Consider the following 69,290-nt stretch of genomic DNA (forward strand, 5'->3'; position numbering starts at 1 on the left):
GGATGTCACCTGGGTTTAGCAAGGAGCAGCAAGTGTGAACCCCAGCCCTGCCACTGGCTTTGTGGGCATCCCTTCAGTGCCATTGCACAGCAAAACACTTTTGCTGCCATTGCACATCAAGATGCCTTCAATGCCATTGCACAGCAAAACACCTTTGCTGCCAATGCACAGCAAAATGCCCTCGGTGCCATTGCACGCCTACAGCCAGGCTGGGCACAGCAGGGAGCCAAACCAGCCCCAGCCACACTGGGGCTAGCTGAGCCCAACACCCCACCGATGGGGCAGCTCAGATGGGAATAAAGGGACTTGCAGAGAGGTTTGCCTCACTGTGAGAGAAATCCCAGTCACTTGGGGCATTTCTGGCTGGAGGACAGATGATGCACTATCTCTGCAGGGTAGGGGGGAGAGCAACTTTTTAGCTGGCTGCACCCATTTATCACACACCAGGCAGTGCAGAAACGGACCCCCAGGGCACATAGAGCAACATGCTGCCTGCCTGCCACCCTGGCCAGGAAAGAACATCTCCAGGCACAGGGTGCTCTGCTGCATGGCTCCACTTTCATTAAAAGTCTGGCAAACTTGACAAACTTTGAAGAAAAATCCTTGTGCCCACAGGCTGCCAGAGCCAGCGGTAATGTTTGCAAAGCAGAGAGGGGGGCATCTCTGAGAATCCCACAGTTACACATAAAGAACAGCCCAATACAGGAAGCCTCCACTTTTTTCCACCAGAGATTATTCAGATAATTTCAGAAAGGTGACAGGAATGTCAGCCTCCTCCCTGTCCCCTTGCTGTCCCCAGGGTAACAGCAAAAGCTTTGCTCACCACCTGAGGACACAGCTCTGAGGCATCCCGCTAATCCCCCTGCATCCCCACCTACAACCACGTGGCCAAAAGCTCCTCCACTCCCCTTTCTCTTAATATATAGGAGGGAAACATCTGAGATCACTGCAGTTTTATTGTCAGATTTGGCAGCCTTTTCATATTTGCTTGGATTGAGATATAAATTGAATTTGGTTTTCTCCCGCTGACTCAGTTATTTGTTATAGGAATAAGCATGTGGTAATGGATTAGACAGGGGAAAGAGATTTCTCTTTCAGGCGTGTGCGCAAGGTGGGATTTGCTGTGCCCTGTCCTGTGTTTTCCTGGTGTGGCTTTGCATCACTGATGACTTTGCAAGATCCTTCCCCTTGCTGTCCAGCCACAGCTGGACGTGGGATTTTTTTTTTTTTTTTTTTTGTGGCAGACTTGCGCTTCTTTCCCCAAATTCTGCAATGCTTTAGAGCGAAGGAAATTTAACCAACGGTGAAATCATTTTCTAAATCGGCTCCCCACCCATATCCTTCCCCCTCCCTCAGTCCCCATCAGTCACTTTGCTGGAAACAGTGCAAAGCATTTATGGGGCTCTTCAGCTGAGCCTGCAGCGATCTCCCCGCCCAAGGAGCTGTCAAGCTCCCTTCGCCCTTCCATCTTCCATTTGTGCAGACCAGGAGCAGTACACGATGGTCTCTGCATCCCAGCCGCATCCTTCCCACCTTCCTGCTCGCAGGGGGGCCACGCTGCACCACCACTGGCCCTGCAGGGACCGTGGCTGGGGAGAAGAGCAGCACGTGCGGCATTAACCCCTGGGCCTGCCCACCAGCTCTGGCATTTCTACGCTCCCCATCCCAGTATTGCTGCTTCATCCAGGGTCTGGCACCCCTGGGCTTCCTCCAGTGCCTCCAGCCCACCTGGGGACAAACCAAGCCCCGCAAATCCCCGGGCATGCCGCAGGCAGAAGAGCCCAGCTCTGGCTCCCCAGCATCCCTCCTCCATGGCACCTGTGGAGAGTTTTCATGGAAAACCCATAAAATTTTCCTGTCCCTGGCACTTGACAGGGGCTGCGGGTTCTTGCGGCATCCCTGAAGCCACAGCACACTCTGCAGGCGCTCGCACCGCAGCACCGACCCCAAACCCTCCACCGGGTCCATCCCAAATGACACAGCCCCGAGCCATGGCCACCCCACATGCCCCTGGGGATGGTGGCACTGGGCCACAGAGGGGTCTGTGCCCACAGCCCTGCCCAGCAGGCGCTGGGAGTCAGGGCCACGCAGAGGCCATGTCCACAGACACCAGCAGGCAAGAAAAGGCATCAAATAGAGCCCATCACATCATCCTCCCACCGGCCACAGCAGCTCTACCTCCCCGCTGCAGCCCAAGTTTGCAAACTGCTAGGCACTCGCTGCCCGCAGTTCCCTCGCAGCAGGGTTTGGCAGCTGCAGGGCTTTGCCCCTTCCGATGCTCATCCCAGCTGCAGGGCTCCAGCACTGCACAGCGATGGCTCTGCTAATTGTATCAGCATAAACATGGTTTATAGCACTACTGTTGCTGCATGTCAGCTTTTCTAAATCACCCTGTGCAGTGGTCTCCATTCCTTACCACAGCACCAGCCCCTCTCCTGAGGTTAGAGGTGCTGGGAGAGCCCCCTCAGCAGCAAACAGCATTAAAGAAAAGCTTGCAAAGGGCTGTCTGGTATGGATGCGGTAGGCTGGAGAGCAGCCTCCAGCAAGGAAACATCCACACCAACCACAGAGCAGGTCAGCCCCTCCACACCCCTGGAGCACCTCCTGTAAGGGGTCATTTAGGAAAAAAAAACCCAAAAGCCCCAAGAGAAAAGAAAGCGAGAGCTACGCAGCTCTATAAAGAGGAGAAAAGCAAAACAAGCACAAACTCAAACCCCCTATCAACCCAGCTGCCTCCCCCCCATGGCTTATTTATAACCTGCCCAGCACTCCCAGGACATGCCCAGTGCCTACTCCCAGCCCCTTAGGGCAAACATCCCAGTGAAAAAACCCACATCAAGCTGGATATGGAGCAGCTGTGGCTCCTGACCCCCTCGCCAGACCCAAAAAGCCCTCACATCAGTGGCTTCACCTGGAGAAACCATCTGACTCCAGCTCCTGGGTATCTCCCTGTCCCACTACTACACACCCCGGTGCAGGGAAGGAGGCCAGAGCTTGCCAGAAAGTGGCAGCATTTCTGAGCAGAGCTCTTGCAAAATCCCCATCCTTTCCCGCACGATGCGCAGCAGAAGCAGCCGCAGCGTTCCCACCTCGGAGGAAAGGAGCCGTGAGGCAGACGGAGTCTCTCGGCAATGAAGCACTGTGGCACAGGCTGCCAGGAGCTGGCCAGGATGCTCCTAAAGAGCATCCGGCAAGCCTCAATAACGCGAATCCGCTGTCAAAGCTCCATGCAGCGGCAAAGCCCTTGGCTGCGGTTCCTATCGGGGAGGCTGATGGACAGGAGAACCACTGTGGGGTGTCCCAGGGCTGGACCAGTCCCACTGATGGCTGCTGTGGGGTGACTCTTGATGTCTGAGGAGACCGCCCCAAAAAAGTGTGGGGGTGGTCCCTGGAGACAATGAGGATGATCTGGGCCCTGAGGAGCTGGGCATTGGGGAAATCCGGCTCCACCGAGTCCAAGAAGTACGTGTGGGACTCCAGCTCACTGCCTGCAGGGCCTGAGCCTTCAGAGATGCGTGCGTAGGGGTTAAAACCTGCTGCTCAGTTTGCACTCGCTGTAGGAGGCGGTGGGGTCCCCTGGGCTCCTGCGTTCTCCCTGCTGGAGTTGCACACTGTGCCGGGAGGGGAGCTCAGCATCTCTCCCCAGGGATACCCCCGCGCTGTCCCCCATCACAGCCTGTATTGCCCAGAGGCTGGCATCTTCCGGGCACCGTGCCCAAAATCCATCCCAGATGCGGAAAATTAACCAGCACGTTTCAGCCCCTTAGGGATTTTGTTGCTACAGCTGCTGGGCTGCAGCGGGGCCTCTGGGCTGGCCCTGTCCACCACTCGTGTCTCAGCTGGGCTGAGCCTCCATTCAAGCACGTGTGCCTCTCACAGGTATTTAAAAATAGAAATAATAACAACCTCTTCTCTCTTTCCTGCCTGGTTGGAGAAATAGCTTAATTAGTTAATAAAGGGTTTAATTTGTTGTGTAGCTGTGTGAAGAACTTGCAGAGGGCAAGCTAAGTAAATAAGACAAAGCAATGAGCCTTAGAGGTAGGCTGGGGAGGGTGTCCCCACCGTGACTGGCCATGTCCCACACGGGGAGACCCAGCTCTGCCTCCAGCCTCAGCAAGGATTTCCAGGCCAGGCCTGAGAAGCTTCTCTTGGCGGTGAAGTGATTGTGTCCCAGTGGAAAACGTGGGGCCAACCAACATATTCTGTTTTGCCGAACAATTTTGGCAAATTATTTAGCAAGGCAACTGGATCTCAAGCAAGATGCTGCTGGTCCCAGATGCAGGGGTCTTCCCTTCTCTGTACTGATGTGTGGGGCTCCCAGTATCCCCCAGCACTTGGGAAAGGCAGGGAGGTGACCAGGGGACAGCTCTTTATTCCCATACACTCAAACCCAGTGGCAATGAAGATGCTGACTCCTGGATATGGATTTCAAAGTCTTTATCTCCAAGTGCACTGGGCTTGTACACCTGGGGAAACTGCCCATATCTCCCACTGTCCATATCTCCTGCACCCCTGTCCCTGCTGTAGCAGCAGGACCTGGTCCCTCAACACCCTTTGGCCAGCCTGGCCAGTAAGCAACTGGCCAGGGCATGCACTGTCTCAGCAAGCTCCTGCCTGATCCAAAACAACCTGGTAACGAGTGTTGATCCATAGCAACATTTAAAATGGCATAAAATGGCTCTTTAGGTGGGGTCACTGCCACGCTGCAGAAGAGGCTTTAGCACTCCTCATCCCCAAGACCAGGGCAGGGGATGAGGACCCTGTGATGGCAGCCAAGATGCTCAGTGGCAGTCATAGCTCTCAGAAGTGTCCTTACAAACCTGGTTTCTGCAGGACGTTGTTAAGGGTGAGTTGTTAGGAGGAGATGAGCAAGGCAGAGGAGAAAGACAGAGACCTGATCTAGCCTTTGGCACAGGCTGTTTCAGCCTGTTAAAGTGCAAAGGGCTGATGGAAGAAGCTGCACACACGCATACAGGCACACAGACTGCACCAGCAGTTCATCACCCCTTTCTCCACTCCTCTTCCCCATCAGGTACTGTCATGCAGCCCTGTTGATGGCTCTGGACCATATCATACAGCACCACTCAATTTAACGTGTGGATCCATCAAGCCCACAGTGCCCAGGCTGGGCTTCCCCTATATGCCTCCTTGACCCCACTGAGCACCAGCTGACTTCCCGGCAAGGGGAAGGGTCAGTGCTGGGCTGCTGATGGAGCCGGAGCCAGGGAAAGCTGCTGGGTTCCACCAAGAGCCACACCAGGAGATGCCAGAGGAGCCAAAGACTTCTCCGCAACAAGCCAAGGCAAAGCCACAGCAAACTTGTCTTTCTTCCCACATGGCAGCTCTCCACATCCCATTTGGGTGTCATTATAGGTAATTCCCTGCTTGACATCTCATCAGAGATGGGGGAGGGAGGCATCATTTCAGGAAAAGACAAAAGGGCTCTTTCTTCATCAGCGTTAACCTCAGGCAGCTCTCAAGAAAAATTCTGGGCAATTAGTGGAGCATAAGAAGATTTATAATTGAAATCTAGTTTGTAGCACTACAGGCGGCTCCCTCGAAGGACATTTCTCAGAGACAAAAAAAAAGGGAGGGGGGGAGAAAAGAATAGAGAGGGAGGGGGAGAGCTAACTAGTTAAAGAGTTTTAAAATCTCACCAAAAACTCCATTTAGTTTAACATTGCATGATAGCTTTCATAATTCAGAACAAAGTGCAAAGCTCTTTAATGAGGCCATTAATGACCCTTTAATTTACTCCACCAGGGCTGAATTCATAAAACATTTATGTTCCATTTACACAGGATTTTCCTGAGACTCTTCGGGGCAAGTCACCATCACAGAGCAGGTGGGTTGAAACAGACGGCTCTTCTCTTCTGTTCCCTCTCTTCTTCACCCTGGTGCTGAAGCTCTGCGTGTGTCTTTTCATTCTGCTAGAGAAGCTGCAAGGACCCAGGAGGGAGAAGAGCCATTTTTGACCCTTCTGCATCGTAAATAGATGCAGAGTGCTCTCTTGTATTTCTGCTCTAGGAACAATGAAACCCTTTTTTAAGATCTAGCTGGGGCATTGACAGCCAGCCTTAAAAAACATTTTTTTTTTTTAAATCATTACAGCCCAGCTCCAGTTCATTACTCGCTTGCCTGCTGGGAGAGGTCTCGCTTGCGATATCAGATTTGCTCTTGGGCTAGCGCTGTTGAACTCGGAGCATCTGGGGGAGATATGTCCCACCAGCTTTCCAGGCTGCTTCCACCACTTTGGGTGGTGATGGAGGGAGGGGGGGAGGCTGGAAGGATGCAGGTACGTAGGTGGGTGCTGAGGCTGTCGATGCTGACTGCTCCGCTTGCCAGCGAGGGAGCTGCTGCCAGGCTGAGCAGAGGTGCACACTGGGCTGCTGGCAGAGGTGGTAGCTGAGATTGTCTCTTGGCATCTCAATGTCTCCTGTCCCTGCAGAGGTGAGAGGCTCAGAGAGCTGTCAAGGTACACATGGGGCAGCACCCTGTGGTGGGAACAGGGCTGGTTCATCACCCCCATTCAGCACTCCATGAAGGCTACACCTGAGCTGCAGGTGATGGTCCAGCCTGGTTGTCCCTTGACCCAAATTAAGCTACTTGTCTCTCAGGGGTTTTTCTTCTGTTACAGATTGCAAGCAGGGAGAGACACCTAGGAATGTGTAATTGCTTGTATTGGCTGAAACATCTTTTTTTAAAAAAAAACCAAAACCTCTTCCTAGTTTATTACAAAGACCTCACTCTCATTTCTTCAGAAAATGTCAGTTTCTAAGCATCTTCAGATAAAAAGAGCCATTAATTATCGCAACTGGGTTCACAGCATCTTAAGTTTGCTTTTACCAGCTTCTCACCTGCTTTCTTGGCTTCAGGACTGTTAAGCACTTCTGGCCTGCTTGTAACTTTGACCTAAGGAGGGTTTCTTGCACCAGCAGACACAATATTCGTAGCAAACTCAGGAGGACAGAGGTGCCTGCTCACAAGAATCAGTCCTCCAAAAGCCTCTGCAGAGGGAGGCAGGGAAGAAGCTCTCAGGCTATCAGCAGACGAAAAAGTTAGAGTCCGTCAGAAAGCATGTCAAAAGTCCATGTTTCTACTATCTATAAATGACAGGAAACAGTCCATGCCTGAAGGTCAGCAGAGCTGGGTCTCCCTGCAGCATGTGTCTGGTAAGGAGCAGGGGGACAGTCTCAGAGGGAGTTTTATTTTCCATATCACTTACCCTCTCCCCCTCAAATCCAGGTTGGGTTGTCATTCTCATTTCCTTCTTCACCCCTGATTTTGCTGACGCAGGTTAGAAACCCGATGGACCATCAAGGTACCGACACCACTTGCGTCTGTGTGGTTCATGAGTCATCCTCCTCGTTTCACAGCTAAAAGGACTGCTGATGCTGATGCCCTCAGAAAGGACACATCAGCAGGAGCATCAATACATTTAAAACCATGTCAGCACTCATCAGTAGCGGGCTGTGCACACACTGGTTTGTTTTTGTAGGGTCTCTTGAGTGCACTGGGTTCTACGCACTAGGTTTGTGGTTGCAGGGTCATTTTTAACTTCAGGGGAAGGAACCAGAGAGGAAGATTGCTTGACCTACCTGGTTCATCCATGCAGAACTGCTTTGCAGCATAGGGTCAAGTTTGTCAGAACATTTAGATCACACACAAAGAAATTATGGCCAAAAGAAATTTTAAACATGGACAAGAAAAAAAATAAAAACCCCACAGATACACACTCCAATGGAGAGAAAAAAATAGACACCATTTTTCAAATATTCCAAGTGATTTTGGAATCTCACACTCAAAAGTGATCTAAGCACTAAAAGCACCAGGACCTTGACAGGATAAATAGGGAACTGGTCCCAGTTCAATTCCAAAGTGCCCAGTGTCAGCAAGGCAAGTGGTGTTGCAGGAGATCAGTGAATAGGAGGGGAGGGAACCTGCAGCAAGAAGAGGCAAAATGGAAGTGGCTGCCCAAGGGACCAGTACACCCGGCAGCAGCATGTTGCCCACTCTGCCTGCCATAGAGGGATGCTCTCCATCCCAACGCAGAGGTGGGATGTGCCTAGGTGGATGCATCTAGAATTGTGGACTACAGAGGCAGGAAAAGCCAAATTTCCCTGCTGAAACCACCCCCAGAGGAAAATGGAGAGGCAGGAGGTGTGAGAACAACAGCGCTAAGGGGAGCCCATGGATGGAGCTGGCTGCCCCCAGGGCTGGGATCATTCCTGGGACGCTGTCCTGTACAGTGATGGTTGACTGACAGAGAGCAAGGAAATGAGGCAGGTCTGAGCAGCACAGGGATCTCCTGCTGTCATGCAGAGCTGCCTGCAGACCCGGATGCTCCAGGGGCTCTCAATCCCTTTGGCTCTGGCAGCAAACAGCTCTGAGCAGCTCCAGGAACAAGTTGCCTTAGCTTGATTGTTATTTGATTTCCAGAAACATCAACGCAGGGATTCCATCCAAACTTGACCCCGGATTTTTACTAAGCACAGGCTGCCATTTAGTTAGAAACACATGGGCTCTTTTTATTACATTTCCCTGGAAAAAAACAATGGTTTAAATTAAAGGGGAAAATATTTAGTGAAAAATCAAAATTTGCAGTCACACACATAGAGGCTCTGATGTTTCATAACCACTCAGTTCCCTGCTTCTCCATCCCAGTTTCCTGCTCAGCACATCTCTACTTAAAAAGACTGTCTCTAGTGAAGCCTACAGCTAAGGGCTTCGATTTGCTTAGGTTACCCATGTTGGCCATGTGGCCAGCCACATGGGGTCAAGACTTGCAGGCTATGAAACACAGGCAGGCTCTTGAAGCCGCCTATGTTTGCATGGATTTCTTAACACATCCAGGTAGCTTGCACACCTCCAGGGCTCCAAGAGCTGAGACCTCACAGCTACTGCCCTTGAGGGCATGCAGTACTTGAAGCCAACAGACATACCACTTTTATGAGAATCTTGTTGTACTTTAGCTAAGACCAGAAATGCAGAGTTTCAGCCACACTGAAAGACCCCTGCACATACATCCACAAGTGACCTGAGCTCTTCTGAGAAGTCCAGGGTCTCTCTGCACCACTAAAACTGAGTGCACAGACACCTGAGGATCCTCATGCATCCATCTCCTTCTGCTTTAAAACCCCCAGGAGAGGGCAGCTGAAACATTTAAAGCCTCAATTTGGTCACTTCAACAGGTGATCACAATCCTCCAGGAAGTGGGCCTATGCTCACAGGTTGTCTGTCCTACTGGTGATGTTGATGCTGCCTGAAAATCAAAGTGGTTTCACAGCCAAACCACAAGCTACAAACAGGAGAGGATCAGCAGGCCAGTGGGAAAGCACTGTTTTTCTTAGTGCAGCTGCTGGATCTTACAATCAAGACTATCTGATACACTGATGTCATGCTAGTAATGGTATAACTCTGTATCAGCCTAATGGCACAATGGGTTTATAAAAGGAGCAGTATATGCAGAAATACGCATTCATGCTTGCTAATCCCTCATAAGCCTGTAATCCTGATTCTTTCTTTTCCAAATAATAAGTGCAGATCTATTAAGACCCTATCACTAGCTGCATACTAAATTCCCCTCTTCCTGCCTTGAATCTGCTGTGTACCCTACACATTGTGGGGCAGGGGGGAGACAGGCCATCCCTGCCAGCCCTCAGCCTCCTGTAATGATGACTGTGATGGTGCATGCTTGAAAACCCCACCCTGGGGTTTCTCCCTCACCTGTACCAGGGGGAGCACATGGAAGCAGGCACAGCTTCGCTACAGCTTCCTTTCTGGAGGATCTGAGGATGCCTTCCAGAGGGCATTTCTGCATCAAAATGAAACACATTTACTCACAGGCATGTAAGTAAGCAAGAGGATACCCGCCAGTGTTTGACAGCCTCCTCCAGCCAGCCCTGGCAGAGTTTTTCACCCCCTTCTTGCCAGCTGTGTCCCAGTGCTGCCAAATCCCCACCTCCACCAGCATCCCCAGCCACAGACAGCTGCTTCCAGGGACTCTTGGTATCAAACAGCATTTCATAACCATTCCCCAGCCACTGCATACATACAACCTGGAAATAACCCTTCCAGGAGTGGCAAAGTAACAGTCACTAATTATACAATTAATTTATTCTTTGGCACTAATAAAAAAAATGAATTTGTGTTACAAAGGAGGAGAAAAAAATCCAAGGATTTGTTTAATTAAAACTATAATGTACTGAAAACCCAAGTAATTTTAATGATACAGACAATGCTGCGATTGTATAATTAGTAATTAATTACCTACAGAAATGACACTTTCTTTTCTTTAAAGCTATTCATTTTTCCTGTTTGTTTTTCTTTTTTTCTTGCATGCCACTGTCTTCAGGGCACACAAATCATGGCAGCGAATTGCTGTGTGGTGCATCAGCTACCAACCTGGCTCTGTGTGCGATTCCTTACCTGCGGGCAGAGGTGCTGCATCCTCACCTCTCGCATCCCGATCCCCACCGAGGAGCAATCGCAGGCCTCCCTCCCCAGCCTCCCTCTGCCTGTAACAGTCGCTCTCCACACCGAGAGCCCAGCAAAAGTGGGCAGCAGTGCAAACTGTGACTCCAGCCACAAAAAGCCGCTGGGACGGAGCTGACAGGCAGAACAGCTACGGCCTTCTGTAGAGGGAGTCAAGGAACAGACTGTTAGCCCAGTGCTATATATATATTATGCTCATAAGTCCTGATGTTAACCAATGTTATATATATATTTTAAGTATTCATGTATTCATAGCTATAAAGGCCTTTTCTCTACTTCAGCTAAATTGTATAAGCGTGACCTACTGTCCCAGAAGGCTTTTTATTCATGTTAAATGGGTACTGAGATTACAGCGCTCCTTGGTAGTAGGTGCAGAAGCATTCTGGAGGAGACAGAAGAAGACGGATGGTCCTATTGAGGCTCAGCAAAGAAACCAAAAACATGAGACCCGAGCAGCTCTGCAGCACAGCTGGCTTTGCATCTGAAAAATCAGCTGGGAGGTTGGCTCACTCTTGGGAGAAGGATGGAATATCACTCGACCTTGTCCCCTCCCCAGGGAAGTGCTAACTGCACCCATGGACTGGGGACAACAGTACCCAGCATGCACCCTTGCACACTCATGTCCCCAGTTCTGGTGGCTCCACCTTCCCATGGTGGTCCCTGACTGCTCACTGGTCCCATCTGTTCCCTGACCTGTAAGCCAGGGAGAACGAGCCAGGTTGGCCTCTGTGGTGCTGCTGACAGCGATGCTTCACAAGTGCTCCATGCTGCATCTCCGACGTGCTCTTCCACCCTGCCCTGCTCCTTGGGGACAGTGTGCCCGCTCGCGTTGCCCCCCGCAAACAGTGCAATTTGTCGCTGGCTCCCTGGTACCTACAGGAACCTCCAGCCCCATCACAGAGCCCAGATGCACCCTGGCAGCTCCCAGTTAATATTCAAGGGGAAACATATCTTCCTTGGAAAAAGCTCTGCATCAGCATCCTGCAAGGAGCTCCTGTGCCCTCCCTGCCCAGCCAGGAGATCACTGCAAATCACATCAGTGAGACTGGCAGGTCCCCTGCTCAGATCTTAACCTTTATCCGAGGCCTGGGGACCTCTCTGGCTGCTGGTTTTGAGTCTCATGGTCACACAGGCACAAATACTGAGATGTTCCCAGCCCGTCTGTTCATTCCCAGTGCACACCAAGGACAGCCCCCAATTCATCAGAGATGTGTTACCTTCACACTGTCTTGGGAAGAAATCAGGACAAGACTGACCTGGGTGGTGGTGCCAGGATGCACAGTGGTGGTCAGGGATGCTGATGTCCCCTCGTCGGCTTTGATACTCCAGTCACTCCGACACAGTCAGGGTGGAAGCGGCAGCGAGCTGGCTGCTGGCTGTTATGCTGGTGCCAGATGGTGGATGAGATTAAAAGAATTTGATTTTCAAATAATCCATAAACCTGGCTGAGCTAATGTCGTTTCATATGCATTATCTTGTAATCCCAGGGAAGAGAACATTTCAGAGCAAAGAGCCTTATTCTCCCTCCCTGCAAGGACTCTAACAAGCTATAGATAATCCCCTTTTTGTTGGAAGGTGCTTACAGGGGACCTACAACACGCAGAGCATAGCACAGGGGCTGCAGCTCTGCACTGGTGCCTGGGAAGAGGACAACCAGGCACCCAGCGCCACAGGGGCTGTCTTGCCCTGAGCTTCATAGGGGTGGCAGCAGCACATAGCAGGGCCCAGGGATACCTCGAACTCAGAACCCTGGCCAATAAGGGAAGATAAAGGAGGGATTTTGCCACTCCTGCCCCCTAACAGTGCATGGGAGCCCATGCTGCATCACTGGGGTGGCGGAAGGAGATACATCCCCTCTTCTAAGTAAACCCACTTTTATGCCCACTTTTGGGGATAAACCCCCAAAGCCCAACCCAAGTAAATCAAAGGTATGCCAAGCCACCCTGGGGAGAGGATCAGGCCCTCCCTGGTCGCTGAGCCCCACAGCCAGCATCTGGCAACCACACTCCATCTCGCAAGGTGAGGGACAGCATGCAGCTGAAACCTGGACACTGCTAGAAAAACATTCACTGCCCTCTCCAAAACAACTGCTGCACAACCAGGCCATAGGAAATTCATCCTCAGGGATTTCTTGCCTTCTCCTTGCCTGCATCAAACACCTACAATCATTTTTTGCCCCTATCCCTACCCCATATGGATGCCCCCCCCTCTGCAACCCCATCCCTCCCTAACTCCTGCACAGTGCCCTGGGCAGTCCTCAGCACCCACCCTCTATCCTCAGATGCTGCCTGCCTGCTCCTTGCCTCTTTTCTCTGCCCTGGAGACTCCTTTGAGCCTCCGGTTACTTGTCAAGCCTCCCTGGAGCAAAGATGACCCTCTGCCAATCGCTGGGATCCTTCAAGGTGCAAGGCACCAAGCTCGGGTACAGTGGTTAAAAATTGGTGACCCTTACTGCAGGCTCCCACGCTGGAGCCTGCGAGAGCTAGAGCAGGAGGTGATTTTAAGGGGAAAGGGAAGGAAAGCTCCACGGATGGGATTTCCCAGTCGCTGCCTGCCATCTAGTGCCTAGCACCGAGCTGTTTCACGGGCAGCAAGTGACATCCACCTTCACCCTCAGGGGAATTTAGCTCTTAAATTAGAGCCAGCGACATTTGTGCATCAGGTTCCCAGCGCTGGGGAGATCCCCACCATGCTCCTTGCTCTGGACCAGGGCAGGGAGAAGGTTTTGGAGTCAAATAGCCCAAATCCTGGTGGGAACTGTCAGGGAAGACAGCCTGGGAGTGAGGGGAGGTGATGTTGTGTGCCCGCCTGGGTTACAAACACGATGCCCAGCTACAGCAAGCTAACTAAATACAACACCTCTTGTTTTGCTGCACGCTGCTACCTTCAAGGTCGTGTCGTCGTCATCGGCAGCTCTGATCAAAGCGGTGCACGCAGGCATCATGTGAAGAATGCTACAGACGGGCTAAAAATAGGGAGACAAATGGAAGCGTGAGGGAAAAAGGCAAAGGGTGAGGCTTGTCAACTGTGCAGGAGACTGAAAATGTACAGAAAATCAGGAAACAAACAAAAATAATCAAGAAACACTGACTTTGTGACTCGGGTATCCTGGCACTTAGAGACACTACTGGAATTTCCCACCCAGTTCCATCCATGGGCAGCCACTGCAGCAGGAACATGGTCCCTACAAGCCATTCATAGCCTTTGGGTTAGCACCAACAGCAGGTGATTTGGAGCGTTTTAAGGGTCTTCAGGCAATCTGGGGGGCTGATGCTCTCCATCCCTTCAGTAGGGGTATACCTGTGCTCACTTAGGGGCTGGTCATCTGGCAGCTTCTTGTCCCTCTGAAAAGGCTCTGATACCTTCCTGCCCACAAAGGCAGGACATAGCAGGCAAGACAGCTACAGCTCACCACAGTCCTGTTGCCAGGCAGAGAAAACTAAGGGATATGAAATACAGAGGGGTCTGGGATAGACAACGTCCATCCTGCTCACTGCCTTCAGTCCCTGCTAGATCAGGAGCCTCTAGCATGCTGCTGGTAGGGCACCTTCTGCTGTGCCACATCCCCTACTTCTGCACAGGGGACAAGACTGGATGCTGAGCTGTGAGCGCTGGTGAAGCAGGAGTGGAAAAGTGGGTCCCCATGGGTGCCACCTTCAGCAGTCACCCACCCCACACCCTGAAACAGGGAACTACCTGCCCCTCAACACAGGGCACTGGTGGAATCAGACACCCTGAATGCCCACCCTCCCTCCTCACCAAGCCCCTTATCACTTGGCTGCCTGCTCCACATTACACCCCACTGCTTTCCTCAAGCTCATCCAACATTCGTAGCCTGTGCCATTTGCTAGTACCATGGCTCAGGAAACAATTTCTATTTTGCAAAGGGGCACGTTGGGTCTGACACAAATGGGCTGTGCTGGTCATCTGGAAAAGGCAGGCAGGGCAGGGCAGCAGCTTACAAACACGCAGAAACAGATTTACTGATTAGCACATGGCTCTGATTTCCTCCAATGCTTCCAGAAAAGCAATAGGCGACATTAACAAAAGGATTACTCAGAATTCAAAAGCAAATGGGATTTGTGACCCATTATATTAACTGGGGACTGGGGAAAGCTCCACAGAGAGAGAACACTGCCGGCAGGTCACCAAACCAATTATTAAGAGCTCACAGATCATGAAGCTAGATATATACACACATCAAGATAAATTTCTATTTGCCGGCAGAAGCAGGACGCTGGCTGAGCCACCCTCCCAACCCAGTGTGCTTTTTCTATGTGCCCATTAAACCTGGATTATATCTAGTTACTTTCCCCAATAATTCACTTCCCCCATGGGTTTAATGCTGTGGAATAACATTTGGGAGGGTAAAACCTGAAAGGAGAAATGTAATGGGCATAATTACTTTGATAGATGAGAGCGAGCAGAAAGCAGGCAGGCAGCACGTGGTGGGAGCAGGCCAGCAGCACACACACTCACCCCTGACATTGCTCGCCATCCTCCCAGCAGCAGCACTGGCCTGTGCCTCATGTCCTGACATCCCCAGCTTCCCTCTGCCCAGATACTTGAGAGGGAGAGAAACCCTTAGACACAAGATAATCTGCCTCTGACATCAGCTCTCACCTTAATCTCCAGCAAAGATCATCTTAAACTGCAATTGTTAGCTGTAACATCTTTTCCTAAATTTTGCCTTGGTTAATTACGAGATTGGATGCTCATGGTAGCCAGGTAAAGGGCCAGCTCCTAACAGCACACTGTCTTGCTTCTGGAATACACTGTGATGGTGAGCCCTAAAGCCTTGTATACGCTGCATAAAGGCTTTATTGCCTTGCCTAGGTTTTGAAGAAGCTTCATTTTAATGTTGCTGAATAACCCTTCATAATTCAATTGAGAAATGCCCCTGGGTCTCCGAGCATTGCCTATGAAGTCCTGCCAAAGGATTTTACACCCCCCCCAAGATCTGTTAGGGAAAAGTAGCCTTGACAGCAAAGCTGTAGCTAGAACTACCTGAAGGGGCTTCCTGCTGTCAGGATTTTGTACTTGCCTCACAAATTCCTGGCTTTGGTTTTTGAGGGGTTGGTGTTAAGGATTGGGTATTATCAGCAAAGCTTCTAGAGCAATTTTACCCTGAGTCCCAAGTTTCCCAGTAGCCCCCCTTCTTTTATATCCATTCTTACCTTTGCAGAGATTCACTCAAGCGTTGCCTTCTGTCTGCCCCATTCTGTGTCCTTCCAACGCGCTGGTTATGTCAAAACACAGGGGTGATTTCACAAGAAAAGGGAGGAAAAAGGTGTCCTCAAAACAAAAGGATGAGACCTAATCCACTCATATCACTGGTGACCTCAACCAGATTTTCCACACCATTTTCTGCTGGGTCTCTAGGCTGCTGCGAGCAGACCACCCTATACTGCATCCACTGCAGACAGCTGAGCACAGCAGGAATGGGCAGCACTTGCAGAAACCCCAGGCGCTACCAGAAAAACTCCCTCCAAAGAGGCGGATCCCTTCCAACACAAGCATGAAGCTTGAACAGAAGAAAAGCAAAGTGACTGGTGCTGCTAGAGATGCCTTATCCTCCAGGAACAGGGAGTGAGCCCACTGGCTGCCCCAGCTGGGATACCCTAACTCCTACCCTCCCTGAGCCAGCCCACCCCTTGCCCACGCATGGAGGGACGCAGCAGGGTGCTCCCTGCACCCGAGCAGCTCTCCCTGCTCTGACAAGCTCACGGCTGTATTTGGGAGCAATAGCATCTCTCCTCCTACAGGTTTTCAGAGAGTAGGAACCGGTATAGCCTGTGGCTCCAACGGCATCTCCTGGCTCTGCATGTATTTATCTTCCAAACGTTGAAGCCTTTGGTTGCTTGGAGCCAGCCAGGAGGAACAACAAACAACAGCTTCCTATTATGTGAGAAAGCGTGTGGTTCTGAACAGTTCACAGTGTATCACAAAACATGCAAGCAGGGCTCTGCTTAGAGCACCAATCCCCAGAACTCCTGCAGACAGGGAGTGGTATCAGCTAGGCAAGATTATTTTGTAGGGGCAGTAGAGGAAACCTGTATCTGTGAAGCTGAAAAGTGGTTTTATTAGGACTTGTTATCTCTCCTTTGCTGGAGGGGAGTGCTAGCATCAATTTGTCACAAAGAAAACCTTCATCTCTCTCTTCTAATGTGGTGGCTTAAGCAATGGCTTAAATGCCAGTGTTTTAGACTGCAACTGATCCTTCCATTTGTTTCTGCTCCTGGAGGCTTTTAACAACAGCTGCTGGACTGCATCACACCAGAGAAAGGTCATCTTGATGTCTCCTTCCCCCTTGGAGGGGGGAGGATCTGGCTTTTGTGTATCACCCTCATGAATGGAAGCATCCTGTGCTGAAAATGGCTTTGAGGAGCAGAAAGTCTCTGCAGTCTGACTGCTCTCCAGCTTCTTCCCCGATGCACACAGTCGGGGAAGATAATGCTCAGACGCTGGCCCCAGCAGTCACAGCACTGATCTTACACTGGACTTCTTAGATGAGCCCCACATTGCTGCTCTCAAAGCACAGAGTCACAGGTCCTTTCCAAAACACCTCTCTGGTGCACACTTCACAGGAGAGCTCTTCAATTGATCTGACTGTGACTTGCACTAAAGAGCCACAGCAAAATCAGTGCCTTCCCAGGGACTTGCTGCAGCTTCAAGTTCTGATAGAGAAATCTCATGTGAGGAGGCCTTTGCCAAGGTGAGAAGAACTCTCCAGGCTTTGGGTGCAAACAAGTTCCAGACTCCCTCAGCACCCAGGCAAGCACACATGCAGTTCTCCATCACGTTTGCAAAGGAAGTTTTGTGTTTCATGCTCAACACAAGTGAAACGCTCCCCCTGCTCTTTGTGCTGGACCACAGGTGGCACACTGTGGCTGCGCCAACTCTCTCCCAGCCACAACTCGACAGGTTTCTTCTGTTCCAGGAGAGAGAAAAGCACTCTCACAAAGGGTTTTAAGGCTTTATGCTATCCTTTCAGTAGTTACCAGCAAAATATACCCCACCAGCCTGCCTGATCAGACTTCTGCAACTCTGCAAGGAGTACAGGTATAAGTTTGCACTGCATGGAAAGACAGCCTGCATCCACTGAGTTCTCAAAGGAAAATAACAGCCTCAGTGATCTACCACAGGACCTCTGGGAGTAGAGGAAATAAGATACAAACCATCCTTTCTGCTAGGAAACCTGCATGATATCCTTCTGCCTTCCCTCTCACCAAGGCCGGAGCAGGGAGGAACAGGCTACACAGAAGAACTGAGCAAAAGCACTCGAGTTGCAGGATCTGGGATTGTTTGCAGCAGCTGGCTGAGGGCTTTTCAATAAAATCAACTGCAGGGGGAAAAGAAAAGAAAAAAGGCACTGTTCCTATGCAGGCTGCAAGCAGGAATTTGTGGTTTAGGTGATGAGAAAGCAATGATTTCAGCTTCCAGAAAAGACCAAGCTTCTCACACACCTGCTACCTCTAAGAACAAAGGCCTGAGCCCAAGGAAAAAAAAAAATTTAAAAAAAAAAAGGAGGAGGCTGTTGATTCCGACCTTTACAGTGCTGGAGGGAGCTACATCTCCCTCAGCACAGACAACACCCAAAGACTTGTAGCTTGAGTAAGCCAGAGAATGAGAACTGCCTGGGTTTGAAGATCAGCAAGCTTTTAGTACAGCCTTTTCTCTTTTGTGCTCTTGGTTTTGAGAACAAATAAGCACTGATTGAACAGCATTTTACATGCTTTGAAAGTTTTGTTACAGCAACACATAGCCTGCCTTTGGGATGGGAAATGGGGCAGAGGCCTTGGCAAAGGGCATGCCCTAAGCCTGTGCCCACAAAGCTCTGCTCAGGGGCTGGGTGCTGTGCAGCCAGCGACAGCCTGAAATGGAGTGGCAGAGAAAAGCCTAATCCTGAGCTGACTGCACCCATGGGCCCCCAGGCTGGTGGGGTACAGCCTGAGGGGAAGGACTCACCTCTCCCCTCCACAGGAGCTTTCAGTCCTGGAGAAGGCAATAGTCTCCCCTTCAGCAACGTGACCCCAGACAGCAGCCAAAAAATCTGCAGTTTTCAGGCACGTATTCTGCTCCGCATTTACTTCCTCTTGGCAAGTGCTCTCTCTGTTGCAGACACAGCCTCCTTGCCAGGCCAGGCCTGCTTCAAGAAACCAAGTTTTGTTTTGTTGGTAATTTATGGCAAGCCTGCAGCTCCCAAACTGCCCAGTGTTAGAAAATAGAAGGCTGCTGTGCTACCCCCCCCACCCCAATGGCTTGTGGAGTGATTAAGGATAGCTTTAATTTGAGGCTTGCAGCTCAACAGCTCCCAAAGGATTGATAAAATACATATAGCAATCTCCAGTTCCACCTCTGGAGGCTGAACTCTCTCCCGATGATTAACGACAGCCATTTCCTCCCTCTCTCCCTGCCGCTGAAGAAGGCTGATTCTCTGCAAGGTCCAGCCAGCACTGGGCCCACACTCTGACTACCAAACAGCAACATTTACAACCAGAAAAAAAAACTCCAAGAAATAGAACTGGTGCCAGAGAGGTGAGACAGCACCATATAAACCCAGGATACATCTAAAAAATTGGAGTAACAGGGTCAGGCTACCTGAGGCAGACACGGCTGGGCTGGCTTAGCAGTGCTGTCCTAATGCACAGGGAATGGGAGCCGAGAACTCCCCAGAGCCACCTTTGAGGCTGCTCTCAGGAGGCAGCAACGCTAGAGCAGCCTTCCCCCTCAGGAAAAATTAGCCTTGCTGCCCAGACAGAGAGCTGCTGCTCATGTGTTACCCTCCCTCAGTGTCTGTTGCTATAGCTTGAGGCTCAAGAGGACAGCAGTGTGGGTGGGAAAGCAGCACTCATCTAAAGAAAGAGCTGCTGCCTATTTCTCATGCATCTGTGTCTTCCACAGCTACCGCATATCATGGACTCTACGCCAGAGGCAGCTCCAACACAGATTAGACGTTAATATGCTGTGAATATCCCAGGTTCCATCTCCCCAGAAACCCACCTTGCCCAGCCTTGTGTCCAGGAGGGTCTGTTCCCACCCAGACACAGAGATAACGCTCCAGTGCTGCTCTTACTAAAGAGCAGGTACCAGAGACAACCATTAGCCATTGCATAGAAGAAACCATTTGAGCTTGAGACTATGACAGGAGTCTGGTGAGGAAAGCGAACCTCACGGGTACCACAGCCCCAGGGAATTGCATGTTGGGGAGAGGAAAAGATCACACATCCATTTCCAGAAGAGGTGGAGGAGAAGGATTCAACAAGAGCAAAGAACTCCCTCATTCACTTCCAAGTATAAGTTTTAATATTTATTCAGTACAGGGCTGGTGAAGAGAACTGGGAAATAAGGCAAAGGCAAATTATCCTCCAGAGCCCAAGCTAACATCTCATACACACAGACCATGCAAAGCAGCAGCTGTGCTCCTCCCTGGAGTCACATCCCACATCTTCCCCATCTGCTGGAGCACAACCTATCACTTACAAGTCCAGAAGGAATCGATTGACTTTTTTCAGGTATTCTGACTTCAAGTAATCTCCCAGCTCGTCCTTTGTGACCCACAGATAATCTTCCTTCAGCTCTGCCTGGGAGAAATCACTGCTTTGGAGGAAGGCTTTGAAGAAGAATACTTTGGCTCCCACGTTATCCTCAGTCCTGATGGCCCTGGGGAATTTATACTTGTAAATCCCATATGGCGCATTCCCCAGGATTTTGGCTTGAATGTGATCTCCTGCAAGACGCCAGCAATGCAAGAGAAAGAAAACAAAGCATAAGAACACAGAGCAACAGTAACTGCTCTCCTGTAGTAACAAAAAGGCAGCATAACCCACTCCTTGTATCTGGTTCAGACTGACTATTCCCTCTTCGGAGCAGAAGTATTGCCAATTGTAAGCCTTTTCTCATGAAAAAAACCACCTGTCTGGAGTCCAGCAAGTCCTCTGAGTGAGAGAGGGAGGGAGAGGGTATCAAGGTTTGCCAAACCACAGTGAAAAGCAAAGACACGTGGGTTTGCCATCACCCATCTGCCACAAAAGCTGCTACAAGGCGACAAAAGGGAAAGAGAAGCCGTACACCTGGAGCAAGCCTAGACCATTCAGGAGGCATCTGGTGATGCTCCAGCATCAGACCATGAGGGCCAGATCCAGCACTGCAGCTGCCGGCAGCCAGAGATCCCAGCTCACAGTCTGCCAGCCCCATCAGCCCTCCGCACACTGCAGTTGCTCTGTGACAGTATGCAGTTACAGAGCTGATTACCCAGGATCACAGCTCTTGCCAGAAAGCACACCCCATTGAGCTCCGTCCCTCTGCCATGAAATGCCTTTTCCCAGCAGATGGGAGATGATTTCACTACAGCAGATGGCAAATATCCCTCAGATAGGGCACAGAAAGAAAACCACTAGGACAAACAGGAGGGAGGGCCAGGCACACAGCAAACTACACACCCAAAAACGTAGCCATAGCTCGCTCAGCTGTGCTTCGCAGTGTCTCTCCAGGCTGCCATTCCACTTGAGGCAGGAGCCACAGCTCCTGGTTACCGAGTTTTTGTTTCACCAAAAGCATCAGGTTACTGTCCAGCTTCCTGTTCAACGACGCTCGATTGTTGTTTTTATCAGCATCTGCCAAAAAGCAACACATGTTGGAAACAAAGTCTCCTGGCAGCACTGCTCTGATCCCCTTGATTCATCCACCCTCTGTATCTCACACCCTTCCAGCAATAATACACAAACATGGATACACAGAACAAAACAAAAATCTAGGCAGAAATGCTCTCAGTCACTCTGGAAGCCAATGCACAATTCAGCTAGAACCCACTGCTAAACTGTACTCTGTATCATTTCCAGAAGGAATTTATGGCAAACAGCCTAGATCTCTACCTTGACAAAGATCAACAAGAGCACTAGACAGAGCTTGGGAACCAAGAGACCAAACATTCTTCTTGTCTGGAAACAACATCCCTTTTCACCATTTTGCTCTGCTAAGGTTGTGTTGAACACACACATCTTTGCAGCATGGGAACACCAATTCCGTTGTCAGCCAGTTAATTCCTCGTGTGCTAACAGCACTGCCACAGAGCCAAGACTCTCTTTAAAACAAAAAAAGACTCAGCAAATGCCTTCCCTCCACTAAACTGCACTCAGCTGTACAAGAAAGACCCAGCAAATACCCTCCCTCTACTGAATTGTTCTCAGTTGTGTTTGGCAAACAATCAGGGTGTTCTCACCCACCACAAACCTCAGCCTGTACCTGTTATCCGTGGAGCAGCTTTGAACTGCAGTAACTTCTGTTCCCACTTGTCCTCCAGGTCTTGAGCCATGATGACTGTTTTGCCAGGTGCTTCATCATCATCATCATACATGCTTTCCTTCCTCCTCCTGAGCTGCTCCTCCTCCTCCAACCTGCGAATTTCATGATCTGAATAGTGGCTTTTCTCCAGCTCTATCTAGAAGGGCAATGCAGAGAATTCTTAAGCCACCAGCACTATGGGCTGGAATGGGCAAGCACAATTGTACCCCAGCGAATGCAAGAGGATGGGGATTTCTCTGAGATCAAACAGGACTTTCCTGCTCGCGGCAGGAGCCTCTAACAGGGACACCAGCAGCATTGAGGAAGATCACGGAAGCCCTACCAAGACCCACGACACCTGGTGCAGGCAGCAAATCGCACACAGAGCACTCGGTATTGCTTCGTGGCGTGGAGCAACATCACCCAAGGTGCCCCCGGACTGGCTGTGCAGGGCCATCAGCTCCTCCTTGGCCTGTCACCCCCCACCCCGGGGACCGGCCGCGGCTGCCAGCCCCCGTACGGGGCTCTCCCCTCCAGGCCTGAGGCGGCCATTTTCCTACGAGCAGGCCCCCAGCGCCCGCCCCCCCCCACCTGCCCCATGAGGGCCGCCATCTCTTCCTCCTCCTTCTCGAGGGTCTGCGTGATACGGGGCAACCGCAGCAGACACATCGCCCCGAAGAGCCGCCACGGCCGAGGCGGAGCAGCGGTACAAAACCACCGACCCCAACCCGCCGTTCGGGACCCGGACGCCGCCATTAACGCTGTCGCGCGGCCCACAATGCACCGCGCCGCGCACCGCCATCTTTCCTCCTCGCTTCCGTCGTGCCTTGCGGCAACCTCTCCGCGCGCCTTACGGGAGCCGCCATGAGCGCGGCGCTGGCGGTCGCCTGGCAACGGCTGCTCGGAGCGGCTTGGGGGTGAGCGGCGGCGGCGGCGGCGGCGGCGGCGAGGGCGAGGGGCGGGGGGAGATCGGTCCGGGCCCCCCCTCGCTCTGGGCTGACTGCTGGGACGCTCCCGCACCACGATGGAGGCCGGGACGGGAGGCCTCGCTGGGCCCGGCCCGCCTCCTCCAGCCAGCGCCCGGGGGAGGCCCCGGTGTTCTCACCACCGGCTGGCGTTTTTTTTCCCGCAGGGGCCGTACTGCCAGCCTGTGCCGTGGCCTACGCACCGGTCCCTGGAGGCTGCAGGACGTTGCGGAGGCGGCGGCCGCGAAGGAGGCGGAGAACCAGAGCGCGACCGACCTGAGGTGAGAGGGCCAGGCCGCGTCGGGAGGGCTCTGCCATTTGCCTCTTGCTGGGAGGTTTTATTGCCTTCGGTGGTTTTGCAGCCAAGGAAGGAGAGGAAGTGGCTTGACTCAATCACAGACGCAGCTTGTGTCTTTTGGAGACTTGATCCCTTCTTTCTTTCCCAATATGAAATAAAACTTTGCAAAATTTCAAAAGCGAGTGCCTGATAACTCTCGTTTTGCTCCTCAGCCCTTTAATCCTGCAGAGGAACTCCATGAGATGGGATGGAAAGATCTATGAAGAGATCCCAATAGCTCACATTAAAGCTACGTACAACAAGTAAGCAAATGACCTGCTCCATTCCTGCTCTCATGCAAAATAAAAGCTTGTAACATACTCAGGCTTTGGCCAGTCATCGTTTTAACTAAAAGGCTCAAAGGCAAAAAGCCAGGGGAGTGGTGGTCATGACTGGGAAGATAATAATACTGAATTCAAACCCTAGTGCTGTTCAGGAAGCATAACTGTCCTTATAGCATCTTTAACAGCAATAGGATTGTTATTATGTGTTTTTACTACATTCTGATTTGAATAATTAGATGCCGACAGCTTTAATGGCAGGTTACTTCCAGCCCTCCACTCTAGCACTATTGCTATACAGCTGTTGAAAAAATTGTCATATTCTCCATGAGAGATGGTTGTGTTTCATTTAGTCATCCCTAGTGTGATATTTTACTGTTTCTTAAAGCTCTTTCAAGTTCTAGAAATGTTCTGTGCATTTTTTTAATAAACGGAAGAAGTAAAATGCTCACAGTGAGAGGTGGGTCTGAAAGGGCTAAGCAGTATCTGAGGTGTACCTGGATAAAGTATACCTTATCCAGAAAGGTTTTGCCACCTCGCTGAGATTTTCTAGGGTGACCAGAAGGTGACTCCTGGGAGGTCTCTGCAGTGGGTTCGTGTAAGTAAGTGGGATACCTTGAAAAGGAGGGCTGAGTTAGGTTGGAGAAGGGTGACAGGAGTCCTGTGGTGAGCTGTGCCAGTAAGGCGAGTGAGAAGAAACTGGATAATAAAGCTTTGTTCTAGCTTGCTTCTTTCTTTTGTCCCTCTCTTTCTGTAGCACCCACATCCAAGTGGTCAGTTTTGACAACAGGCCGTTTGCCCGTACGTCCTGTGGTACAGAAGGCTTCCAGAATGCCAAGAAGGGAACCGCCATTGCGGCACAGACTGCAGCCATGGCAGCAGCAGTGGTGAGTCTGCACTGGTGATTCTCACCCTCCCAGAGGGAAGCACTGACTGCCTCCCCCCACTGCCTGGGTACATGCCTCGCTCCCAGGCAGCAGTCCAGAGGTCTGTTCCTTAGTGCTCGAGTAGCACACTGCTGTTTGCTGACAGTTTTCCTAGCTTCATCTGACATACTGCACATCTTCACACAGACAAAGCATGTTTGAAACAGCAATTAGAAACGCCCAGAGGGTAGCTTAGCTGTGCAGGTTGTGATTGGGAAATATAACTTGGAGCCTATCCTTTTCTAGCTCCAGTTTGCATAGCTCCTTTTTTCTAAGTGAACATCTCAGCCATTTTGGAAATACAGCCCCTGAATCAGCAGCAGTTCAATTTTTGCACTGTAGGGGACTGAAAAGCAGCTGTAATTACTGGCTGAATGTTTTATATTTGCTCTCTGCCACAGGAGAACTGAGCTGCTGCCAGCAGTTCCAGTCAGAGAAGGTGATGTCCTTGCGTGTGTAGTTTTCAGATGCATACAGTTTACTGTAATTGTTTCTAAAAAACCGTGTGGGTGTCCAGGTGGCAGGAGAAGATGAGGCTGGCTGTGTCATGGTCCTCATTACAGCAGAATGAGGCATGGTTAAACTGAAGATCCTCATCCTAAATGAGGTGGAACTCACTCCAGACTTTCATGTCAGAGGTGTTTGGTGCCGCTGCTGGCCAACAGCTTACTGTGGTTGACTCAGAGGAATATGAGAACATCTTCACTATTAATCTGTGCTCATTGGAGCCTCATAATAGCTGCATAGCTGTGCTTGGCCAGATTTATTCTGTCACTGTTGAAGTTGTTAGTACATTAATTGCACCAGAACACAGAAAGCAAGAGACCCAGAGACTCCATCCACGTGGTGGCAGCACAGCTATGCTTTACAGCAGGTGTTTTTCATTTTCAATTTGCAAGCCCCTAGAATTTTTGCACTGAAGGTGTGGACTCCTGCACAGCAAATATAAAGCTTGCCTGCTTTTCTCATTTACCCTCTAGAAGGAATCCATGGATCGCAAGAGAGAAGTCGCTGCATTAGAGAAGGGAACAGCTTTGAGTTAGTCCTTGTTAGTCCCTTGCCAGTTCAGTCACGTATCCATGGATATGTCATTTTCTGCCCTGGCTTTAGATCACAGATAGTTTGATCTTAAAGCTTTCTCTGTATGCAAAGATGACAGCCCAGCACAGAAGTTCTCTTGAAACTGCCATGGCTATATCCAGGCCTCCTTTTCTCCTAGTGTCTTTGTGCGATAATCCCCATATTTGTCTTTTGTATCCATTACTGCCTACTCTTTATTTTTACAAAAAGAATACTATGATAGTGGGTCAAAAGGGAATGAAAGACTTCAGGGGAGCCAGAGCAGCAGTAGTCATATCAAAGAGAACACTAACCAGTTATTCTTTTTGCAGAAAGCACGTGGGAAGGGTGTATTGCACGTACGAGTCATGGTGAAAGGACTGGGACCAGGACGCAAAGTATGTGTCAGAGTTTCTTTTCATATTTTTCTTTCTTGGGCATCATCCTGTTTTTTTAAATTCAGGCTGGTCTGACTATAGCTATTAACTTGGTTTTTCTGAAGGTGATGTAAAGAATTCATCACTCAAGTGCCTAGTAATAAAATTTTAGAATCATTAGAATTTTAGAGTAATATCACTTTGGAGGCAGAATAAAAGCTGTATTTGGGACTTCTTCCAACAAAAGTAGGAAAGTTGATGGGAATGCTGATGAAAGGACTGGAGCAGATAGGTTTAAACTGGGTTTTCTGGTACGAATTACTTATTTTTAAGATAATTACAAAGTAGGACCACTAGCACACGTTGATACTTGGATGGGGGATCAAACTATTTTCCCCTGAGCTTCTTCCCTTCTCTGCTGTTCCATGTGTTGATAACAGCGTGTCATCTGCTGTCTTGTTCTTCCAGGCTGCCATCAAGGGGTTGACTATGGGAGGTTTGGAGGTCATCTCCATCACCGACAACACCCCGGTTCCACACAATGGCTGCCGCCCACGGAAAGCCAGGAGAATGTGAGAGGGGTGTGGAAGAGACACACAGCTTTCAACATCAGTTCACGCAACAGGGACTGGGTTGAATGTTGCTCCTGTGACAGATTCTGTAAAGCCACCCTCTGTGGAAATAGTTGTTGAGGGAAGCTTGAAGAAGAGAGACCATCCTGGGCCTTAAAAGCCCAGGTGGTAAAAGCTGGTGGGAAAAGCAGGAATATGTGTACTCCCTTAGTGGGAAGCCTCTTGTGTACAAAGTTAATTAATTAAAATGTTGGTCTTTTGACAGCTGTTCCTGCTGTGATCCCAGAAGTATTTTGGATTATTATTGCCTCTTGACTGCTTTCTTCCTCTTACCACTGTATGTCGTTCTTGTCTAGCCCTCCGTGCTATTCTCGCGCTTGTTAGGTGGAAGGGGAGCTTGAGGTCTAGATCTCCTTCCAGTCAGCTGTAGTAAACAACTGCATGGGGTCACGTCATCTTCCTTTCCTCTTTCTCTCACTGCACACATTTGGAAACTAGGCATGGGGTAACTCTTCCCCTTCCCCCTGGCTTGCAGAGCTCAGTGTGCCGTGCGAGAGGCAGCTCTCCCTGTTCGCGCAGCATGGAGCACTGTAGTCTGGATCCATTATTGGCAAAGATCCGTTGCGGTGCTTTGTTTTGCCCAAACTGTAGCTGGCCTGCCAGTGCTATTGGCAAATGGAAAATGCCAGTCCTTCTAAAGGGGCTGGGCTCTTGCCAGTTTCAATGCTTGTGGTCTCTTTGGTCCTGCCTTGTGCACCACGATCTGGATTTTCTGGGGTCCTGGGGAAAGCAAGCAGGGGTGTAGTAGGCCTGAGGAACAATGAAAAGCTGCCAAGGAGATTTAAAACACTTAAGGCTTGAACTGTACCTCTGTATATCCACAGGCAGCACGAGCTTGTCATGGTTCTGTGATGTATTATTGCTGTCCCAGCTCCATCCAGAGAGAATTTCTGCCAAGGAAATATGTCTGAGGCTCTCTGGAGCATTAACCAGGGAAGGTAACAGCAGTAACTGACTACAGGATTGATTTCCTGGATGGCAGAGGCCCACTGCCTGGCAAAGGGCACCTCCCTGAAATGCACACTGCCAGAGAAGCCCTGGCCATATACAGCATACACTGGGCAAATATTTCACCTGTAAACAGAGTGTATTTTGGTGCAGCCAGCAGTTCTATCACAAACCCAGAATCTTCCTTTCTATTATTTCTTTCTGTCATTCCTCCTTAGTTTCTTAAATTGCATAATTAACTATTCTTTTCCTCCTTAGAGAAAGGGTACCATGGCAACAAGGCAGTGAACCTCCTTCATGGGGCTGAATGGCATACAGCAGGTTTTGAAAGAAATCAGTCCGCTTAAAAGAGCCTGTTGAGTTGCATTTGACAGAAGAGAAGAAAACAAGATTCAGATGAATCCCCTACCTTACTCCAACTGTCTGAATTTGAATAGAGGGTAGGTTATCTTAAAGGGAAGTTCCTTGAGCTGTCACAGATTTGACAGCGAGGAAGAGTGGTTCTTCCATAGATGTTTGACACACTAGAAGAGCTTCCCCCTCGCTCCAGAAATATGACTGAGCTTCTAGTGACTTCATATTCCTCTTTTTAAGGAGAAGATACCAGGCCAGCTAGAAACTGCAAAGATTAACTCTCCAAGTATCCAGGCAGCTAGCTGGGGAAGGCATGTGTGAACACTGATGTGCCTTACAGCAAAGCTGGACTGGTTTCTGTGCTGGGCAGAGTGACCAGGCCTCAGAAGGAGGAGCACCAGTCCACGCTGGCAGGGTTGTCAGCGATGTACTGTCATCTCACACACTGAGAAAACCAAACAGTACCATTCTCTACCACAAGCTGCTTGTTGCATCAATGCAGAAGTGCCCACATCGGACAAAGATGATAGAACAAACTGAAAAATAAGATTGGGAAGAGATCTGCAGGTCCTTCTGAAATTCAGGGAAGAAGTGGGTGACTTGAGAGTCAGAAAGCAACGAGAATATATCTTTGTCTTATCCAGACTTAGAGTCAAGGCTGTGCCCTCTGTAAAAGCCACTTCTTAACACCCTTGGTTTCTCAGCATTTGTGAACATTTTATGAAGTCTACCAGTGCACCACCACTGCTTATACAGTGGGAAGTTTTATCTCCCTGTCCGCCCTGCAGGTAGTTCTGGTAGCTACCCCTGCTTCTTCCTCCAACTGACATTTACATAGCACACTCTGAGCTGGAGAGAAGAGGCTGACGCTATTCTCCACAGTTCAGTGGCTGGATCTGTACAGTATCATGCAATATTTGTCTTCCAAACCCCCAGCTCTGCGTACGCTCCCTGAGCTCTCCGGCACGGTGCTTCAGTTGTGCAGCTTTTCGCTGAAGTCACGTTTTCCACCCACCTTCTCTCCTGCCCTGATGGAGCACCTCCAAAGCCATGTACTAACTTAATGCTCAGTCTGAACTGTTTATTCTGCAGCACATCCCAGGCCTCTGGGGCAGTTGTCAGTGAAGTGGGAGAGCACAGCTGCACAAAGCAAGCTCTCCCACCTTGTGCAAGGGCTCAGACGCGCCTTCCTGCACACGCTGTACAGTGAAACAAGTCTTAAAACTCTCTGTTGTTGTTTGTCTTGCAGGGAATTAATAGACACCAATAGCACTTAATGATTTCCTTACCCTTCAGATGAAACTATTAATTAAGGGCCTGGTTTTAGTCAGCTACTGGTGTTTACCCATTCTAATTGCTTTTCTTAGTGCCTGGGTGGAATGCTGTTTTCTACTGGCTCACATTCCCCCTGAGCAGCAATTACTTTACTTGTCAGTAGCATAGCCACAGCTTTAGCACCCTCATTAGGGTCACATCCTCTCCCTTTGGGCTTCCCCATTGCTTTGGGACATTTTTCTCTCCACTCCCTCCTAACTTTTGATTCCCTACTCTCAAAGAAGCCTTCTTCCATGAAACAAGCACAGAAGCTGCTACTGACTACAAAGCTTCATCCTGGTTCAACCCTGGCCTTTCTGGGGTTTTGCCCTCCATTTTAAAATACCACATGGACCTTTCTCCATTGTATAGGGGGTGAAACGCAAAACAGTCTTCTGACTTACAGATAACACACTGCCTCAGGTCTGTTTACCCCTTAATGAGTGCCATACCACCTCGGGGAGTTAGTCTAACTCAGTTACCATTCCCTGGGACAGGGATGGCACCTGGTAGCTTGGAAAAATAGCCCCCAGCCTTCTCCCTAATAGTATATTATTCTGCAAAGAGGAATTATTTCCCTATCCCCAGCAACAAGGACTTTCTACCTAGAGCTGCAGCTTTATCTGCTGAATTGGTGATTTACTGTTTCTTATGTGAGCATCTCAGTGACAAGAGTCAGGCAGCCAATTTCGATCCCTTTGTGGGATTCAATTAAACCATTAATTAAGTGATTTCAGTGTCCTTTAACAGCTGACTGTATACACAAGCAAGCAAGAAGAAGGGGACAGACCCTGCAGTGCTAATAAACTGTAGCAGCAGGGGTGGTTTACCAGAGCCCAGCTGCAGCTGTTAGGGACATCTGCACAGCTTTTGCTGGCTTTCCCTCTGCTGCGGGAATACCTGGCTGAAGATATGCACAAAGTGGGCCGGTGAGTAGGTGTTTATAACCCTAAAGCACCCCTCGGGAGCCTTTGAGAAGTAACAGTTCAAGTCAGGTTATGTTTTTGCACTCAGACTTCAGCAGATAATCACGGTGCTGCTTTTGTGCCTGGTGTCCCTGCCTGGCCCCTCTTCCCCTCCCAGCTACCCCTCCAACCTCAGCCCGTGACCTCTCAGACCAAAAGGAGATCAAGGACCCTCAGATTGTTTTTATGCTTTTCCAATGCTCTCCTCTCCCCTCAAGAGGCATTAATGGGTACTCAACAGTGGTGGGAACTGCTCAGAGGTTTTATTAATGAACTGCCTAATAGCATCCAAGTTCCCGTGCTGATGGTGAAGCTGGGCTGCGGGGTCCTCTTGGGGAGGTACAGAGGGGATCCAAGCCTCAAAGCTATTCCCTTTTTTTGAAACCACTCATGCCTCCTCTGCTGTGCTCTCCAAGCTCCTCCTGCGCTCATGCCACTTGGCAGAGTCCTTTCGTTTCTCTGGAGTTCATAACTCTCTTCCTATGCCCACATCTGCTGAGAGTCAGAGGCTGTGCACTTGGACCCAAACCTCTCAGCAGCTACGGAGCCCTAACAGCCATTGCCTGGGATAGCTGCTCCTGGCAGCAGCTTCACAGCTTGTTTTTCTAAAGAAAGCAGGCAGAAGGGAGAAAGGTTGGGTGCGAGGGACTGAATGCTAAGCGAGGATGCGGGCAATGAAAAGGTGGGTTGGGAAAGAGAGAACACGGAGGGAAAAACACAGGAAGAGAAAATACAACATAAAAAAAACCAAACACCCCCCCCCCCCAAAAAAAAACAAAAACCCCAAAAACTCTTTCCTAAAGCTAAAATCTCCCAGCTGGTGGTCAAGAGTCAGCACAGATTAGGAAATGGATGCAGGGAAGGGCTCTTCAGAATCGGGCTAGATGCGCTCTCCTTTGCTGTTCTCCCAGCCAGACCTCCACGCCAGAAGCACAGTGTGGCCTTGTTCAGGAGCCCTCCCTGCCAGCATGACCAGCTCTTTGGGGCTTTCACTTCACCATTTTAAGGAAGGCACAAAGACCATCCCAAAGCTGCATTTAGAAACTGCTTCAGGGCCTCTCCAAGCGGCAATGACAGTCATCAAAACCTTCCTTCCCCTTCCGAGCTGGCTCTGAAATTCCTCCCTCCTCTGTGCCTTGCCATTTAAAGATTCATTTTGCAAAGCCAAACTCTAAGCTGGAGCGGCTGGGATTGATGTCCGCTCTACCCCCCGGACACATCGCTAAAGACTCCAGCTTTTGGCCCTTTCTCCCTCTGCTTGCTCCTTTGTGCAGGAGCAGACCAGGCTTCCTACCACACACAGGACTCCAGGTAACAAATAAAACTTGGGGCCTCGGGCAGGAGAAAGATGCTAATTTCATCCCCCAGCCCCTTCAGCAAGTCCCAAGATGAGGTGGTGAAATAGGACTCTTATCTCTTCGTGCACCAGCCTGCAGGCAAACAACTTGCTCTCCTAATTGCCAGCCATGGCTTTCACACAGCCCCTTGCCAAGACCTGGATGCTGCCTTTCATTTTGCTCCTGCCGAATCCACAGAAGTAAATTATCAATTTCCCCAGCTACCAGGGTCAAACCGACCAAGGAATGCAAATGACTTTAGATGGGCCAGCCCTCTGGGCTTCTCTGTAATGCCAACAGCTGGGAAGCAGCCTGCTCCAGTGCTGGGAGATGCTCCAAAATTATCTGCCCTTGGACATGGTTGTAAAACCAGCCTTGTTTACTGAAATCCCTGCAAGAGAAGCAGTGCAGCCGGCTGGGGAGATCCCCTTCCTAGTGATCCTGCAGCCAAGAGTGGCAGCGCTGTCACCAAAGGGCCAGTGTAAAACTGGGACAAACCCTGCTGCGTCTCAAGCAGCCACACGGCAGAGCTGCTCTCCTCAGCCCTTATCAGAGCCAGCGGGTCAGCACTGACATCTCCTTCAAATCTGAGCTCCCTCTGGGGAAGAAGCCGGCGTGGGCTGAGCCATTGTCTGGGGGTTTAAGGGGTAGGAGGCAGGACGAGGAGCGATTAACTCGGACTTTGCTGCCTGAAGCCAGACAGGCTGCACTGCACGATCGTGCTGTGGACACATTTGTCTGCCCTATGTTACAGGAGACCTTGTTTGGCTGCCAGCTGCCCCTTCTCCCTTACAAAGAGGGATTTTACTAGCATTAAGGACTCACTAGTCGGGTCTGAACCAGTGACCTACCTACACTGCTGCAGGTATTGGCACACCTAATCTGGACCTTACCCTGACCTCAGAACCAGCCCCCAGAAAATAGGACAGCAGCAATGAAAACCAGCCTTCACGTCTGGAGACACGAGAGCGTGTGCTGGCTCTGCGACGGGGGTGATGCTGGTGTTTCAGGAGGGGTGTCCCACCTGCAGGAACAGTGGCGATGCTGCAGTGTCCTGCAGGACGCAGTTCAGCCCAGCGGCACGGGTCAGGGCTCCCCGCCGGTTGCTGCAGGGGTGCCGGTGCCCCTTACCTCTCCAAACTCACCATTTGAACTGTTTCCCCCCTCCCCGCCGGAATCATTTGCTGGGCGCAGCAAGGCCGTTTCCATGCGTGCGGATGGCTGTTTCTCCTCGTTGCTGTGGCGACGGCGCTGGGCGCCAGCAGGCTGGAGGCGGGAGGGCGAGGACCATATCTCCCCAGCGCTCGCCAAGGGCAGCAGGTACATCTAATCCGGCATCGCTCCATTTTATGCCTTTGAGGAGCACCAAGGAGCTATCAAATGACCAGCAGTGAGCTGGCACTCGGAGGCATGCGGCGCTGCCCACTGCTCCTATTAACATCCTAAAATCATGTCGAACGGTGGACAGAGAGCTCTGGCAGGGCTTCCCTGCCACCGGTCCCATGCATCCCCCGGCTCCAGCACCCCCAGGGCTGGGCTGTCCTCCAGCAGGGCTCAGGCCTGGGGTTGGATGTCAGCGCTGCCAGCGCATCCTCACCAGCCCCATCCAAGGTAACCAGAAGCTGCTTCCCAGTTCATCAGGTACTGGGATGGAGACAGTGTGCTGGGCCACCCAACCCTCTCTTGTACCACTCTGCCTCCCTACCTGAGGCTGTCACAACACACTTGGATGGAGAAAGGACACTGGCAGATGAGAGGACGAACCTGTGCAAGACCAGCTTTCAGAGAGGGATGGTGCACCGCCAAGAGCAGGGGCTCAGGGAGTTCTTGGGGCAAAGCCAGGGGTGCTTTGGCCCATGCTTGGCATGTTGCAAAGCTACCGGGGGGAAAGAAAGAGGAGCACAGCCATGGAGAGTAGAAGTAACGTGTTCCTGGCTTTAAAAAAGCTGAATTCAAACTAGTTGTCACCCACAGAAAATAAACTCCTCCAAGGGCTCCAGTTCATGCCTGGACAAAGCAGAATGCAGAAAAAGCTGGGTGCTTTGTAGTGTTACCCACAACTTTCCATTGCCTTGTTGCAGTTTCTAGAGCATTTTTTTTCACAGTGGCCAAATGTTGTGCTGCTCCTCCTCTAGCAAAGCTCCCCTGGGAGGCACCTCTCCCCATGGTCCTCCCTCTGGCTTGCCAAGGGCCCTGGGCACCCACCGAGCATCTCCCTGCCACAGTCCTCCAAAACTGTCCTCAAATTTTCAGGCGCACTTGGCATCCTCACAAAACCGGCAACAGACAGCAATCACCCCGCTAGCAAACTGCAACAGCTAGAAGGTGCCCTAGGAAAGGATTTGACTTCTGGGAGGAAAGAAACAAAAGACATGGTAAAAAAATACTTCTGCACAAATGCAGCAAAGCCTGTGGGCTCATACTATGTCCTTCACTTCTTGTTAACCAAGCAAGGGCCAACATGTTACTCAGATGCTGCAGCACAGCCCTAAGTGGCTGGGACTAGGGGCACTGTGCCCCTTTTCAGTTCTCCTCACATGCAGGACCACGGTAGTCACCCATGAAATACTGGTTTCCAGATTGCTAGTCTAAAACCAGCACAGTATTTTTATGTCAAAACATCAGGAAAAGAATGTGCAATTCAGGGTTTTTCCCACATCAGTATGTTTCTGAGAACTCATTTCCTAACATAGTAAGTACAGCTCTTTCCCAAAAGAAACAAAGGCAAATCAGACCTTAGCCAGCAAACGGCTCTAGCAGGGGATGCTGCTGCCTGATGAGCAGTCAGCCTGGTGGGCAGGTAGTGCCAGGCTGTTACTGCTACAATGACTGACTTTGCACAACTCGGCCCACCATCCCCCGCAGCTCTGGAGCAAGGAAAAAAGAAAAAAAAAAAAAAAAAAGCATTTTCATTCCCTCCTTCTGAGGAGTATTTGCCCAGAAAAGCTATTACCACCATATAACAAGACAGGGAAGCACAAGGATTCAGGCACATCAACGACCTGGACTCTGAAACTCAGAAAGCAAGGCAAAAGCAAACCCACAAAATCCTGTCCCATTGCTTGCCCACAGGACCACCTACTTGCTCTGCAGCACGCACCTATCTGATAAAGGTTCACACAAGGACGAAAGCTGTCAAAGGGCCACACGTCCCATTGCCATCCAGCCTTTACGATCTGTCTGCCCACAGCCCTGAGAGATCCTGCAGGAAAAGCTGGCAGAAAAGCAGCAAGACAGAGGACACAAACAAGACAGCCAGAGAGACTTCTTAAAAGCATCAGAAATCTGATTCTTCTAGCTGGGTCAAAAGGACCAAGGGAACCATAATAGACACCAGCACCTGAACAAAAGGAAGGTCCTATAAGTACACCAAGAACATCAGGGAGCTAAATCAGGGCCAGCTGCTCAGTGCTGGAAGGTTAATTGAAAGGAGTTTTTAGTAGGGACACACCATTAATGGATACATAGGTTTGATTCTAATGGGATTTCTGTGGCTCACTGTCTAATGCAGTTTATATAAGAAATATTGCAAGTGCCCTGCTTTTACTACTTTTTTTTTTTTTTTAAAAAGCAAAGGCAGCACAAGAAGTAACAAAAGATGGGATTCTGCTGCCAGTCAAACATGGTTTCCAAGTCAAGCACCTCCTTGTCACTTAGTGCCCATCTGAAAGGCTACGGGCTCAAGAGCTTTCTGATATGCTCAAGGTCTCCAAAGGAAAGCATCAGAGAACTGCACACATGAAAATGGAGGAAGGGTTCAGGGGAAAGTGGCTTTCATGCCCAAGATGCGGATGCTTAGAGGAACTAATACAAACAGGGATGCTGCTAGGTTGTTACAGAGCAGCAGCGAATTACAAGGGGATCCCAGATTTTGGGAAGGTCCCGTCCGCATGTTCTCAGCCACAATGTTCTGCAAAGCTGCATCGCAGCTGGGAGCAGCACGTAGTGGAAAACCCAAGTGTCTTAGCCCAACCTAAAAGCAGTGGACAGCTCTTCTCCCAAGCAAGGTGTGTCCAGCTTTCATCTCTTGATCACGGACCATCAGCAGAAAATGGCTACAAGGTTAGACATATGCTATGATTCTATAAATGGAATAAAGGAAGAGTCTCTGAATGCAAGTTGGGCTAGTAATAATATACAAAGGGGAAAACGTAACTGAAGGGCAAGAATTCCTCCCACAGTATTAGCTCATGTAGACAAGAATTTAAGAAATCTGCAGTAACTACAGAAATGCCTCAGGTAGGAACATCCTTGAGCACACTGGTAATGCAAGAGGAAGAGGCAGCAAACTCACATGCAATACGCCTGCATAGTCCAAGGCACAGCCCTGCCATCTCTTCTTAGCAAAGGTATTCCCATCTGCACCATTAAGGTTTTTGGAAGAAAAAGACAATAAATCAGGCTCTTAAAGCAAATTCTGTTTATTCCATTTTTGTCTTGTGTTACTAACAAATCTTCATCCTAGCCTAGGAAAAATAGCAGGTAGAAAATATCTCCCCTTTCCTCCCACCCTCCCCACCATACACACATTTTTTGTTTCTTAAATGAAAGAATCAAAATTTCAAGCATGAGAGACTTTTCTTTCAATACATTTCTGTAATAAAATTAACTCTGTTGTAGATATAAAATGCAGCAGCTAAGACCAGAGAATCTGCTATGCTACTCCAAGGCAATTAGTACCCAGAATGATCAATCAGTTTGTCTGCAAACATAATAAGAAAATACTTAGCACTTATCCAGCATTTTTTATCCATGAATCTCAAAGTGGTTCACAAAAGCTGAAAATATGTTTTTGGCCTCATTTACAGAGAAGGAAACACCAGCTGGAACAGGAGGAGATTTGCCCCCAGACACAGAACAATTTAATAGCAGAGCTAAGAACAGATCTCTGGTCTCTCAGCCCCAAGTCCAACAATACATGCCACACGCTCTGCTTCACACAGGACAGTCTGAATTTGGCAAAAGCCCTGACTGCAGAAATGCTGAAGTGGTTTATATTTTTGCTACCAAAAAAGTCTAAATGGAGATCTGACAGCTATTTTACTAAGCACTGACCTCCCGAGGCTGTGATGCCAAGGAGTAAACCCAGTCTTGGATGGAGCTGCTGAGAGCTTTGGAAAAGAAAAAAAAAAAAAGTCTCATACTGGAAGTGTGAACAAATGTGAGAGTGGTGCAGAAGGAGGTAAATCCATGATCTACCATGTGCAAATGATTCTCCACTTGGAGCTTTAGTTGAATGTTTGAGGAACAGATCACAGGATAAAAACCTAAAACCTTGACAAATAGTGTTATTAGATGGAGAGGAACCTGGAGCTAAAGCACGCATGGCCTGACACCTCCTCTGTTAGCAGTCTTCTGACCTGAAGTCGCTCCTGACAGACCTGAGAAACCAACAGTGCAAACACCAGGAAAAGAGCGGTGAAATACAATGTCTTACCCGAGAAATATGTTTAGCAAGGCCAGGAGAAGTACCATGAGACAGAGAGTAAAGGCTGATTCAAGGACCCCAGGGCACACTTCATTACGAGGTCCACTATTCATGCTATAAGCAGGCACCAACAACCCACACAGTTATCTTCCTATGCATTACCATGCAAAATGAATGCATGACTTCAACACTGTTCTTCACAGGCATGTGGCCACAACACATCACCCACAGCTCATTTTGGTCCAAACAAGACACCCACAGGGTCCTTTAAAGCAGAGGGTCTCCCATGTATGAGCACCAATTTTCTAACGCCCCCTCTGTACCTCCTATAGGAATGGGACAACAGCAGGCTCCAGCTTCCGACGGAGCACCTCACAATGCTGGGATGGTTGCACTGCCTGGCAGCACACAGTCATAAACCAACCTGTGTGTAGAAAAACCCAAATGTTGGCCTACAACCAAAACCTCCATTTTTAAGAGAGAAGGACAGGCCAGCATCCTCACCAGCCCACAGTGGCAGGTAATATTACACACAGGAGCTTATTTTATCAGCAGCATAAACACCGCAGTGGTCCAGTCAGCATCGACACACCAGCCGGCTGTGCTTTGAAGCGTGGAAACAGCAAATCAGGTTCTCACAGAGAACAGCGTATCAAACAGGGATAGGTAAGCAACCTAAGTCAACAAGCTCGTCTCCTAACTGCAAACCTGCAGCAATGCACATTAATTCAGGTCTCCTCCCTCCTTTCTGGGCAAACGCAAATGCTACTAACTCTCCACGCTCATACTCCCAACACACAGGAGGGTGCCAGCAGCTGGGTCTCCCTTCCCCTCAGCAGCAGATCCTGCAGACGGCCATGAGGATTCACCCCCATGCTGCAGAAAAGTCCTTCCGATGTGAGCAAGGAGCTGCTGTTGCTCCCCACACCCTTCCCAGCTACCCATCTTCCTTCTGTGCCCACCTCCTCATGCATTAGAGACACAACCAGCTGCCTTGGCTTTCTGGTATTAACACACCACCTTTCACTTAGGAGCTTTTACAGATACTAAGGCACAAAGATTAAGTGACTTGCATAAAAGTCAGGAACACACCTCATGTCTCTCAATTGCAGTGATTTCTCACACCCTTTTCTCCTGGCCTCTTGCATATTAAAATCACGTGAGTAGATTGTTTGGATGAGAACACGATTTCATTTCCCTAGTAATACTGAAGATACAAAAACAGGTAGCTGTATTTCTAAGCCCTCCCCATGGCTCTCATCCATTCACTCTACGACAGGCTGCTTATCTCAACAAGGTAGGAGAGCACCACTGCAGAAGGAAGCACTCCACAAATGTGTTGCAAACTTCCATCTTTGCCATCCTAAGACCTACAACAGGAGAGAAAACAGACATGCCTCTGGGAAACCAGGAAAGGAACCTCAGCTACATTTTGTTCAACAGGAGTAGGGAACAGCAGTGCTTAATGCAGCGGGACCTCCGCAGTACAAACAGGGTCAGAAGAAACATTCACACGCCTTAACTTGAGTGGATTGGCTTTCCACAGCTGAGGGCCCTGCGAGATGCCGGCTGATAGGAGCTCCCAGGTCAGGTTTCTTGACATGAGTGACGGTTTGGTTTCCTAGAAGGCGCGAGTGTCTGGCTTTGGTGCATCTGTGGCAGAGGCCCAGACCCAAGGAGAGCAGCTGCCCCAGCTACGTGTCATACTACGTGCAGCTGTGCCTCATGTGGAAGTTAACCACGTACTCTGCGTTAGTGCGCTGCACTGAGATGGCAAAGGGCTCGAAGGGGTGGAAGGTGAACGCAACCAGGCGCCGCACTGTGTGATTGATGGGTCGCCCCAGGAGTCCCGCCTGGATCTCAAACTTCAGGAGGCCAGAATCACGAGCGTAAAATCTGAAAGGAAGAGAAAGTCAATTATGGCTGTTCCCAACTATTGACTTTGCCATCTGGGCTCTTCACACACAGCAACAAGTGCCTTGTTCTATCTCTGGTGCCCCCTCAGGGGCAGGATGTCCTCAGCTAGGTGTCTGGCTCTTGGCTATACAGGGAAGTCCCTCCCGGGGCAACTAGTTTTCCACTGTCTAGAAAAGCTTGACTTCATTTTAGTATCATCAATGAGAGAACTCTGTCTGTCATTTTGGCGGACGCAGCTGACTTCACAAGAGGGAATAAGTTTGGTCCAGACCCCACGTGTGCTGGCTCTCCATCCTCTCTTAATGCAAGCTGCTCCCCTTGATCCCTAAGGCAGTGTTATGGGTTTGTGTGGCGTGGGTTTTTTTGATAGCAGGGGAGGGTCTGCAGGGGTGGCTCCTGTGAGAAGCTGCTCGAAGCTCCCCCGGCTCCAAGCCGGACCCCCTCTGGCCCAGGCCGACCCCATCAGTGACAGTAGTAGCGCCTCTGGGAGAACAGATTTAAGAAGGGGAACCTGCAGTGAGTAGTGGGACTGGAATGTGAGAGGAACCCCTGTGCAGATACCGTGGTCAGTGAGGAAGGAGGGGGAGGAGGGGTGCCTGAGGAGGTTGGTGCCCCTGCAGCCCGTGGTGAGACGGCAGGCTGTCCCCCCCAGCCCATGGAGGGGAGTGGGGGAGCGGAGGCCTCCGAAGATGGCTGTGACACCATGGCAAAGCCCGCGCTGGAGCGGTGTGTGACTGAAGATCAGCCCGCGGAAAGGACCCACGCCAGGGAAGTTGGGGAAGAACTGAAGCCCGCGGAAAGGACCCACACCAGGGAAGTTTGTGAGGAACTGCAGCCCGCGGAAAGGACTCACGTTGGAGAAGTTCGTGAAGGACTGTCTCCCGTGGGAGGGACCCCACACTGGAGCAGGGGACGAGTGAGGAGTCCTCCCCCTGAGGAGGAAGGAGCGGCAGAGACGAGGTGTGATTAACTGACCCCAACCCACATCCCCTGTTCACCGGGGGGAGGAGGTGGAGAGAACCGGGAGTGGAGTTGAGCCGGGAAGGAGGGAGGGGTGTGGGGAAGGTGTTCTAAGGTTTGGTTTTACTTCCGAATATCCTTGGTTTGTTTTGATTTGTAGTAAATTAAATTGATTTTGTTTCTTCCACAAGTTGAGCCTGTCTTTTGCCCATGACCATAAGCGGTGAGTGATCCCTCCCTGTCCTTATCTCGACCCACGAGCCTGCCTTTATATTTTCTCCTCGTCCCACCGTGGCCGGGGCAGGGGGAGTGAGTGAGCAGCTGCATGGTGCTTTGTTAGCAGCTGGGCTTAAACCATGACAGGCAAATATACTGTACAGAACTGAGCTCTCTTCCCTTAGCAATGGCCTTCACTCCAAGCGTAAGGCCACCCCTTCCCTCTCCTGGTGCTGCCAGTTAGGCGTTATGCTGCTGCTCTTGTGCCTCACTACATCCCCATTCAGTCGAGGAAGGTGAACAGCTCAATCTAATACTGCTCAAAGGTGCCAGGTTGTCCTTTACAGTTCAAGCAAGGCTTTGCAGTTCCTTTCAGATTTCCATCAAAAAAGCATTAACAAGATAGGCTGGGCAGGAAGTACCTGGTGGATTGCATTCAACAACCAAAGCAAGGGCAAAAGTTAAGGAAAACTTTCCGTCCTTCTGCTGTCACCCACAAACCTGCCTGTGGGTGAAGCTCATTTGTGTCTCCAAACAGGTGAGCTCTGGAACACAACTTCAGCACAAAGCGAACATTGCCAAGGGGATGAGGCAAACAGCGCCGAAGAGACAGGCGAGTCCAGGAAGCTCTTTGCTTCTTGAACGTTCTCTGCATGCTCTGTGCAACTGACATAAGCCCAGCTAACACCACTGTCCTGTGCTGTTGTGGGAACAGGGGACTCTCTGCAATGACCCCATCCTCCCCAAGACTTTGGTGGAGGTTTCTGGATGTGGTACCTTCACAAAGCAGCTAGGCTCTAACTCAAGTCCTCACCCTGAAGTTATCTCAGTTCGTTAGACCATTTTCTCTGCTCTTTCAGTTTCAGGCACAGAATTGCCATTTTGCCTCCCAGCTGTTTCCTTTTCCACCATCACTCAGTACATGTGGGTATTTTGCATTTTCCTCTGGTTTTGACTCAGAGAATGCTTTTAATCTCAGAGCACATTTCCCCCCTGCCAGCAATACAATGCACTCAGCTCTCAGCCTGGAAGAACAGGTGATGACAGATACAGGCAATGCTGTTTCGGGAGCAGACATACTCCACATTTTAACAACACAGCCTATTGAGAACCTCATGTTCTTCCTGGAGGGCCACTCTCCTCTCCCTTCCTCTGAATCAAAGTGCCAGCCAGCCCTGCCTGAAAATTGCACACAAGAACTAGCAAGAGAGTCACAATCTTGGTATTTGGCTTTTCAAAAAGCCCTTTCCCTCCTACACAAGGCTGGGTATGCAGAGGGTCATTCTTTAAATAAAGCACAGTCCCTCGTCTGCTCCTCTCTCTCCCCAATTCACAATAATTTACTACTCAAGAGGAAGCTCCCTGTAATCTCAAAGATGTGCTCAGTTTGGTATTTTTAAATGTATTTTTAAAAGTGCTCTGCAATCAGAGGCCATTTCCATGGGCTCTCACTCTGGGGATAAATTAGGCACTGCAATATAAAATTGTATGTCAACAGAAACAGCAAGACCAGCCTTTTCAAACTGTATGAAAATGGAAGATTTATCTGCAGACCAATTTTTTGGTTAAATGGCTCCTTATTAGCCATCTAGATGGATTTTAGAGACCCCCTACTATAGGTAAGGCTGTGTTAGAGCCTCTTCCTCACAAGTGCCATCATTTCACCCAGTGAATATCTCTTCTAGCCTCCTGAAAAGATACTGAAAGATGGCAGTGAAGGCAAACCTAAAGTCCTTCCTGCCTGAGAGCAAATAACCACTGGTGTCTCAAGCAGCCAGTCGAGAATTGAACCTTCTGAGACCCAGAAAGGCACTAAGGGTTAAAAGGACAAAGTGCACACTGGTGCTGAAACCGATGTGCAAAAGGCATGGAGGCCTTCCTATCTCACACACTGTGCCAGGAAACTGCACACAGATTATAACACCCTTAGCTGCTGAAGGGTTTTGCCAATTATAGGACTTACATTACAAACCCTGTGGCCCCTCATTTCCAAGCCCTCTAACCACAGCAGGCAGCAGCATTATTTTATTAATCCCTTTGTTTTGCATGTGAGAAACACAGCAGCACTATTTCAGCTACTGAATGGTTAAGGTTAGCACCTTGTCTTCTGCTTACTTTCCAAAAACCAGGAGCCCTACTGCTCCAAGGCCCCATTCAAGTCCTAATTGACTCTGCACAGCTTTGAGCTTTAAAAGCTCTGGCTCTGAAATGCCGGTTTGCTCAGGGGAGGGAGGGAAGGTGGCACTTCGCTTTGTTTACTACAAAGACGTAACTGCAGCGAATGACTGCGGTTTTGCTCCCTTTTGTCTGCAAGAGCCATACGCAGGTTGGTGCTGGCAGACAACTGCCGCCCTGCAAGCTTTCCCAACGTCAAGCATGACAAGGGAGAAAGGGCAGGCTTTTCTCTGCAGATAACACGGGAGCTGGAGATCAAACCAAATCGTACAGGCAGAAAAATCAATTAAATATACATAATTTGGGAATTGAGAGCATGGGAAGAATCAGAGGTTCCCTGCCACCTGAGTCAGGGCCAGGGGAGACATGAAACCACTTTTTGAGAATGCATTGATGAAAATAAAGTTGGGAAACTGGCCAGAATGGTCTCCCTAGGCTGCCTGAGCCCCCAACATGTGTGCAGTCACTAAACAAAGCACTTAGGCATTGAAGGCTCTTTGTTTTCAGACCATAGGTTTGCTTTTGCAGTACTGTAAGTGGAAAGACTACTCTACCTGGAGAACTCAGCCTCTTTGAGCCTTTCAGGCCGGAGATGTTGGATTTTTAACCACTGCTACTTGCAGCCATGGCTGCAGCCAACAAAAAGAAGTGCATAGTCTTGGTGTTTCTGCAAGAAACACTGCAAACCTCCTTATTCCCAAGCTCAGACTTCTTCCTTCTGCCGGCTTCGAAGACTCAGACAGAAGAGGCACAGAATGGCCCTTACACTTGGCTGAAACTCCTACTACAGAAACAAATTTCCTACAGATCACAGAAAGAAGAGGGGGTATGAAGAGGAGTACAGCTCCCAGGGTGAGAACTGTAAACAAGGAAAGTCTGAAAATAGATAAATCAATACCACAAGCATTCTGAATAACACCTAACTCAGCTGCTATTTTATTCACAGGACAAACCAAATCATCCTTGCCAGTTAAACCCACGTGCTCAAATGGGATCCTTCCAGCACAACAAAGCAGGCATCCAGAACCATATCACTCTGCAGCCCAAACACAATGGCAGGACTGCAAGAAGTGGAGGAGGAACAAGAGCATTCATATGGAAAAGGCTCAGGCTTCATTACCCAAACATTCCCCAGGGCACCTCAGTAAAAAGATCTGAAGAGCCCTCGCACACACACAAGATAAAACAGTTATCGCAAGGGGAGAGGCCAAGCTTTGTGGGACTGCTGAAAAAAACCCTCTAGTGAAAAGGCTACTCCCTTTCTGCACATTTGATGCCACATGGCAGAGGTGATTTAGAATTACTCTCACACTGCTCTCCTCACATACAGCTTCTTGGCCTGTTCCATACCTTATAGGGTGATCACCACAGGTCTTGGGCCGCTCCATGACTGACACCCACTTGTCATCATAGCTGAAAAGGGAGAGGTCGAGGTACGGGCTGCCACTGTATGACTGGGCACTGATTGGGAGCTGGCCCAGCAGCCTCCGCACGGCCTCCGTGTGCCCTCCATACTTGGCATTCACGATAGTGTCTTTGAACCTATAGCAAAACAAGAAACAGGTTTTACTCACAAAGGCCATAGGTGAACAGCACAGCTTAAATAAACTAAGGAGGAAAACTGATAGAGAAAGAAAAACAGCAGCAGTGTAAGAATTAAAACAGCTCATTTCCAAAGATGTATCACAGTGATTCAAGCATCAACCAGTTCTGGTGACCTTTTTATCCTCTCATCATTACTGTTTCTGCTCTGAAAGTCCAAACTGACAGAAGGACAAGACTGTGCCTACCTACAAGGTCTGGCCCCAGCTGCTCTGCAGTACAGGAAATGAACAGGATCAGAAACAGGGAGAAATGGATTAGCAGCTTATCAGTCAATCCAAGTTTTACCATGAAGCCTGGAAACAGCATAAGCAAAAGCCAGAGGGTTTCACAGTAATAGTTGAGCCCTTAATGTTGACTTGAGAATCCCCCTCTCTCTAGCTGCTACGTTTTAAATACGTAAAGGGAGAAACCTTAGATGAGGAAGAACCTTGATAAGAAGCCTAAAGCTCTTGAGAAACTACAGTGAGCTGAAAGTTCTTCCTGGTGGAGAGATTAACACAGGCTGGATTTCTCTTTCCAAGTAAAATTTGAGCTTTCCATGTGCAAGAACAGTCAGAGCAGCTGCATGGATGTCATAGATCAAGGAGGGTAAAACATTGCCATTTGACCAGAAACACTCAGCCAAAAGCCAGCATGCTGTGGATTATGCTCTATTATACTTTGCTATGGAAATTAAACACTCCTGTTACTGGCCCTTGTAGCCAAGGGGATGAAAAGATTTTCCTCTCTACTTTAACGCAAGGCAGGAGTTGTTCTTCGGGTGTCTGCGATGAGCCCTCTCATTCTCTCTCCCACTAAGCATTATGGATTTCCTGACAGGCAGCTCTAGAAAGTTAGACACAGTCAACTTCCTCCTTCTTACGTGACGTCAGTCTAAAATCAACAGAAGCTTCATGCCCATAAGTGATTGCCAAGTACTTTGGGTGATGTGAAACAAGTCACTGGAAGACGAAAACACCCTGAGTCACATAAAAATATATTCCAAGAGAAACAACACACTCTGCCTCATTAAAACCACATTTGACTGTTAAAGCACATTCTAGAAACCCAGGTTATTTTGATACTTTGCTCAGCTTTCACAGTAGTTCTAGGCAGGTAAGTTTCCCTTCTCCTAACACGAGAACCACAAGCTTGTGACTGATGTTGGAGAAAAAGCTACAGAACACAGTTTGGAACACATTAAATCAGAGTGTGCATAAAGAACACCACTTGGCAAAATATGTCCAATTAGATGACGCTAGCATCTTGACAAATCTTATCTTCAGGGACCTAAACTATTGGGCAGTAACACTTTAATAACCTCCAGAAGAGTTATGGCTAGAAGAGAGCCAGAAACATCTTTCCCTCAAAATTCCTCTTCCTTCTTCTAAGCACTGGATTGCCACTGCTTTGTTCCTTCCTGTAACAAGACAGATGCTGTGGAATATAAAATCAGATGCATGAGGCTGCAAGATGAACCATATACAAGCCAGACCCTTGCATCACCCAACAACTAAAGGAACTGGTTTTCTCAGGGTTGCCATCGTTATTTGATACTAGCCTTCAGCTGATGGGGGCGAGCATGTGTCTATATGGTATAAAGCATGCTCCGAATGGCTCACCGGCGCTGGATCTGCCTGGCAAAGTTGTTGCTGGAAGCTGAGCAGGGGAACTGGACCGCCTCACTGTGCAGGGTGGCATTCCTGAAGAGGTCACAGAAGTTCTCAAACAGCTCCAGCAGCTCATCGGATGTATTCTCAAATACGGCAATGACCTCTGTGGTCACCATGTTGTACACGACGAAGAACGAAGGCTGCAGAGAGAGGCAGAGGCAGCGGTTACCCAGGAGAGCACAGGTGGGGAAGCTGTCCCTTCCTTCTCCCCGCATGACACCGCAGACCCTATCCAAATTTCTCTGCAGCACAAGAGAATCCCACATCCTCACACTAATCCATTCTGCTATTCAAATGCCTCAACAGGTACCAAATTATCCACCTCTTAACTGCGATTATTTACGAAGAAAACTTAACGGGCTTCCAATTTTTCAACGTAAACTGGATGTCAATATTTCTGTTTTCTCTTCATCTCTGCCTTCCACCAAATACAAAGTGCTTTCTAAAGTGTCAAATTTAATTTTCATTCCTGCTGACAAAATGATTTTAAATCCAGTGCTAGCTGGCCACGAATTGTTTTTTCCTTTGCAAAGTGACATTATTTTCTTGCCCTTCTTAATATTTCCATCACACAGAGATGAGCCTTTTTAGTGTACTGTGCACTACACCAGTGCCCACAAAAAGTTGTGCCCTCCAGGTACCCTGCTGGTACAGAAATGAAAATCTGAAAGACATTAATGACTTCTTTTTAATGCCAACATTCTCGTGCAAGAAGGCCCAGATACCGTGCTGTAGATTGGCAATGGCAGTGTTTTGTGGCATGAACAAGCAAGAAATTGGGAAAAAGGTGACATTGTGTCAGCACAGCTACATCAAAGGGAGATAATGCTCCCATCCCACTGGGAAAGGGCAGATTTAATCCTTGGTCGTCAAAGGTAGCTTTCGTTAGAGACAGAAGCACTAACACCCCGGCACCCCAAAGAACTCACCCCTGCTTCAAAGGTAACTAATTCCCATGGTATATGCACATATCTGGTTAAATCTTCTGTCAATAAAGGCAATTTCTAAGTGCTTCACCTTCCGCTCCCAAACAATGCTCAGGGATGACGGTAGGCACTCTGCCCACCCCACCCACCTGCAAATATCAAAAGGCTTGTTTGTTTTACAGCCCCAAAATAAATTGTGATAATACAATCCAGCCCCCACACATCAAAATGGAGCACGCTAGATGAGGTTACTCACTAGACTACTGCCTAGGGAAAGGGAAGCCCTTCTGAAACACAGGGTTGAAGCAGAGAGAAGATAAGAGGAGACAGCAGAAGGAAAAACTATTTACATCATTAAAGACTGCAGGGAGTATCCTCCAACCTTAAATAAAAAAGTTCCTTTGCCAGGTTAACACACAGACATATCTACAGGATGACACTGATCAGAGAAACTACCCTCACTGCTTTTTAGCTGCATGAGTAAAACAGGGAAACATCGTCACAGCATGGGTGGCAGAACTCAAGCATCACAGAAATCGTTCAGCAAAGCTGTCAAGTCTATCAACACAAGCCTAGAACAACAACAACAAACCACAAGCTACATATACACAGCACACGATTAAAAATCTTGAAGGATTCAGTGCAGACCCTCACAATGTACAAGCAACTGACAAGCATGAACAGCGACTTCCTCAACCTTCTTGGCAGAGAAGCCAGAGGGAAGAGAGGAGCCTGAAACTGGATGAAACCTCACATTCCTCTCTGATAGATGAAAGAAAAATCAGAGCTTTAGGTACTTTGTGAGCCCAGTTTTCCTCAGGCAGCCCCAACACAAAGCCTACATTCAGGCAGGTCTGCGGAGACTACTCCACATCTGGAATTATCTCCTGAAAGAACTCAGAAATTAGATGCTTTTCCTCCAGCATAAAACACACTGCCTGAGGAATGCTACAAACAAACCACAACCTGCATCTCAAAGTAACCCTCAGGTGAAGAGAGTCAAGAGCATGATGCAGCAAACCAGGCACAAAAGCCTCGGTAACCACAGCAGAGAGTGGAACCAAGCCTACCACAAACATTCACATCAGGGTCAGGAGCACAGTTCCAGATACCAGTAATGAGCAGAACACTGCAGGCCACTTCCACAAAGCTTTAATATTTTTGAGACAGCTGCTCAGTTTTACATGAATAGGTAAAATTGATTAGATTAAGCCTTACCTATTCCCTCCCAAAGCAACTTCCCCAAACAAACCAGGGTCATCTTCCAGGAAGAATTAGACTAAGGCAACACACAAAGAACTGCTGTTTATTTCTTCTAGGACCTAAGTCCTGGATCTAGCAAAGATAGGGAGGAAGAGATAGGTATGAAACAAAACCAAACATCTAGGGAACAATCGCCTGATTACCTACATGCAGCACTGGAGATTTACTACAAATTCTTGCTAAATACTTTCAACAGAATAAAAAACAAGTGGATTAAAGGAATAAAACAGGTTAAAAAAACATCCTTCTCAGTTTCACAGAGCTCAAAACCTGACTACCACTCTAACAGTACCGAAAAGAGATGATCAACCTGCAGGATGGTGAAACATCTGGAGGGACCCAGCACTGACTGAGCTACATTTGCTCTAATTTGACTTCTTTAGTACTAAACTGAAAGGAGAAGCAATTGGCACATTAGCCAGATCTAAGAGCTGCTACTCCAATTTGGAGACATCTTAAATACTATCTCTCACTGAAGCTTGAAAGAGTAAGTATGTAGGCAGAACAGAAAAGGTAATTCTACTGAGGAAATATGAAGACTATTTTATGTGAAAAACATGCTTGAAGATACGTGAGAAAAGGGAGAGGCTACCTCTATAAGTGTACTATACGAAATATCGGCAAAAAAAAAAAAAAATCAGCTGGGGATTTGGAAGGGGAAGAGGGTTGTACAGGATCTATGAGCATGGGGAACAATCCCTGAAGAAAGGGGATTCGATAACCACGTAAGATCTTTTCTCTCTCATTTTTAGTTGAGAAGGAAGCGATGAAATTATGAGAGCAAAAGATACAAAAGGTATTCAATATCAGAGGTGTCAAACGTTTACACAAGAATGAAGTACCGGTGATTCTAAACAACATTCACAGGCTCAGCTAAGAAACGCAGCTCACAGCACTGTACCTGCTTGAGCACTTGCCCCAAAGCAACGAGCAGCCTGAGGAGGCACGCAGTACCTGGGAAGGATCTGTCACCCGCAGCGTGACCACGTCTTCACTAGTGTATTTGATAAACAGATGGTTTTCATCCAAAAGCTGCATCTTCCACATGCGGAGCTGCCTCAGCTGATCAAAGTACTGGAAGAACCTTCTTTTTGCTATAGCGCTTCCGTCCTGCTCGGCCCTTCTCCACAGGTACACCAGCAGCCTGTGCTTCAAAGAGTTTATGAAGGGCTCTTTGTACGGGTTGGCCATCCCTGTCTGAGTGTCCCGCTGCACCTCGGGATACACCGCAGACAGAGTCAGGAGATCGTCCTCGTAGCAGAAGCGGCCGATAGTCCGTACATCGATGAAGGTACCCTCGGGTGTTACTTGAAAGACGTGAATAGTCTGTTGCTGCACAGAGAGAATAGCCAAGATGTTCTTATAGAGGTACAGCCCCTGGTTGTGAGACAGGATGACTTTGTCACATTTGAAAGTCCGTGTGTCACAGAGTCTCCCCGTGTGGAGGTCTATGATATGCAAGGAATAATCCTCCAAGGGGGACCGGGGATTAGGGGTCACCGACTCGCTGTTGCGGTAAACCTCAAAGAAGGGAGGGTGAGGCTCCTCAGGTAGGTACGCAGCAGAGCCGACGATCACGTACCGACAGTCGTCGGTGAACAAGCTGCACTCGCGGTTCAAGTGCTCCCCGTTGGAGGCCACGTTGGTGATATGAAGCAGGACAAAGAAGCGTTCAAAGAGCCGCCCCCGGATGTTGACAGATCTTTGGTCATTGCCGTTAGCCAGGATCTCTCCCTCGTAGCCTTGCAGGAGGTCTTCCGCCGCCTGGCAGCCTTGATACTCGTAGATCTCCAGAGAGGTCTGGTCAGAGGAGAAGGCGATGAAGTAGCGGCCATCGGGGGAGAACTTGCGCAAGAAGCAGGGCGGCTTCTCCACATTGACCACAGTGAAGTTGGGGAAGACATTCTGGTGGAAGACGCGGACTTGGTGCCAGTGGGTGCCAGCTTTGCCCGAGCTGATCCGGCGGCGCTCCAGGCGGTGGATGACATTCTGGTTCTGGATGCGACGGGGCCTGATTGTGGGGGCGTCATGGTCCATGGTCAGAGCTCTACTTCATCTTCACCCTGCCAGGGAGAGAGCACATACGTGCCCTGGGACCACACAGAGAGAGGGGGACAATTCAGGGTACTGAGGGACCTGTTTGCAGGGGTGGGGTGGCGGAAAGCCCCATCGAACCCAGGGAGCAGGGGGATCAGCTGAAAAGTGCAGATGTGCCTTTGCAAAGAGGGGAGATGACACAGGAGGACACTGGGGAGAGAGGTGGAGAGGCTGGGAGAGACACCTCAGTGGGAGGTACCAGGGAAAACAGGGGAACCCAGAGGGAACTCCAGTGCACCAGGAGGTGATGGGATCTGCAGGCCTGTCTGCTGCTGAGGGAGACACAGGGGCACCGGGAGGGGACGGAGAGAGCCAGGGACGGGGGCAGGCACCGGTGAGCACCCAGGCACTGGATAGGGAGTGAGGGGAACCAGGGGTAATCCGTAGACCTGCCTGCTGACAGGAAGGCGCAGGACGCCAGCTTGGAAAGAATGGAGGGAGCTGTGGGCGGGGGGGGCACACGAGGGGTCACCGGGAGGCCTACAGGCCTGCCTGCCGAGGGGGGCCGCAGGGACCCCCGGGTACCCGGGGGTTGTGGGGGAACACTGAGCTCCAGGGGAAGCCTAGGAGAAGCTGCGGGCCCTCCTGCGGAGGGGAGCGGGGCCCCCAGCTGCTCTCCCGCCGGCCCGGAGAATGAGGGGACGCGGGGAAACCGGGGGCCCCGGTAGCCTCCCAGCCGGGCAAGGACATGGCAGGGACGGGCACGAGGCGGGAACAGGCCGCGGCTGCGCTCACCGATCGGGCCCGGTGCTGGGTCCCGCTGCCGCCGCTCACTCTATGGACGCCGCCATCTTTCCGCCACCGCACGACGACGCGCCGCGACGGCAGCGGCGGCGGGAGGGTGTCACACCCCCCCTCCTCCCCCGACATCCGCTTCCGGCCACTGGGACAGCGAGGCGGGCCGTGCCGGGCCAGACTGTCAGCAGAGCGGGGGAGCCCGCGCCCCCTGGCGGAGGGAGGGAGCGCTGCGGGGCGCGCCCGGGCACTCCCCGCCCCCCCTGAAACCCGGCACCCACCCGGCACCCACCCGGCACCCACCCGGCACCCCTGCTCCCATCGTGCACCCCCGCTCCCATCGTGCACCCCCTCAAACCCCGCACTCCCTGCTCCCACCCGGCACCCCCTGAAACCCCGCACCCACCCGGCACCCATCCGGCATCCCCTGAAAATCTGCACCCGCTCTACACCCATCCTGGATCCACCCAGCACCCATCCTCCGTCCCGGACACCCCCTGCACCCTCTCCCAGCACGCCCTGCACCCACCCTTCCCCCCGTCCCTGCACCCCGGGCACCCCCGAACCCTTTCGCCCCCTTCACCCATCCTGCACCCTCTCCCAGCACTCCCTGCACCCACCCTGCACCCCGGCCACCCCATCCCAGCACCCTCTGCACCCCCACCACGCCACCCCCAAGCCCCCTGCACCATCTGGCACCCCCATCCCCGCACCCCGACCCCCCGCATGCCTTGAGCATCCCAGACCCCTCCATCCCCAGGCACCCCCTGCACCCCGAGCCCCCACACAGGGACACCCCAGCGGACATCACACCTGCTGCCAGCCAGCGTACCGGGGTGCACCCCGACACCTCAGCCCCGGCACCAGCGGCAGAGATTGGGGTCACCCCCGGGCACCACTTAGGGCTTTCCAGGGGGCTTGAAACCTTTTTTCTCGCCGGGGCTTTTAGCAGCATCCCACATCCCGCCTCGTGCATTAGCGGCTGAGGCAGCGAGGGCAGCTCCGAGGGGCACTTGTCCTTCAAAGGGAAGGAAGGAGAAATGTCAGGGGGCCCTTGAGATCCATTTGCTGGCCTCTCGATGAGGTCAAGCCACCGCGCTGGCGCTTGGAGCCACATCACCGGTGGGCATGGGAGCCAGGACTAGGGGGCAGGCGGCAGGATGCTCAAACCGGGGTGCTGGAGAGCCCGCTGGGGCGCACCCCCTTCCCAGGGGGTGGGTGGCCCCAAAGGGATGCGGCAGCGGTACCCAGACGGCGTCACACCGGGATGGAGGGAGGATGCTCCTGCTGTGCCAAAGCTCTCGCTGTTGAAATTCCCAGGGATCCTCCATGTGGTTTGGGGGATGCTTTAGGGTCCCATCGACAGCGGGGTGGAGCGGGACCCCACCACCCCAGGGGGTGGGACCTGGGTGGCTCCAGCTGCTTTCCCGTGGGGCTGGGGGAAGGCAACCTGCCTGGCACTTCCGTGCAGCAGGCAGGGGACCCTGGGGGACCGGGGGACCCTCGGGGGAACCCCACTGCCCCCCCACCTGCCTGCCCCATTCCCCTCTCCCAGCAGTTTCATGCCCAGCAGCCGTATCCCATGTCCCTTCCTGCTCTCCCACTGCCTCCCAGCTGCAGAAGGCACGATGACAAGACTAAAATGAATGGCCCCAGCGTCTCTCTTTGTCTCTCTGCCTCCTGCCTAATTAATTGAGATCCACCTTAATAGGATCAAACTAAATACCATAGAGCATCCAACCACACAGCAGCTGGCAGAAAAACAACCGCCCGGCACACATACACCAAAAAACAGCTCGCCGGACAAAAGAGCCATTAATACAGCAGCAATTAGTGCTTCCGGAGCTAATAACTTCATCACCGCAATCTTCCCGTGGCTGCAGCCCCCTCAGTGCTGGGGAGGGGGTCGGGGAACTCTCGCTGGAGCGGTTTCATCCATTGGCAGGGATTTGCATCGTGTGCAATAAATCTCATCATGGGCACAAGGCTGGGGGCAAAGTTAGTCCCCGCTTATTTTGGCCTGGGAGGAGGCAGGAGGTGGGGGTGTCACAGGACCAGACCCCCCCCCCAGGTAGATGCTGAAGGCTCAGGGCTCCTGGGATGTTTCATCAGCCACAATTTCCCACCTCCCGTAGTGTTTCATGCTGCCCCTCGGGTGTCCAGCACTGGGGGACATGTGGCTGCCCCATCCTTTGCTGCTGGGGGACAGCGGGGAGGTGGGGTGCCCCTCCACACATCCCCAGGCCAGGGGGAGATGGCAAGCCCCAGCCCAGAGCCCAGAGTGCTGGTACAGGGGTTACTGGGGGCTGGTATAGGGTCTGGTATGGGTGTTGCTGCAGGCTGGTATGGAGGTTATTGGGGACTGGCATGGGGTTTGCTGGGGGCTGGTACAGAGGTTACTGGGAATGGGTACAGAGGTTACTGGGGGCTGGTCCAGTGGGTTGCTGGGCTCCTCCAGCCTCTCAGAGCAGCTGCAGGTCCATGGCTTTGGGTCTCATTGGGCTGGTTTTCGTGGAAGAAGTGGTGTTTGGAAGGCAATCCCTGCTCTCCCCAGGTCAGCGCCCACAGCCAGGCAGCTGGGGTGGTCAGGGGTTCCCTCACCCAATTGATCCCTTGTCCAGCTCTCGGCTCCCCACTCCGGCTGCTCCCCTGTGCAAATCCCCCTGTCCCACAACAAATGGCCTCGAGTGTGTCCCTTCCTACAGAAACGAGCCATTCTTCCCCAGGGGGGACAGTTCCTTACCTAGGCTTTAGCAGTGTGCCGAGGAGCGGGATGCTCCCTGCCTTCACTGTAAGCCTCAGCGCCAGAGTGGTATAACCAACACCACCACCCTGCTAGTGCCACATCTACCTCCATCCAGCCTGTTTCTCCGGAGCCAGCAGGTGGGTTAAAAAAGAAAATAATAAATTGCAGCCTATTCAGACTGGTTTCGATGATTTCTCCTCTTTCTGAAGCAAGGACCCTTCTGCTGTTCTTGCTTTGGCTGTTTACCAAGAGCCTCCTGGCTCTGGGTCCTGCAGCTGCTTTCCCGGGATTAGAAAGGGTGTGTAAGGAGAACAGTGCTGGGGAGACTGCAGGGGTGGGCTGCTCCCTTACTGGCTGCCCCAGCAGCCACATACTAGCCCCGGCACAAAATCGCTGTGGGGAAAAGCTGGACCATCTCCTCGCAGGGATGGTTGCAGAGGAAGAAAGCCCTCCAGGTCCTGAGCATCAGAGCATCACCATCCCCCTCCCATGGCCGCTGAGCTAGGTCACTGACAACTTCCCTGTTGTGCCGAGGGTGGGGAAAAAAGAATAAAGCAATTTTTTTTTAATATAAAAAAAAAAAACAGAGTAAAGTTTGCACAAGAGCCTGGCATGGGGAGGAATGCTTCAGCCCTAAGTGGTGCTTCTGTACTCCCCGAGCCCTGCTGTGTGTGGGGCTGAGCGTGGCCACTCTGCAGGAACCGGCTGCCTCCATGGTTTTTTTTTTAAGTGAAGCATCCTAGTGATGGTAGCGACAAACTTCAGCCAGGGAAACTCTTGCTGGTGTGAGAAAAGAGCAAAGGGAGCAGAGGGAGACCTTGGATGTCTCTCATTTTTCCAAGAAAACAAGGATGTAGTCCAATATTTAGTTCTTCCCCAAGCCTGGGGGGTGATTTCGTTCATGTTTGCAGAGTTTTGGGCTCCCCTTGCATAGGGATCCACATACACATTCACACACGGTTTTATAAAGGGGATGAAAAGGTCCTGTCCACCGTGGCCGCGACTCACAGCTCCCCAGTGGGAGCTGCAGCCCCTCTCCTCACGCTGGGCAGGTCTCACCGGGATCGGGCTCCATCAAAGCCAAGTTTGCAGGTTGCAACACCCATGGACGTTCGCAGCACTAAGGAAACCTTTCTTTGCCATCAAAGCATCCCTTGCTCTGGTTTTAACCGGTGCCAGAGGCTTTTTGAAGTGGAACTGGGTGAGTTTTGGAGGGTTAATGGGATCACCACAATCGGGATGTGGTCTGCGGGTCTGGGGCTGCGGGACTGGGCCCCCCTTTTCTTGCTCCCGGGGTTGTCTTGTCTCTGCTTGAAGGCAAGATCTGCTTTAAACACCTTCCAAAACCCTCCTGGCCTTTGCAAAATGCCCTGCTGCGGGGGCAGAGCGCAGGCAGGACCCCAGGGGCAGGAGCTGCTCCTCCGGGGTGTCCACGGGGACGGCTTGGGCTGGGTGCCAAGGATCCCCTAAGCACAGGGGACGGGTAGGGGCCGGCACCCTCCTGGCTAGGGGGACAGCAGCACCCACCCCTGCAGCAGGGTGTCCGGGCCGGCGGGGGGCACCCAGCTGCTCCACATCCCGTGGTGAGGGCTGGACCTGCCCACCTGCTTAGAGCCCACAGCCAGCTCCCTGCTTGGGGTGACAGCCCTGTCCCCTCCCATGCACTCACCACAGGATGACGGCCCTGTCCCCTCCGCGCCACCCATGGCGTGGCAGCCCTATACCTTACCGTACACCCATCACAGGGTGACAGCCCTGTCCCCGCCATGCCATTCATGGGGGTGACAGCCCTGCCTCCCCAGTGCCACCCGTGGCGTGACAGCCCTGTCCCCACCGTGTCACCCGGGGGGGGGGTGCAGCCCGGCATCCTCCTCCCGGCTGATGCGCAGTGACATTTGCAATCTGTTGCCATGGGCGCTCGGGGACTTTTGCTGTGGAGGGGGATCGCGTTTCTCCCCCCTCCTCCTCCTCCTCCCCTTCCCTCCCTCCCGATGACGTCATGGATGACCACGGTGGTGACAGGGCCACCTGTGGGCTGGTGAGGGGTTTAAAGAGACAGTCTGCAGCTGCAACAGGAGCCCTGGCTATTGTCTCCGCACCTGAGAGCGGGGGGACCTGCAGCCCCCAGACCACCCACCCATCCATCCCACCCACCACATCCCATCCATCCCACCCACCACATCCCATCCATCCCACCCCACCCCATCCCATCCATCCCACCCAATCCCATCCCATCCATCCCACCCCACCCCATCCCATCCCACCCCATCCCTGCATCCCCTGCCTCCACTACTGCAGCTCTCCCGGGACCGGGGCATCCCAAGCTGGGTCCCGTATCCCTTTCCCGTAGAGGCTCCTCCAAGGTAAGGCTGCGCTCCGTGACCCCCTGTCCCACCGGCGACCCCGGCGAGCTGCAGCCCCGAACGCTGCCGGCAGCGTTCAGGGCTGCAGCTCGCCAGGGTCCCCCGGGAATCCAAACCCTGGATGGGGCACCCCCAGCTGGGACCGGTCACTTCTGTCCTCCACTGGGACACTACCACCCTTCCCCACACCTCCAGACAGGACACAGGAATTATTCCAGAAGACAGAACAACCTCTGGGACAACAAAACCCCTGAGGTGGCAGGTCCCTGCTCACATAAAGGGGCTGGGATGCTCCTGCCCGGGGTAGCACCGAAGTGTTGGAGTCTACAGGGTCTTCATCCCTTGCCAGCCGGCATTCCCAGATCACCTCAGAAGATGCCCACCACTGGGCATCTGCCTTCCTTCTATGCCACCCCCCAGGCAAGAGCCTTGGGCATCTCCTTGTCCCCGCTGTGGTCCTCATCAAGGGAACCCTCAGAGCTGGTACCATGCCGGGCACCTGAAACCCACCATGGCCAAGCCCCGCGGGGCCACGGGTAATGCCAGGAGCCGTGGGTGATGCCAGGAGCTGCGGTGCATGCTGTAGGAGCAGGCAGGGGCAGGGGGAGAGGAGCTGCCCTCTTCATTTTGGGGCAGGGGAGGGACCATCTCTGCCCAGTCCCCAGGGCTTTGTCCCACTCTCCTTCCAGATCCAATGGGGCAAGCAGCAGGTAAGTGCTTCTGTTTGGTGTCACTCGGACATGCGGGCAGGGAGTGGGGTAGAAAAAGGGTCTAGGACCTGGGAGAGGCTTGGAGGAGTGTGGAGATGTGTGTTTAGGGATTGGCGTGTGCATTCCCGGTGAGAGGAAGGCTGTGTCCCTTCCCACAGGACATACCCCAACAGTGACCGTGCAAGTCACCAAACTCCTCGGCAGCTCCCACCAGGCAGCCCTTGAGGGTCTTCCCGAGCCTGCAGCTGCCTGCAGATCCAGATCCACTGGCACCTGCGTGGACTCCCAGCAGCTACAGAGTCGCTGGTCCCGCAGGGGTGGCCATGATGGAAGCAAGGCAACCGAGGCAAACCTCATGGCTAGTAGCCTGGGCTGCCTCTGCAGCCTTCCTAGGGGCAGAGGACATGGGGACATGGGGCAGATGGGGAAGGGGACCATGCTCCAGCAACTCTGTGGTCCATCCTTGAGAACTTGGGCAAACCCAAGGATGCAGCTGCCCCTGGCACCCTGAGAGAGAGGAGCCTGCTGGAGCCAGGCTCTCAGCGTCCCGCTCCTGCAGCACTGGGAGCTGAATGAATAAGCAGTGGCACGTTTCTGCCATCCATCCCTCAAAAGATGGAGAGGGCTTGGGCTGGGCCTGGGTTTTGGCTGGAAAAGGCAAAATGCAAATTGTCTGATAGGTGGATGTCTCTGTCTGGGTGGCCTTGGCGTTTGCCCACCTGGCAGCAGCGGAAGCACAGGGACACAGCATGCACCCCCTCACACATGGCCTGGGAGATTTGGGGGGAACGCCCGCAGTCCTCCGTTGATGCTCTGCCACCTTTTCCCCCCTCACTGCTGTGGGTGCACCCCGTGGGTGCGGCCAGTAAACTGGGGAGCTCTGGGTGTGCTCAGCACCCCAGTGTGGCACGGGACAGCCCTGGCTGGACCCACCTTGCTTCGGGGGCCTTTGGGGAGGCGAAGGCTGCTGCTCTGTGGGCAGCCTCCAGGGGGATGCTTGGAGGGGGGTGTGGGGTCTGTGGCGGAGAGCTGCCAGGGCAGTCGGCTCCCAGGCGTGCAGTCAGGCTCGTCCCCTCCCTGTACTGTGTGTGAGGCAGGGGCTGCTTGAGCAGCAGCCATGGAAAGCAGGAGTTAATTTAATACTAGATGAGCACAAGCAAGGACTGCCTGTTGTTCCAGTGGTGCTAGAAGGTGCAAGTCAAGTTGAACAGACCAAGGGTGTGGGGTCTGGCTCTGGTCCCTGCGGATGGACACATGGAGCAGGCAGGGGATGTACAACATGCGGGAAGAGTTGTGGAGTAGTGGCTGGCCGTGCTTGATGGTCCAGGGATATGCTATCTAGCTGATATTCTTTTACTGCTTCAAAATCCTGCAAGAGCACGTAACCAGAAGAGAATTCGTGCTTGTGTGTGAGGGCACCCAAATATACATACATACACACGTGTCGTGCCCAAATACGTCGCAGCGCTGGGGAACGCCAGCGCGCACGCTGGTTACGCTCCCAGCTCCCCCCCAGCAGGCGCTTCCACCTCCCCCCATTCCCACGGGGGAAACTCTTCCAATGATGGTGACGGATAATGCCACCGGAGCACGGGCTCCTCTCTGGACCCTCCTTCTGGCAGCATCTGAATTCCCTTTGCGAGCTTTGTAGGCTTCAATTCGAGACGGCGCCTGAGCTCAAGGCTAAGCGCCTGCTTGCCACTGTCTTAAGCAGGGATGGGGTCTCCAATGGGGATTTCTCTGGGCGGTGAATGAGATCAGGACCTTGCTCTGGTGACGAGGAGCCCAACCCTTTGCCTGTGAAAGGCAGAGTTAGGGTGAAGTGACCAACTCCACCTTCAAGGCTCCTCTCCAGTCTGTATTTTCTCATTGGGGTCCGAGCCCACCCAAGGCTCAGGCTGTCGCCTGGTCAAGCACCGAGAGGGAAAGAAGGTGCCGGCTTTCACACCGCCCTTGGCACACTTTGGGCTGGACTGTCCTCAAGTCACAGGGGGGACAGCAAGAAACTGATACCACCGGGCAGTAGCCAGCAGCATCCCTCACCTCCCAGCGCAGCTTAGTGTGTGCATGCAGCAGGCACTGGCTCCTCGGCAGCAACACGCAGGCTTTTCAAGCACAGCCTCTTAACCCCGCTAATTCCCTTGTTTTGTCCTGCCAGGCCTGCTGCGCCCCTGCCAGGGGGTAGCCCTGAGCCTGCTAATTGTGCCAGCAAGCTGCAATATGTCCATCCATCAGCCGGGGGTGTTGTTCTCTGGGGTCATTTGGGGGGCTGCTGGCCCTTGCCTGGCAGCCCAGGATGGGGCAGTGAGCAGCAGCATCCCTTTCTCCTTCCCCTCTGCCATTTCCAGCCAAATTGTCTCGATTCTGGATTGACTCCCCTGCTCCCAGCTCACGCTGAGACAGGGTCTCACCAGGGATCAGGGCGATCCTCAGCACAGCGCAGCGCTTCTCCCATCCCATCTTCCCTGTCGGGAAGGCACCAAAGACACGGTGCGAGGAAGGGCTGCCTGAGCTCACCTAACCCACTCCCAGCGCAAAAGTCCACGTCTCCAAAGCTGATTTGGAGATGCCAGAGCTCATTCCCACATCAGTCCCCTGCTCTCCTACCCTCCTCATCCAGGGGAGGCTCAGGGTGCCAGGATCACCCCAGACCATTCCTCACCTCCCACCTTCCCATCCCCACCTCCCATCCCCAGGCCATCTGGCCACACTCATCCATGTTAAACAAACGCCGGAGTCTATTATCAGGCCCTGCCTCCCCCTTCCCCCCTGGACAGATGGAGGCTGAGCGCACCCGGAGCCCCGGCCCGCAGCATTCATGTGTGTGAATGAGAAAATTGAATTATTTATGGCCATGAGAATAAGGCTGGCGGCTGCGGAGGCCGAGCGGAAAGGACTCCATTACGTGGCAAGTACCTGTTGCTATGGAGCCGGGGCTTCTTCCCCACGGCCCCCCGTGCACGGCTGCATCCCTGCCTGCCCCCCGTCCTGCCCTCATCCTCATGGGGCCAGGATGGAGAGCAGAGCAAGCGCTGGGCTGGACACGGTGTGCCCAAACATGGGTGTTTTGCTCCCAGCACTGTGCCTGCTGTTCCCCTGGACCGGTTTGGAGGTCATCCCAAATCTCCCTGCATTTCAGAGCAGGACCTCCAGTGCAATGTGAGGATGGTGTGATGCTGGTGGCCGGTGGCTCCCCAGCCACCATGATCTGCAGCACACATCGAAACCACTGGGAATTGTTTGGGCTGGCAGCAGCAGCATCTCATGGCTGGGGCTGAGCAAAGCAGGTCCAATCCTGGCACAGCATGGGGTGAGGGGTGACTCTCAGCTCAGACCCCTTAACTCCCCTTAAACCTCCTGTCCCCGGAGGCAGCGGGAGCTGTGACTCGAGGTCCTCCACTCCCCTCTGTACCCAGGCAGAAAAGCAGCTTTGCAAGAGTGGGGACCCCTTCCAAAGCCGCCTGCATTGCAGCCACTCCCCAGGGATGCTGAATCCTGCAGCGATGCTGAAAGAGGTGCTGGGGCATCCCTCCCTCCCACTGCCTCCCCAACACCTCCTTGGCCAAAAAGTAGGTCTTTGTCCTTATCTGGTCGCAGACCCTCCCTCCTTGATGGCTCCAGGGTTGGGCCAGGCTCCTGGGGACCGTGAGGGGATGGGACCCAGCAGCCCCCAGCCCTGCGTGGCAGCAGCACAGGGACTCCTGCTCCCTTCCCTGCAGGGCTAAGAATAGACTCCAGCTCCACTCCTGGCACTGAGTGGGCTCTGCTGGGCTTGGAGGAATAAAAAGCAGGCAAACGCTTATTTTAGTCGCTGCATTCAGCAGCTGTGACTCTGATGTACCCAACAAGCGGCTTCACACCGTGTTTACCCACCCGCTGCTGGGAGCAGAGGCACCATTGCAGACCGCTCGTCCAGGCTACAGATGCCCCCGCTGTGCTCCCAGCCCCAGCACCGAAATCCTGGCTGGCTCCCAACCCTTCTCCGGCACACCCGGCTGCTTCCCCCCTTCCTTTTCCCATGCTTCTGAGGTGAGCTTGGGGGATGCAGATGCTCCCACCCTTCCCCATACCTTGGGGGATGCTCCCCCCCAGCTCCCCACACCAGCCACTGCTGGAGGCCAGCAGAGCCTTGCTGAGATGCTTAGGGCTTGCATAGGGTCGTGGGGCACACCTTGCTATACAGGACACAGGGGGCTTGTCCCTGCTGCCTGAGATAAAGGGGGATTGCCAACATCCCTGTGTCCGAGTGAGGCATCTGCCCAGGATGCTGCAGCGGCGAGCTGGCACATGCCAGCTGTGGCTCTGGGCGCAAGGCCGGGGGAAGCACCCGCTCTGGGAGAGCAGCTCTGGGTCCCTCTCCCTAGCATCACCCCCAGGTAAAATCAAGAGGAAGCTAATTGTTACCATAGTTACATGAAGTGGCCTTTCTCAGGGAGCCGCGTCATCACTGCTGTCACAAGGTTAAGACGGTGGGGTGTGGTGGTGGTGGGGAAGGGGGGGAGAGATGTGTTTTCTTTGGAAAAACCATGGCAACAGCTATTTCTAAGGGAACAGCTGTGCACGGTGAGGCCATGGGGAAGGGGAAGGGGCTGGGGCGTCTCAATGCCAGCCATGCTCTGAAGGCAGCAGCGTAAGGTCCCGCAGCTCTCCATGGCAGCCTGTATCCCCAGAGTCCCCTTCCCACCGGTGCCAGGGCTCGCAGGGTGTCTCCCATGGTGTAGGCACAGTGCTGTGGGCTCCAGCACACCCAGCAAAGCAACACAAGGCCACTCCAGTTTGCTTGCCATGTGCAACCCCTCCTGGCATGCTTCCTCGACCAGGGCAGGAAGGGGTGCCAGATGTGTGGGTGGCTGGGACCACCCACCACGGGGAGTGGGGATGTGACTGCTTGTCCAGAGCAAATGCACCAGGGAAAAGCCCCAGGCGAGAGCCCAAGGTTAACCAATGAGTTACATGAAGCTTGAACAACCGTAATGCAAATACTGGTGAAGATCATAGGCATGGAGTCAACGCCACCAGAGCCGGTACAGCCTGGGCTGGTAAAATGGCCTCCTGCAACTAATGCGACCACTTCTGATGGGAGCTGCTGCTGGTGGGGCCCAATGTGTGGACAAAAATGGAAAGGTGCTCTTGGGGCTGAGGAACACTAATGGAGGCCCAAGAGCCATGGGGATATCCTGCAGGTCTGGGCAGGCCAGCTAAGCCCTGGAGATGCAGAGGTCTGCACCCCAGATCTGCTTTGCAATGGCCAAGTGGACCCAGCAAGGAGAACATGCCAGTCTTAGCCACAACCTCCACCCTGGCTCCTGTTTCAACACATAGCTGGAAATTATCTCTCTTTGCAAGACAGACTCTTAATTAAGACCATTTCCCTGAAGGAAGCCAAGATGGAGAGCTTCACTTCTCGGTATTCCAGTGTTTTCTGGCATTCGTTTCCACACCAATTAGGGCACAAATTAGTCATCCGGAGTGCAATTCAGTGGCTGTGCTCAAGGGAGGCTCTTCAGCACACGTGCCATCTTCTTCCAGGAAAGCGGGTGGCAGGCGCAGGCGGGGTGGCCACGGCAGGGACAGGGAAGGGGCAAGCATGGTCCTTAGGGTGCCGAGGTCTGCGGCTGGTGGTAACAGCCTGGGGCTGGGCTGGGACCCTGGGACTGGGCACGGAGCAGAGTCAGCAAGAGGGCTTAGGGTGTGTCCATGAGCTGTGCTTGCTTCTCCTTGGCTGCTGGACCGTGGCATGACTCGGTGGACCTCTGGACTCTGAGACTAAGCATTGGGACTAAATGCTGGAGAATCTGCAAATGGCAGCAAAATGGCAACAGAAAGGGTGGGAGGAAGAGCAAGGAGCCAGCTGCTCCCCAAGCTCTTCTGCAGGGTCCTCACCACCCGCCTTTGCTCACTGGCAGGAAGGCTGAGAGAGGACAGGGGCTTCCTCCAGCCTTGGAGGGTGGTTGTGCCCGGCTGTCCCAAGCCCACATGCTGAGAAGGAAAGGCAGAAGCTCTCTGATGGCACTGGCAGGGGAGGAAGAGGGATCTGAGGATGAGATGCTCAGCTCTGTACCCTGCTGTGACAGCATCTGACCCGAGGGTGCATCGAAGGGCTGGCACAGAAATATGGTTTAAGGGTGGTTGACATCTCAATCTTGAGGTTGTTGGGTACGGACATTCTCCTGCTCGGGTCTTAAGATGGACACGTGATGGCACCTCTGCTGCGGTCACGGCCGTGTGTCCATCCTGGTTCGCTTTAGCAAGAGGTTTTTGTAGAAGATGTAGCTGAAACACAGGATAAGAGTTCGGAAGGAGGAGGATCCAAAGGGGAATAAGCAAAGCCTCTCTGGGCAGCGGCACGGCTGTGCAGGCTGCTCTCCCAGCAGACCTGCACGGGATGCTGCGGTTGTAGGAATTCATTGAACATGACTTAGAGCACCTGCAGGGAGCACCGGCACAGCTGTCCAGTGCACGAGGGAGAGTCTGGACGGCTGACCGATGGGAGAGACGGCACGTGGCGGAGCGGGCAGCTGGAGACTGATGGAGAGGCGGCTGGGAGGAGTCATCCGGGAGCCATGGCTGGCTGCTCGCATTTCCCCAGGTGATCTGGGGAGCGGGGTCTCACTGCAGCACTAGGCATCCTCCCTGCTTTCCTTCCTTGCCCTCTTTAGAGGAGTGGGAGACAGCCATAGCCCTGTAGAAATGCTGCACAAAGCTCTCTGCTGACCATAAGAGAGTCGGGACCGGAAGGCTTCAGCTGAAATACCAGTTTCTCAGTGATCTCTGTTGTGAGGCTCAGTTCCCCCGTTGCCTTTGAACCCATTTTGCTGAGTCCAGCAGGTCAGTCGGGGCTGGTGCCTCCTGCTCCGTCGGAGGACTCATGTTTGTCTGTGCCTCCTTGGGACAACCTCAGGGTCACGCACTCAGCACCGCTTTCCCTAAATATTCCTAATTACCAGCAAACTTTCTCATTTCCCGTGGGCACGGCCACCATGCAGGGACCTGAAATCTCCCTTGCCTTCTGGCCAGCCTGCCTGCTGCCTGCTCCAGCTCCTTCAACATAGCACCAGGAGCCCTGCGAGGAGCCACCTGCCCCCGGGGCATGCCCTCCGAGCCCACATTAGTTAGCAGTTGTCTTAAGCACCGCAACATTTGTAGCCTTATTCTTCCTAATCCCGCCTGATGTAACCGTGGCTGTCCTCATTAGCCACATAATTGTCTAGCAAACACAAAACAGGCCCTGACACAGTCGAAGCAAATTGGTTTAAAAATATGAAGCCGCATTCTCAGATGCTGTCGAAGGGGGCTCTTTTGTTTATTTGCATTCACACGGCGCCCCGTGGAATAATGAGAGACTCCGCTGCGAAAATACCTATTTTTCTTAAAGGTCATTTTAGGAGAAGGTGGGTTTGAAATGCCAGCTGGGGAAATCCAGCGTGGCCCTTGCACTGGTGGAGGACAACTACATCTCCACTTAGTCTCACCTGCTGCACCAAGGGGCTTCCAAGCAGAGAAGGTGGCATCTCCCACCCATGCCTACACTGGTATGGTTGCCCAGGGAGAGGTTTAGCCATCCACATCTCCCAGTGATAATGCCTGTGAATTTCAAAGTGGTTCCATCCACTTCTGACAGCAGCTGACAGGGCTAAGTTAATGGAGGCAGCAGTAAGAAATCTAATTAACCTGCAGTATGTTGTTTAATTTGTGCAAAGTTGTTGTGGTTACTCAGCTATAAACTCCATCCCCAGCTCTAATGACAGTGACTTTCATGGCAGCAGCGGAGAGCATCCTGGAGGTGGGCAGCCACCTCGTGCTCACCCTTGAAGGTGCCCTCAATTACATACAGAGCGTTCCAGTGGTTGCCTCCATCTGGTTTTTCCATGGCATTTGAGACACTTTTCTAGCTCCAACCTTTGGAACAGGCATCTGTGCTGCTCCTCCGCCTGCTCTGGCATTCAACTCTGGTGCACAGCTTCCAAAAACCAGCCTTCAGGACCCAGCAATGTCAATCTGTTGATTGCACTAAAGTCCAGGAGATGGCTTCAGGTCTCCAAGTTCCCACCGCAGCTCTTAGGCTGTAATTATGTTCAAAGCTCTTTGCTTCAGTTATTTCTTTTTGCTAATGTTTGGAGCCGCTGTACTGATCTTTTCTTCAAGGCTGACCGCCATGCAGCTTCCCAGGAGAGAGCCAGGCCTGTTATTTAAACCAATTCACAAACCAGGTCCTGAAGGCCAGTTGTCCATTATACCATTTTTTGAACAGCAGGAATCAGCAGGGCTGATGGTGGCTGAGCTCTTTGTGTCGGTTTGCGGAGAAGCATAGGAAAAGGGACGGATGTCATGTGTTAGCATCTCTTCCCAGATTAACCTTCCGCCAAGATCCTGGACCACCCAATAGCTCCCCTGCGGTGCTGCCCAGAGGAGCTCTGGAGCCTCCAGTACCCACAGAAGGGTGATGCTGAGCCTCAGCACCTCCTTCATCTCACACCAAAGCTCCGTGGTCCTGCCATGACCACTACAAGAGATGCAGACACTCATACCCTGGAGGGAAAAGCTTTTAACCAGGTCCCAGAAGAATCCCAGTTGCCTGGTGAGGTGAGGTTTGCCAAGAAGGGAATCGAGAAGGAAGAAGATCCACCTCCAGGGTCCATCAAAGCCAAGTGGGCTGGGGCCATGCTGCCGCGGGGTTTGTAGAAGCAGCAAGCAGGCCAATGTCCCACTCAACGCTGGTGCTCCAAGCGTGTTGGGGATGTGAAATACAAGAGCGCTCTTGGCAGCAACGTACGGTCACACCGAGCCCTGCAAGATCCACAGCCTCATCCCTGCAGCCTGCAGCAGCTCATACTTGCATTTCGAGGGGGCTCCAGCCCCTCTGTCCGGTGGGAAGCCTGGAGACCTTGGCTTGCTCCTCCCAGGACACAGGCTGTTCCTCCAAGCCAGCTGTGCCAGGAGCCCAAGCAGTGCCCGGTGGTGATGCCCATGGGCTGCCTGCCATCCAGGAAGGGATTCCCAGCAAAGGGGACTCCCAGCAAGCCAGCCTGCATCTGCAGACAGGGTTCCTGGCAGAGTCCCATGTGCAGGGACACAGAAGCACCCTCAGAGCAGGGGCAGCTCAGCCATAACCAGTTTGAAGGACAGACCAAGAGCATGTCCCCCTGCAAAGTTCTTGGCAACCTGTCACCACGCTGCTGAGCTCCACAACCCTTCCCCTTCAACCCGGGGACAAAACCAGGTCCCTGTGTGGCTGAGGGGAGAGGCAGCGACCACTGAGAGGAGGAGGAGCTCAATTTGGGTTTTTCTTTTTTTTTCTTTTTTATTTTTAAAAAGACCTAAAAAGTCGCAGCGCTAGCAAAGGGTAATTATCCCTCTGTTCCAGCTGAAATACAATTAAGGCAGCTCTCAACGAGCCCCCGGGATATTGTGGTTTACTAATTAACAAGCGGATATGCTGTGGCCCCTGTCATGGCAATTACAGCATGAGACAGGCTTCAGGAGCTCTAATTACACGTCAGCCCGCGACACACGCTGCAATACAAATTAACGAGGGCCCGGGCTGGCGACGGAAGGAGTCTATGCAGCGAGATGCTGAGCCGGGCAGCAGGGATGGGGATGGAGGGGACAGGGACTGGGGGACCTGATGTGCCTCCAAGCCTGGGGATAGCGGTGCACACTGCAGGATTGGGAGGATGCAGGGAGCAAATTGAGGGTAAAACACCCCACAGTTGCCAAAAAAAGGTGCATTGGAGGAAGGAGAGGGGCTTTTGCTTTGTGGAGCTGTGGTCTGATGAAATGAGTGGCATTTGGGATGACTGCAATGAATAACAAGTATCACATCTTCTGCCGTTAATTCCCAGACTAATAAAGCCCCTGTTAAGAAAAGAAGTCAGATGGGAAATATCCAAGAGAGTTTTGACTGCTGACAAATAACTAACTGGTCTCCAAGAGCCAAGAGGAATTTTTCTGACAAGTTGTTTATTGGGAAAAGTTATGCAGTTTCAGGTTGAGTTCAACTGATAGATTTGGCCAGGTATGGAAAAAAAAAAAGGCAATCGGGATTTTTGTAAATGCAGTTTTGTCATGTTGCGTTTAAAAAAGCTGTTCTGTTTCAAAATGTATTCAAAAGATATAATTAAACCAAAATACAGACCACACACCTAATGATGACATTTTGTTTCTGACAAAATTAAATGATATTTAATTTATCAGCTTTGCTGGTATTTATCAGATTTTTGCTGGTCCCAGCCCAGCAGTGACACAGGTTTTCTGTGACATTAGTGTGCCTTTTGAATTTATTGCTCCTGCCATCTCCTCTCCAGCACCCGCCTGCTGCAGGCGCCCAAGGAGGGATGGTGGGGAGGTGACATGGTAGATGCCCTGGGCTTTGGCCACCAGCATCACCTGCAAATGCTGCTGCAGATGGGGTGGTTCTCGGGCAGACGGGACGATTTGGGGAGGCTGAAGTGAAGCCCCCAGGTTTTGGGGCTCCCTCCAGCATCACACAGGGGTGGGATCAGCAGAGCTCAGGGACAGCCCTTGCCAGGGGATGGAGTCTCATGCCATGGGGGTGTGCAGCAAGTCCCTCGTTTGCTCCCAGCTGTGACGAAGGGCTGAGACAAGGCAGGCAAGGGGTTTTCAGACTAATCGCCCTCCAGGCATGCTGTCCCCATGCACTGTGGGGAGGAAACCCTGGCTGGTGCCCACTGCCAGCGCCCATAGCACAAAGCCACCCGAGGCCACCTCCACCACAGAGTGGTGGCAGGGGGAGGGTGCGCACCTCCTCGCACATCGCTCCCAAAATAGATCTCATTAACCATCGCAATTAACACGAGCCAGGCCCTCTCTCCTCCTCATCACCCCAGCCAGAGCCATACATAAAAATAACTGTTTATTACACAGCAGGCAGAGCCCAGCTTATCACTGCAGACAGGAAATTGCTGCGCAGAAATCGCATGTTTCACTTTTAATAAGTTTGGCAATAAAACGACTCGTCAAATGAGGCCACGACAGGGCGATAATGAAGCTTCCGCGTGGCCTGTAATTAGTTACAACTCTCCTGGGGGCGAGCCAGAAAACAGGGAGCGAGGGGGGAGCCGTATGGCAGCATCATCTGCCCTCACCTCCTGCTTCAGGAGCATCCCTCCTTATCCCTGGCAGCATCCCCAGAGCACCGGCACCTGCCGGGACATGGTTGAGGAGGAGGTCTGTCCACGTTGGAGGGATACAGGCAATTCCCACAACATGGTGGAGGAGGTGCCAGAGGAAGAGGGAGGCTGTTGTTGCTCCAAGGGAAAGGAAAAGGTTTTCTGCCTTCCAAGCAGGACTTTTCAGCACTGAGTAGTCTTCAAGGCTGGGTGGGTGCTACCACACCCAGTCCATCCCTGTCCTTAGTCAGGAGGGGTATGGTCTCCTGGAGGTTTTGCAGAAGTGGGCTCAGGACGGGGAACTCAAAGACCAGCTATGGCTGAAGCATCGAGGGCATAAAGCAGGAATGAGGAAAGCACTCATTGACTGAGATCCTATGGATACTCCTGACTTCTTCACAAAGGTCGTCGCTGATGGGAGCTGCAGAAACCCTTGGCTTCTGCGGCCAATGTTAACATCCACATGCTTCTTGCCTTCCTGCCCTTCAGGTTTAAGGTGGTTGAGCAGGAGTCTGAAACACATGCCCAGTCCCAGCCTAGCTCAGCTGAGCAGAGAAACCAAGGACTGGCCAAGCGTTGGAGGATGAACCGCTTTGCCCTCTTCAGAGGGGACTGAGGCATGGCAAAGGAGAGGTCCCGTGGGGACCCCTGTGCTGGACCTCTGCTACGGAGCAGGAGGGCTGCAGCACTCCGAGACCCATTGTGGCAAAGGCCAGGGAGTGACATGGTGCCTGTCTGTTCTGATGTCCTCATGCTGGTGACCTCAAACCAGCAGCTGGTGACATCTGCAGCCAGGCAGCACCAGCTGCCTGAGCCAGTCCCTTACACCGAAGGATGGCAGTGGTGTTTCCAGGTATTCCCTTCGTGATGAGACTTTCTTTCCCTAAAGGAAACCACGTCAAGCAAGGGACCCGTCACTGCCTTGACCTATTTCTGTAGCTTCCCAGCTTCTGTTTGATCTTCTAGATACTGGTGGACACAAACCAGCCCTGCCACAAGCCTATTCGGAGTGATGGGAGCAGCTCGAGGGAGCCCTTGTGGGGTGTCCCAATCCATGGGTGGGTGATGGGGAGGCACCATGCAGCCTGCAAAGTCCAGGATGGTGAAGCAGTCCCTTATTACCCATGGAGGCAAAGCTGGGTCCTTGCTGCCTCTCCGCGTTAGCTTATCCCTGAGCTCCTCATTCCCACCAGCCATCCCCTATGGCAGGGAGGTAACATAGAGGTCCAGGAGGACACAGGTGCAACCAGCCCTGCAAAGACAGGCACGAGCTCTGGCATCACGGTAATAGGAGACAAAATGAGCCATGTCCAGGCTGGGATTGGGAAATGAGGTGGTTTAGAGTCACAGCAGGAACATGCTGGCACTGTCGGGGACCGCTGGCCGCTGGCAGGCTCCCGCGTGGGCAGAAGGCTTTGTTTGCCCGTGGCACTGCTCTCAGGGAGTTTACCTGGAATTACTGATCCGCATTCATAAACATGATCACGTTAATTGGCTGCCGCGGCCGCAGCCACCATCATCTCCCAGCGCTGGGACTTCATGTCCCTTCCCATCCCAAATGTCAAGATGTCTCTGTTCCTCCATCCGCTCGGCACCACAGCCAAGGACTGAGAATCAGTTGGAGAAGAGAAAGAGGCAGAGGACGGGTGGGTCCTCGAGCCTGGAGCTGGTGACAGACACCCACTGCCACCACCTCCACTCTGCAAAGCAGCGCCTTGAAAATAAACCACAGACGCCTTCTCGAGGGGACTAGGAGCTCTGCAGGAAGCCCTGTAGCCCTGGGCAGTGATGACCTGGGGACAGGCACCTCGGCTGGAGACCAGCTTTTATTGCAGGAGCAATGACCAGGTGGCAGGAGAGGGACCAGCTCCCAGCTGAGGACAGAGCCACCCAGACACCCTGAGATCAGGCTGGTGCTTGTCTCGCTTGGAGCGGGGCCAATCACTTCTAGTAAATTATTCATCTGACAAATTTAGCCTGTTATTCTAGTCGTGCTCTACCCAGCGTTTTACAGATTTCGTTATTATTTCAAATTGTGCAAACACTGCAGAAACCTCTCCCGGGTTCTGGCACGCTCTGCCTTCATCTTGGCTCTC

At 51.9% G+C, this 69,290-nt stretch overlaps 3 protein-coding genes across 6 annotated transcripts; 1 reads left to right on the plus strand and 2 right to left on the minus strand.

Moving 5' to 3' along the window:
• Window positions 1-19,791: 19,791 nt before the first annotated feature.
• MRPL46 (mitochondrial ribosomal protein L46) lies at window positions 19,792-22,578 on the minus strand. 2 transcript variants are annotated; one of them, XM_052807997.1, is made up of 4 exons: window positions 22,369-22,578; window positions 21,739-21,934; window positions 20,937-21,110; window positions 19,792-20,224 (listed from the first exon to the last, which is right to left on the minus strand). In XM_052807997.1, the coding sequence occupies exons 1-4, from the start codon at window positions 22,531-22,533 to the stop codon at window positions 19,974-19,976; spliced, it is 786 nt and encodes a 261-aa protein (XP_052663957.1). In that variant the 5' UTR covers window positions 22,534-22,578; the 3' UTR covers window positions 19,792-19,973. The 2 variants fall into 2 exon arrangements, with proteins under 2 accessions (XP_052663957.1, XP_052663956.1); XM_052807996.1 differs by lacking the exon at window positions 22,369-22,578 and adding an exon at window positions 22,121-22,249.
• On the plus strand, window positions 22,571-26,574 carry MRPS11 (mitochondrial ribosomal protein S11). The gene is made up of 6 exons (XM_052807998.1): window positions 22,571-22,694; window positions 22,910-23,023; window positions 23,253-23,342; window positions 24,118-24,247; window positions 25,678-25,743; window positions 26,191-26,574. The coding sequence occupies exons 1-6, from the start codon at window positions 22,642-22,644 to the stop codon at window positions 26,296-26,298; spliced, it is 561 nt and encodes a 186-aa protein (XP_052663958.1). The 5' UTR covers window positions 22,571-22,641; the 3' UTR covers window positions 26,299-26,574.
• A 9,103-nt stretch (window positions 26,575-35,677) lies between these two features.
• Window positions 35,678-50,360, minus strand: DET1 (DET1 partner of COP1 E3 ubiquitin ligase). Of its 3 annotated transcripts, none has more exons than XM_052808187.1 (5): window positions 50,247-50,360; window positions 48,369-49,477; window positions 45,175-45,365; window positions 43,319-43,510; window positions 35,678-38,596 (listed from the first exon to the last, which is right to left on the minus strand). In XM_052808187.1, the coding sequence occupies exons 2-5, from the start codon at window positions 49,449-49,451 to the stop codon at window positions 38,407-38,409; spliced, it is 1,656 nt and encodes a 551-aa protein (XP_052664147.1). In that variant the 5' UTR covers window positions 49,452-49,477; window positions 50,247-50,360; the 3' UTR covers window positions 35,678-38,406. The 3 variants fall into 3 exon arrangements, with proteins under 3 accessions (XP_052664147.1, XP_052664148.1, XP_052664149.1); XM_052808188.1 differs by having other exon boundaries at window positions 48,369-49,504; XM_052808189.1 differs by lacking the exon at window positions 45,175-45,365 and having other exon boundaries at window positions 48,316-49,477.
• Window positions 50,361-69,290: the final 18,930 nt, after the last annotated feature.

The sequence above is a fragment of the Harpia harpyja genome, chromosome 14, assembly GCF_026419915.1.
Source record: "Harpia harpyja isolate bHarHar1 chromosome 14, bHarHar1 primary haplotype, whole genome shotgun sequence".
In the NCBI taxonomy this organism is placed as follows: domain Eukaryota; kingdom Metazoa; phylum Chordata; class Aves; order Accipitriformes; family Accipitridae; genus Harpia; species Harpia harpyja.

Bases quoted from the DNA above. Each gene is read 5' to 3' on its own strand.
- DET1 (XM_052808187.1), bottom strand. From the start codon at position 49,451: ATGGACCATGACGCCCCCACAATCAGGCCCCGTCGCATCCAGAACCAG. The intron at 45,366-48,368 runs GTACTGCGTGCC...CTCTCTCTGCAG, and splicing joins GGGTGACAGATCCTTCCCAG to CCTTCGTTCTTCGTCGTGTA. The intron at 43,511-45,174 runs GTGAGCCATTCG...GTTTTGCTATAG, and splicing joins GCCAGGCAGATCCAGCGCCG to GTTCAAAGACACTATCGTGA.
- MRPS11 (XM_052807998.1), top strand. From the start codon at position 22,642: ATGAGCGCGGCGCTGGCGGTCGCCTGGCAACGGCTGCTCGGAGCGGCT. The intron at 23,024-23,252 runs GTGAGAGGGCCA...TTTGCTCCTCAG, and splicing joins CAGAGCGCGACCGACCTGAG to CCCTTTAATCCTGCAGAGGA. The intron at 24,248-25,677 runs GTGAGTCTGCAC...TTCTTTTTGCAG, and splicing joins CAGCCATGGCAGCAGCAGTG to AAAGCACGTGGGAAGGGTGT.
- MRPL46 (XM_052807997.1), bottom strand. From the start codon at position 22,533: ATGGCGGCGTCCGGGTCCCGAACGGCGGGTTGGGGTCGGTGGTTTTGT. The intron at 21,935-22,368 runs GTGGGGGGGGGC...TTGCCCTTCTAG, and splicing joins TGGCGGCCCTCATGGGGCAG to ATAGAGCTGGAGAAAAGCCA. The intron at 20,225-20,936 runs GTGTGTAGTTTG...GGCGTCTTGCAG, and splicing joins AGCTATGGCTACGTTTTTGG to GAGATCACATTCAAGCCAAA.